Source organism: Taurulus bubalis (assembly GCF_910589615.1).
Source record: "Taurulus bubalis genome assembly, chromosome: 13".
Taxonomy (NCBI): Eukaryota; Metazoa; Chordata; class Actinopteri; order Perciformes; family Cottidae; genus Taurulus; species Taurulus bubalis.
The window spans coordinates 12,122,209-12,194,297 of record NC_136601.1 but is presented as its reverse complement, the minus strand read 5'-3'; the positions used below and the strand labels follow the sequence as shown (position 1 = coordinate 12,194,297).

The following is a 72,089-nucleotide window of genomic DNA, read 5'->3' as shown; positions in this document are numbered from 1 at the left end:
CGCCAAATGAAAACGTCAGAACTTCCCAGACGGTTTTGAAGAATAAATTCCCCTAGAGCCACTGTGACGCAGAGAGTAAATGTGGATTAACATCAGAGGTTTAGTCCAGGGTGAGCTTTGTTGAAGCAGTTTTTACAGCAGTATAATGACACGCAATGAGAAGCAGGCCCCCTTTTGCTGGGCTCATGAACACAGTGTTATTGACTCAGCTATGATTGATTATCTCAAGTCGCGGCATAATTTATTCTCTGGGGATCATAATCAAAAGTAAACGCAACTTGATAATTTTGTCTAATGAACCGTGGTGACACTTTGATCCACTCATATCTGATCCGTGCCCCAAACCGCCATCTCCATGATCCCCTGTATTATCATTAATATCAAGCCGTCTCCTCTCTTGTCTGTCCTCGCTTTTGATAATTATCAAATGGAAGCCTATTAGCTGCAGATGGTTTCAGGTTGACATGTTGACTTAATTGGATACAGCTCATGATATAAATAGCTGACCTTGACCCACATGTGTGCTTTGTCTTCCAGATGTTGACTAATAGAGATATGCTGTGAGGGCAGAGGAATAATGATGAAGCACTACAGCCATACATCCACGGTTTTATCACATGTCATTTGCCTTTGAAATGTTTCTCCTTTTTGCTTGCATCTAGGATCCAGAGTTTTAATCATTTCAGCTATATAAATCACTCTTATAACACATAAGGGAAATACAAATAGTAGTTATTTTTTATGCTGCTCCAATCAATATTTTTTCATTAACAATAGATCAATTGACGGTTATTCCAGGGGTGTTGCTCCTACTGCAGGTGAACCTTCAGAGAGGTACTCACTTTACTTTATTGTTTTCACAGCTTTACTGCTTTGGTCCACTCTCTCTGCTCTCACCAGCTTTGTTTCCAGATGCAGGCAGCTGTTTTCAGGGACAAAGCTCTAATAAAGCTGTTCGCTACCAGTTCAGCACCATACTGCAGACAGACAAAGTCAGCAATAGGAACTTGTTACTGGACATAGTGGAGCATTTAGCAGCTAAAGAGCCAGATATTTCCCTGAGGGGTTATTGACCACAATGCTTAGATTGCTTCGTGTCTCATCGATGTGTGAAGGCAGTGGTTGGCTAACACATTTGTCCTCTCTGAGACTGGAAGTTGTTTTTTTTCGCTGTGTTTTATAGAGGTGATGGAGTTGGGTTTTTGAGATGGTATCGGTCTCTGGGTAGAGGCGGTTACTTCTCAGGATGAACTTGTGCCAAGTGACCCTGGAACTAGATCACTCTTTTAATCATGTGGAGGACAGAGGGAATTCCCCCAGCTGTGCTCTACATGCATGATTTGGGCTGTTTCAGTGGACATTGAGGACTTCTTTAAAGGTCACATTTTTCAATTAGGTTCATATCCCAAGATAACTGCCACTGGTTTATAAGAGGACCCCACACTTCACTTCCAAATTGTATTTAGAGATCTAATAATGCTCTAGTGGGCCCTGTGTGCTTTTTTTATTTAAGGGAATTTATTGGTTATTTTTCTCCAAAATATTGCTCTGTATTTTGGAAAAAATAAATAAAAGGTTGAGATATTTTGCTTCTTAGATACATCCATTCAGGGATTAATAACAGAGGAGTGCGTGCTGCATTTTATTTTCATTTCTCCAATGTGCTGTATATTCATCTTTTTCAATTTTGTGTCAAACATTTTGATTAAGGGATGTGGCTCCAGCATTGGGGCTCACTGACTGTAGTGCTGAGCTCAGTGTATCTCAGAGCCAGCAGCTCTATCTTTTTGGGATTTGACTTTTCAGAGGGTATACACAGTTCTGCTCTGTCTACGTTTCTCTCTCTCTCTCTCTCTCTCTCTCTCTCTCTCTCTCTCTCTCTCTCTCTCTCTCTCTCTCTCTCTCTCTCTCTCTCTCTGTGTGTGTGTGTGTTTTATACATGTACAACAGGATCCCTTGGAGAGGAGATGAAGTTGTTATCCTCAGGCCCCACACAGCTTCTCATACCCCCCAACACCAGAATCTACCTTTGATGTTCTATAAATTGCAAAGCCTCGCATTTTGATCTTAATGAACCTGGTCTTGGAGATTCTTCCAACTGCATTTCTGATTCTATTGAGTCGTAGTTAAATATGACTTCATGGGGATATCTCCATGTGGAGATTTCTCCATGAAGTGTACAGTAACTTGTGGATACTGTCACCTCTCCAGCCTCACAGAAAGTAATGCGATGATGAAATATTATCAGATAATGTACATCGGGTGTGGAGAAAAGACCAGCAGGTGACAGCTTTGAACCAGTTCTAAAACTGCCGTCCGCTCTAGTTGCAAATAAATCCACAGAGTGGAGAACGGGCCTCTTTCATCAGTGAGCTGACATTTCACCACAGCCAGCATGATGACATCATGGATCTAGTATTGCTGTTTGTCTGGGGAAACTGTTTACACGATTCAATCACTACTAGATATTAAATGGACAAAGGTTAGAAGAGGATTCAGGGTGTTTCTTACTAGTGAGGGCTTTGATCAAACCACTGCAATGTGTGAATGAGTATTTTCAGAGTGTGTGAGGGATGATAAGAACTGACTCGGTTAGTGAATATACTATCTAGAATTGTATGTGTATGTGTGTGTGGGTGTGAGTGAGTGTGTGAGTATGTGTGTGTATTCCAGGTGTGGTGCACAACCTTGTCTAAATAGTTTCATCTCGACTACAGGCACTATATGTAAGAGAACTAGTCGTTTCAGGGTGTTACCTCATCCACAGTGAAACCGCTGGTCTCTTGTCTCCGCTCCGTTGAGGTTTCTGTCTGATTCTCTCTTTCTGACTTGTCTCGTGTCGCCTCAAGGTTCAGCAGTTTGTTCTACCAACTCTGGGCCGTTAATCCCGGCTGCCTCCCATCAGTTTGCTTCGCTGCTTGCTTGTCTTGTCAGACCTTCTACCCCTTTGTGCTCAGCACTCTGGAGCTCTGACATTATCTTTTGTTTCAACAAGACTGCAGATGGTTGATTGAAAATGCTGTAGCCGGTTTCGTCTGATTGTCCACAGCAGCTGGCAGAGGAGGTGCTCGACAAAGTATAGCACTGCAGAAAACAATATAGGGGTGCACAGCATGCAGCAAAACAAAAAAACACTTTCTTTTGACACTGGACACATAGATGTACACATATATACACAAAAACAAGTTACATACGAGGACTCATAAACCACAGGGTTATAAAATGATGCCCCATCCTCATGTTACTTACTGTATATGAACAAAGACACATTTTCCTTGGTCAATATAAAATGGTAACATAGGATGACATGTACTGGTAATCCTGTGGGATTATTGTGACCATAGTGTGTATAGTTGTGTATAGGGAGGTACAGAGCAGAGTTTTGCAAAGGTTTATTCTTTTGTTTGGAACAACCAAAGTTCTCTAAAAAGATATTTAGTTGGCAAATTATAAAATAACTATTACGCGTACAAATGCAGGATTGAGATTATTTGTTTGTTTTATTTATGCATGTTTTGTATCAAACTGCCCACGTTGAGATTTAGCCGATACAGATTAGATTTGAGTCCCTTTTTACTTTAGCGCGGTTCATATCGAGATTGTCTAAACTTGTCAGTGCTCATGTTCTGTAGATGCATTCGTGTGTGCACCATTATTAATTTCTCTGCCACTTTCACTTATGCACTCTTGAAGGAAAAGTGAGGGTTACATAATACATATCCACTTTAATGCAGCCTTCAATACCTATTTAAACAATGCATTAAACAAACTGTATATTTTTCCATACAGTTTAGCGAAACACAGCTTGCTGGATGGTGTGTGCATCAATCAATTTCTTCTACATCGATTGATGTAGAAGAAATTGATTGATGCACACATCATTTCGAGAGAGGTCAGGTTAAAGCACATACATGAAAGCTGCATGAAGAGACAGTGCGATATCTACTGATAACTTTGCATGAGAAAATGAAGCTTCCTGTACACGTGGTGGACAAAAGGAATGCAGTCAATAATTACATTGTCATCCTCGGTTTCAGTCAATTTAGCAGCAGACATTTCAGAACATCCACTGAAGACATGTCGAATGTAAATTTCTCAAAAAGAAGAGCGAGAAGTGATGCTAATAGCACAGCATTAACGCTTGAAGCAAATGGAAAACTCTGAGAAATAATTTAAATACGTTGCTTTAAATGAATCCCCTTTGCAGACTTCCTATGGATTTAATAATGTAATTAATTGCTAAGCAGTCGAGGAACATGAACTTAATTATTGCATTCATGAGTTCAACATGTGCTGCAGAGAGAAAACAGCTTCGGGTGAGGTCACTTGTGATGCTCTTCCTCCCAGGGCTATACTAAGATGGGTCAGGTTTGTTCAGTGTTGTTCTTCCTCGTCATGTGTGCATGTTTCTCTTCATATAACAATCTAATGATCTTAACACGATGTAGGCCTATGCAGCAGCCCGAGGAGGATCCCCCCCTCCTTCTGCACACATCAATCATTCAAAATGCAACTGTATACATTCAAGGCTGTAAAATAATTCACAACCCAATGCCTCAGGGCCATAGTTCAGTCTTGCATATGTAGCTTGTTCCCTGTCCTCTGCTGCTACTTTGGGTTCAGTTCCCCGTGGCAACACAATCCAAGACCTTTACTGTGAGGAGTGCTTCTGCATTAAGACAAATATTCATTTCATCTACCTCACTCTCCTCAGTATATCACATATCATGACATTTTCCCACCTCTCAAAAGGCTCCGATTCTTTATATGTATTATAAAGCAGTATAAAACTAATTATTATTATTGTCCAGGAATGTTATATAAGATCACATTCTTAATTGATGCCAAGATCAGTTGACTTTTTCTTTTCTTTTTTTAAAGTATCTTTGAATATTGTGAGACAGATATTTTTTCTTCTGTAGATGTATGTTCTGCATAATTCGTGCTTGATGCTATTTACTGTAATCGGCGATGGTGGGGTAAATGATTTAATATTAATTTCATCAGTCATCATTTAACGAGCTTGAATTGTCTTCATGGATGATGAAGTCGTCTTTAAAGTCGTTTTAATGTATTCATTCACCTATGACCTGTCAGATAAAAGTCAGGTGCCAGCGACTGAAAGGCAGAAGGCAAAGATACTGAGCGAGATGAAAAGGACAGATGCTCTAAAAACAACTGCAACTTCCTAAATGTAATCTGGCTCGCTGATTTGGCCCGTTTGCATTTACAGCTATGTGCTGGGTTGCACATGCCTTCTTTTTTTCTTTAAAATAGTTTAGGCTGATTGTTCTCAAGATACACCCGCGCTTCAAGGAGTCGTAGTGTTTCTGCTGCCAGAGGACACTGTTGAAGGCAGTTTGCAGTAAACAAGCTCTGCAGGAAGAGACATGAAATTCCCTTCCTCACAGTGAGTGGTACAGCTTAATAAACACTGTTATCGGATCGGTACTCTGTATTGCACTATACCCAAAACCCAGAAATCTTATCAGGACTAATAAAAGTCAGATCGGTGCATCACTAACATAAAGTGAAAAGAGAAATGAAGAAAAAAAAATTTAAAAACCCTGCTGCCTAGCGCAAATAAGTTACGGAAAAGTTATTCCTGAAAACTAAAACCCTGCAGATGCAAAAACAAATTAATCTAATTGACCGAAAATAATGATCTGTGTATAATATCAGAACCACTTGCCTGCTTACCTGCCCACCCGTGTACCAAGTATTCACACATCATACATCAAACCATCAAACCTGGTTAAGGAGAGCACCTGGGATGAAACTGCAATTACTTTCATCTACATTCACATGTTATGGATGGTTAGTAACTTCACAAATATGGGAAAAACTCTGTCCCGAAGCTTCATTCTTGACCCACAAGCAGAATACAAAATGATGTGACTGATAAATGAGTCGGGCAAACCCAGATAGCATGCAACATTAGCGCAGAAGTGTTTACTTTGCTCCAAAAGCCTCAAATAATGATTTATTGAAACGCTCTGTAGACGTTTGCAAGAACCTTGATAACACTGATACTTTTGATTCAGAATCAATTACTTTCCTCCATTTTAATGAGGATTCTTTGTCATGCAGTCACGCGGTTATCATGAACATTGTTCTGATTGTTTACCGATGTAATTTGTATAATTTTATGAGAGCATTCCCTCCTTGTAACAGCTTCAGTGTTTATTTGTTTAAATGCGTGCGTGGTGTGTTGTGTGTACATGCCTTTGGTCCAGTTGCTTGACCGTGTAGTTTCACACATGCCAGAAGCCGCCTACGGCATCACCAATGAGCTAAATCTGATGGTTAATGCAGATCGGGACATATTATGGACTATATAATATATAATAATATAATATGGAAAAGTGTGTCACAAACAAGAAGGTGATGGTTTTGGGCAGTTCGGAAGTGAAGGGCAAGGAAAAACTGAGTAAGAGAGGGAGAGATTACATTTTTTTCCAGGATTTAAAGACGGGGAGAGGCAGGCAAATTAGGAAAAAGTGACGCACAAAATCCTTACAACTCAGTCGGCCAATGCAACATTTAAATATATATATATATATATATATATTTATATGGCCCTATGTTGTCATCTCTGCTGTGTCAATATTATTTCAGTATGAAGTGCCTCATAGCATAGATTACAGGATTAAAAAGACCAGACCTGTTTTTTTTTATTGCAGCAGCAAAAGTTATATATATAGGCACAAATCCATTGAGCAGTGTATATAAGTATACTTTCTAAATGGCAGGGTTGGGAAAGGAGGTAGGTATCAAGAAGTGTGGTTTTATGCAAACCTTAACTGAAAGGCACACTGCCGTGTTCTCTAACTGTGAGTGCCACAGGTTCACACATTAAAGAGAAAAGATTGAAAGTGTGCTATATGTTCTTCATTTCTATTTTATGCGATTTGTTCTCGTCGTCATCTGTGGTTGCCTCTAACCACTATCCACATGAAGCTAATTGAGTTTACTCTGTGTGATGGATAGAAACATGCTCAAAGGCATGCTTTAAAGGTCACATTGTTTGCTTCACTTGTCTTTCACATTATATAGCTTTCAGGTTGCTCAAATCTCTCACATCAGAACCATCTGCATAGACAGACAGTCTAAAGATGTAGACATGGCATCCTCAGAGCAGAACAAACTGTTATTTAGTGTTTCTTATGTGTCGTAATATATGTTTGGTGAGTAAAATGTTGCACGTTAAGAAATTTGCATTTGGTTGTTAAACTGTCTGTTTCGTACCAGGATGCACTCGCATGAAGAACGGGTCTTGCTAGTTCTTTCACTTCCTGGCTCATAAAAAAAGAGTCGCTGTATAAAATTAAAAAGTAAGATGCTGTTACATTTGTCCATGGAACATGGAAACTAACCTTGCTCAGTATCAAGCCGAGGTAACGGACATGTTGGTGACGTGCATTGTGCAAGACGAGAGCTGTAGTTCACTGAGAGGTTTCACACAAAACTAAAAGGATGGATCTTTGCCAAACCTACGACATTCTGCAACTTTCTGTATTTGCAAACAATATCAAAAGAAATGGTCTCTCGCTGTTAATTACCGTACATATTATTTCAGACATAAGGTGGGAACACTAGAACATTATCTCAGAGCTGTTACTTGAATCTGACACCTGCATTCTTTGCTATTCATCTTCACTTTGATCAGTAATCACAAGTCTCTAAAATCACAGAAAAAACCTTCTCATGTTTTGTTTATCTATTTTACACTCGTACATTATTGATTGATTCTTGAGATGCCAGGATGGCAGATAAAAGTCATTGCACTGACATCATTGCACAGGTTTAGATTTAGGTTTATAGAATGCATTTAGTGTGTTTTATTTAGATGAGATGAAATGGACTCGCACAGACCTCACAGAAAGGTTCAGCTCGGGCGTTAGATAGTGTGGACACTAAGTTTGTCACATGGAGGCCTGAAAGCAGCTTTAACAAACTCTGAGCCTGAGTTGCCTAACGGTTACCCTTAGATGGGGAAACTCCCAGAACAGCTGTTCAGAGTTTGTTCAATCAACTGACTATGCTCACTCTTGTTAAGCTTGTGTGTGGTGAAGCTTGTGAAACAGCCTCTCTGCAGACAGCAGAATGCCTTCTATCCATCCTATTGCTGGAATGCTGTTGCTTGTAGAGCTGCTGTGCTGAGCCAATGGGAACTTCCTCGACAAACCATACAGACTATATTGCTTTATTTCCCGTTTCTTTGGGTTTGTCAAATGAAAGGAACGGCTTTGAAGGTTGTGTATCCACAGCAGTATACAAACGGTACAGAACACGGTCTTAGGAAACGATGCACACAGGTCCCAACATACTTCACATGCTGTTTACACACAAGAACACTGTGCAGCTGTTCTCCTAAACCTTCAAAGATGCTTTAAGATCACCCAGCTCTCCAGCTCAGATCCTGCTTAAGCCGACTTATTGACCTTCTTGCAGACAGGAGTTTGATCTTTGGGAAGGCTTTTCTGGTTTGTTTGACATCATGTTGTTTCCTTTCCTTTCTCTCTTCCTCATTTACTATCCTTCCTTGCTGTCTGTCTTCTCTCCTACTCTCATACATCCTTTTTTTTCTGATATACAGGAAACAGCTTCCGATGGGATTAGATGCTTAGACTGTCAGGGATAGCAATGTGGTGGAGAGGTGGAGGGTAGGAAACCACCTCCAGGGAACTGATCCCTGAGTCTGCAGGTGTCAGTTTAAGCGTGAGGAAAAGCTCTGCCTCGTGCTGCTAGAGAGGAGAAGCAGGAGAAGCAGCTGCCCTCCAGGCCCTGGAAATCAGCAACAGCTTAAAAATGTCAGATCTCCATGCTCCGGATTTATGTTTTAATCCAAAATGATTCATTAAAAGGTTATGTAGAAATACTAGACTTCAGAACTGCTGAACCACTGTGTTACTTTTCTTTCGAAGCAGAACTGTAAATTCACTTTCATTTTAATAGTAAGATGCACGGCAATTCAGTTTGACCCAGACTGCCTGTTTAGTCCGAGTTTAATGAGTGCAGCGGCTCAGCCATGAACCGGTCTCTGGTTTGTGGTATTTGGATATTTGTGGTTTAGGTTTCAGTCCCAAATTGAATCTTGGGCCAATCGACCCTTTATGCACTCTTATAGGGCAACTGTGGCTCAGTGGTGGAGCAGGGTCGTCCTTCAGTAAGAGGATTAGCGGTTCGATCCCCTGGCTCCGCTAGTTCACTTAACCCCAAATTGCTCCTGTAGTGGCGCTGTATGAATTGGTTGAATATTAGTCCTGATGGGCAGTTGGCACCTTGCATGGTAGCCTCTGCCATCAGTGTATGAATGCATGTGAATGATGACATGTATAGTGCTTTTCTCGTCTTCCGACCACTCAAACACGGCAAGTACAGTCCATTTACCATTTACAATATAAGTACCTACCACACTGCTGTCTATTGCCATTTGAATTATGGTAGCAGCTATAATATGGTGTAAGTGTGTCAGGGAGCAAAAGAAAGAGTGAGCGTTTGATTTTTTCAATCCACTATTTGCTGTATAATGATATAAAAGTTCAGGATCAATGAGAAGTCAACACCACCAAGTCTGCAACAATGCTGGAACAAATGTTTCTCAGAGGCAATATATTGTCATAAAACACAAAAATGCATGAGTCTGATGGGAGAAAATGTGATTAAAAAAATTGCAGTCCTGCAAAATACATTTTCCCATAAAAGAACAGATTGCTTGTGGTCCAGCGCTGGTCCAAAGGTGGAAATCAATCAAAACCGTCATCGCTACACTTTTGAGTACTGCAACTTTTTAAACTTTATTACATTTATGTACCGTAGTGCTTTTACATTTGTACCTTTCTTCTTTTGAACCGAGTAAGGCTGTGTCTGATAGTCATATTGTTATAAATAACGACATTAAAGCAGACCTGGTCATTTGTATCATCTTTATGCAGACAGTTTCATCTTCATGTGAATCATTATTTTTTTACAAATTAGTCCCATTATTAATTAATACAAATGGCAGATTTCTATGCAATAGTGTTTATATAATAAACTATAATGTATATGGTAAATTCTCTGACCGGGGAAACCAACGAAGTGACGGAAGTATTGGAATAATGCAATGATGCTTTCTTGTTCCATAAATTCTTGCAGCTGTTCAAAATGCATGCATGAACCAGTTTCTCAGAATTTGTTTGCAATATGAATCGTTTTGCTTTCAATTATTTCTCAGGTGGTAGAATGATGATCTTTGGATGTTTGAAATGTGATTTTCAAAGATAGGGTCAGCATCCAGAATGACTCCCAGGTTTATGACCTGCTCGCTGTTTTCTAGGTTGCGTGATGAAAGGTGTGAAGTTATTTCTGAGCGCAATTTCAGTTGTATTATTTGCCATCTAATATTAGCTCTATATCGCTTTCTTCCAAATGAACTTAGCCCAATTGAAAACCTGATGAATTGCGCCACAGACATGTGTGTGTTGTCTGCTTATGAATGCTACAATATATAATGATTATTTGTATTACATAGTGGGATCATATAGATTACAAATTAGTGTATAATAATATAATGATACAGATTTAAAACTACTTAAGTCTAGATTTTATATCAATACAAATTAAAATGTCTAATAATTTGAACTGTTGCATGTTCTTATGCAAATAACCACTATAGATGACCATAACAAAGGAAATGTGAGATGGTCAGAACCAGGAGCCTTGTAAACTGTGCACTACTATTGGGTTGTATACGCTGGAAGCTACACATTACATGTTTGTTTAAAAGGTGGAAATAGTATAGATAAAATTTTGCAAGAAATTAAAATACTCTTTTTGAATCTGAGAGACCTTTTCCTGAAAAAAAAACACTAATTTAATTTGTTTGAGAAAATTCTGAGGGAAGTGATCTTGTGGGACAATCCAGGATTGGGAAGTGTAAGACTGTCTGTAACATTTTATTTCATTGTTATAAGAGTAGATTGCATTTTTATTTTTCATTAGTTTCATGCCACCTGTGCTTCGGCAAATTCTCTTGTGATTCCTCACATTCCTCCAGGGCGACTCATGGGGTCTGCAACCAGTTTTCACTGGTGCAACCTGGTCCAATATTTGAAATACAGCAGCAGAAAAAGCAATTACCATGTTATCACAGGAAGGCAAAAGTAAAGAACACTGCTTCTCCTGGAAAAACATGTTGGCAGTGTTTTCATCAATGTGACGCTCCTGAACCAATTTGATAATTGACTCGTTTGCAGTTACAGCATCGGTTAAACAACGATACGATGTTGACCAGAGATCTCAACAACAAGCCCAGCTGTAATGGTGACAAAATATTATGGATAGCACTCAAATCTAATGGAGGATCTAATTTGTGAGTAGTGCAGGAGACCTGTTGTGTAAAATAAAAACAATCAACTCTGAAAACTGTTTACTTATGTAGGGTGATGCTATTATCAATATGAAAGTTAAAGTCACCTGTGATAAATATGCTGTCATCGTCAATTATGATTTTTTTTTATAGAAGCTCCCTTAGTTCTTCTAGAAAAAGCCATGTTTCTGTTCGTAGGACAACCAGACCGCAGCTACACATCAACCCGCTGACTCCCTCTCAACTAATCACGTACGGCCAATCGGTCAGTGGCCACTTGGCGTCAAACTATGACGCTGCAGGTAGCCCTCTAGCATCAGATGTGTGTGTGACTCCAGAGTGCCATTTGGCTTCATGCGCTGAGCAACTTTCACAGGGATGAATGGAGCCCATCCTCCAACGCTGTATCCAGTTCTCTTTATACATTCATAGTCTATAGAGTGAAACCACAACTCAATGTAGACTTATTTTGGCGAAATGTACTTAACTCGTTTACTTGACTTAAGTTACATTAAAAACGTCTTATTTTAAACCAAACTATCTTTCCCTAAACCAAGTAGTTGTGTTGCCTCAACCTAACTAAGTAGTACCGTAACACACTTCTATAAAAATGACTTTAAAGGGAACCCAGTGTGTTACAAAGTGACCCTAAGGGCTCTCTGACACGGTGTCCGCATATGACGAGTTGGGAGTGAGAAAGTGTTGCCCACATTAGCTTTCCTGCTAAAGTCTTCTTCAACATGAAAACACATTTTGTCTGGCACCTGAGTTTGTTTAACAAGATGGGCAGAATTGAGGCAATAACATTTTTTTTTAGCATTGACAATAAGTTTAAGTTCAGGCATTGGTATTATTTTTGACTGCAAAAAGGGATGACTGAATATTAAGTACAACTGAAATCACATCCATTCATTATTATAACGAGTAGTAGTAGTAATAGTAGTAGTAGTAGTAGTAGTAGTAGTAGCAGTAGTAATAGTAGTAGTAGTAGTAGTAGTAATAGTAGTAGTAGTAATAGTAGTAGTAGTAGTAGTAGTAGTAGTAGTAGTAATAGTAGTAGTAGTAGTAGTAGTAGTAGTAGTAGTAGTAGTAGTAGTAGTAGTAAGAGTAGTATTAGTAGTAGTTTAGTACTTCCTATATGTAGAGACTTCTTCAGTCCATAAGAAAAGCTTGAGTAAAATGTCACACCTCATCCTCTGCACCATCATTCTCTTCCATAAAAGACTGTTGTTGACTCTGATTGTTTGCAAGGGCATTTGAAATCGATAAGTTAGAACAGCATCTCTTATTACTTATTACACCTTGACAGCAGCGTGCCAGACCTGATGATGAGCGAAAACACACACACACACACACACATACACACACACACACACACACACACACACACACACACACACACACACACACACACACACACACACAGACACACAGACAGCCGCACAAATAAGCACCTCAAGGTCTCCTTCATGTTTGAGCGACCACAGAAATAATGTGCTGATGACACCCAAACAGATTGTGTAATTACTTTTGCCCTGGTGGCCCTGGCCTGCAACAGAAATCTCCAAGTCCTGAAGCAGGTTATTACCAATCCCAAATTGTAGTGTTTGGATGCACCTGGCAATTATCATGTAGTGCAAAGAAGCAAGTTCAAGTTGAGCTTCCAGGACAACAAAAGACTGGAGGAAAGGGGACGCCTAACGGGGTTAAAGATTGTAGGCGACATGGGAGCTGGGAGTGCATCCGGTGTTCACATTGTGATCCTTCTGTGCTCATTTATTCTGCTGAAAGCCGGCAGGCAAAGGTCATCTTGTTTTTTCTGGGGACTTCATGTTAATCATCTGCTAGAGATTATATATAAACTGCGGACCACTGACAGGTGGTAAATGTGGTTTATAAGCAGACCATCAGGCAGGTGGTGTTGGGCTAGTGGTCTAAATTAATCTCGACATATAAACTCTCTACTAGTTTGCTCATTTATTGTTATTTCAGGCGCAGGCTGCCTTCAGGCTTCTTGGGACAAAATAGTATTTTCTTTTCTGCTCACCTGCTCAATAGAAGTAGGGGGAAAGTAAAGAAATGGGTCGTGATCTTTTTGTATTTAACTGTGAGGGAATGATGGTCAGGATCTTTTTAATTAGTGTTCAACTGTACTTACAGAGCAGATTAATGTTGACTCCTCTGACTCGGCTCACCTGAAGTTATAGTCCAGTCAGTAGCAGTGACATGATTAACTGCCAGAGTAGTTACACCACTAGAGGTGTCCTCGTATTTAATGTTTCATCATTCCTCAGTCTATATTTTATATATTCTATATTTATAGTGATGACAATGACAAACCTGTAATGCATTTGGTTCCTAGTCAATAATCTGAAGTTTCCAAAAACAAAAAATTTATTTCAGTGTGAAACTCCCCAGTGGAAGCCAATGAATCTTGCCTCAGAGGCGTAAATAAAGAATCAGGGCTGTGCTCTCCTTTTGAGAAAGCCGGTTGTATTGGTGACAAATCACACTTGTGGAGAGAAATGACAAGAGACGGTTATTACCAAACAGGGCAGATGGTTGCAAATTGAATAAGAAAAAGCAGTTACCTTCCACTGCACACCGTTTGCTCATAGTTGCAACGTCAAGGCGCATACTGCCACCTACTGGACATGACTGTATGATGTTAAACTTTGAAGTATTCAATCATATTCAATACCACACAGAATAATTAAATAAATCTTGCTTTCAAATTTAAAAAGTACTAAAAGTACAGCAGTATTACTGTTATTGAAATTGTGCTGGTAAACCACACTAATGCGATAAAAACATATTTAATGAGCGTAGATGTTTGATATGTAAAATAATAATCACAAAATGGAAGTACATCAAATTTATGTAAACATTTTACTGAAACAATTTGGTTTGTTTTTTTGGTAAAGTTGGTAAAAAAAACTGTGGGAAACAAACTTAAAAAGGTATGATCGCAAACCAAAACTAACATCTGCATTTTGGAAAACTGAATAATTTCACCAAATACATCACATTGTATATTGTTGACATAATATCCCTACAGGAATGTTCCTACTCAAACTGTGTTCTACAGTTAGTGAGAACAGAGACAATATGTCAGGAAAATTATATATTTTATATTTTAATAATTAGTCATATATATTTTCTCTGTGTGCATCGGGAAGGAAAAAGCGGTGGTTAAGGAAGAAAGTTTCTAAAGATGTCAACGTACAAGTAGGATTCTGTGGCACGACAAATAGTTTGAAAGCCAACAATGGTCCAGTATTCAGCAAACTTTTGAAACAAACAGTATTTGCGCATTCTATAAAAACATTTCTGAAAGGGATCTTTACCTTTTGAACAATTGTTTTACAGGGAGCATCCAGGTTCATCCTAAATATCAAATTCACTGAGAAACTCAAGTGAAACTTTTTTTTGTGGTAAACTTTCTTTTCTTTTTCTTTCGAGGGGACCTTGACAGTTGTTGTCATTGAGGGATGAATAAGCATTACCTACTCGCTGTTCCCCTCCACTGTTCCTCATCATTTTCCCAACAATGTCCCAGTCACAGCCCGACTCTGTCTCTGTCCCTCAGCGGAGGATTAGTCAGATGAGGAGCCTCAACAGGTAGATTTTTTCCATGCATCAAACCATGTTCACAAAGCATGCCGACCTTCTGAGGGATGCCACACAGTCCTGCCAGTTTCTTTTTCAGCTAGGAAATGCACGCTTCCTGTCCCTGTAGTTGCTTCAAGAAATCTCACTGATGAGACCTCTCTGGTGCTTGCACAAAATTCATATTTGATTTCACCAGCACGAACACTCAGACAGAAATGGCAAGGAAACATTTACTGTACAGCTAGGTTAATGTTTAAGTCTGTTTACATTATAATAGTTATGGGTTATTCATACTAGAGGTGAAGTGATACCATCCAGGCATCACTCTGATAGGCTTTGTTCTCCACAAAAGGGCATTCTCAAGTTTAGTCGACTTTAATACAAGACCTCCACAGTTGGAGCCAAATAAGTGAGAATCTTCCAAAGTTACAGTTAATTTTACAAATTTCTCTTTAAATTTAGCAAGACAGGTTTTCTTCGCTCAGCTGTGGAGGAATATTGATAAACCCAGAAAATATAGATACATATTTCCAATAGTATTTCCGCCTTGTAAAAATATGATGCATGTACTTTTCATATTTGTAAATGCATTATTCTTCCTTACACTTGGAAGAGCTGAGGACAATATTTGTACAATTATACAAGCTCATCAACCTTGATTTTTTTTGTGGACGCTGGAAGGTGCAGCTGCTGGCGCTTTTGGGTTTGTGAGCTTTTCCCAGGTTACATTTACAGTACAGGTGCTGTTGAGGTTCTGAGACACTGAAATGTCATAAATAAAGTGAGTACAAGTGATTGACGGTGTGCGTCACAGTTCCTTTTACTTTTAACTGGACAATATCTCCAAGTGAACTGCATGGGCTTTTATGATCCAGCATTGCTTTCTACTGGGACGGCTTTCTCTTGGAAGCAAAGAGGATATTGACCACGTCTCTGTGTCTCCATCTGTCCTGGACAGACGAGAGAAGGAGGGGGGCGGTGTAAAGAAAGATGGAGAGCCTGAGCTTCCCCACAGAGACCAGCACAGCTCACAGAAAACACAGTAAAATGTTTTTTTCCCAACAGCATTGTTGTGTCTTTGGCATTCTATAATTCACAAATGCACCCCCAGTCGTGAAATCAATAAATAAATACATTTTACATACATCATGGTTGCTCTCAACGTGGATGTTTTTTTCCACCTTTCACCCTCTCTCATGGGAGTGAGAGAACCTGCATGGAATAACTGAAATTTCCAATGAATCTTTCATCTGCCAAGATGGGTTTTTGTTTTTTTTGCCCCTCCAGTGTCGGCTCATCTGCACTCCAGTTCCAGTGAAGTGCAATTACTATATTTTATCCCTGGGACCAAACACATATAATACATATGTTTATTTCCCCCATATCATATTGACACTAACCATTTTTTCTTCTCTTTTTCTCCACCTACAGCAACAGCACTTAAGCAGTAAAACATTCTCCCCGTCTTTCTCTGTTGGGAGAACCTGCTTGTAAAATGGGCAAAGACCTGTCCAAGGGGAAGTTGATGAGGCCGCATGAATATTTATGAGTGATGATCAGTGGGCTATTATTATCAGTATACCTATATGTTCATGCAAGAAATGTAACGCTTGCACACATGCAGAGCTCCAAATTAAAGTTGTCTTAAATCTCATCCTCGATGTGTCATTTCTTTATTTCGTTATTTTTTGCCCTGAAAGCAGAGAGTGTTATGTGATGTGAGCCACAAAACATTTCAATCTGTGAAACAGAAGAATCATCCGGGGGGGAAAAGTGTATCTCCATTATTCCCAATACTACATTTTGACCTAAAGTGAACACCAAGTTGATAATATAGAAACTGTTTCTTGGGTGTTTTATAAGATACGATGAAGCTTTTGAACATTATGACGTAATCAGTGTCCTACTTTGCTGCTTGCCAAACTTTAAAATGCGTCTTGGCTGTCTGTTTCTCTCTTTTTGTTTGTCTCACTAAAAGAAAGCAGGAAAAGATAATAGCTGTGTCCAAACTTGCTTCATTCCCTCATTCGATTCACTGCTAGAGCTCATCAGCACATTAACTTCTCTTTTCCCCTCAAGCCACAACCACTGTCTGGTTGGAATATATGTATTGTGGGCCTTTCCTGACATCTAGTGGACAAAAGGGAACATGGTCTTTACTTTGATATTCTAGTCTAGTGGAGAGTTTCTACTCAGTTTTGTGTTCCGATAAAAAGGCTTTGCTGCTGAAAGTACTGTTGCCTCAGAGGGATACTTTGAGTATCAAAAAGATACCATCAAATTTTTTCTCCTCAACGAGCAGCAGAAGTATTAATGTGCAAGTGTCTTAAACTACTCCTGCATTATAATCAAATGTCCTGATACCCATATGTATGCAACAGTGCAGTATGTTCCAAACATATTTTGCATATTTTGCTCAAATATGCCTGCTTTAGTGTCTCCAGTCCAAACTAACATGGTGACATAATGGCAGAGATGCTTTCTGTTTATTATGAATCAGCATTCATGAGGGTTCATGTTGCCTTGATCAAAGTCCTTGTTCCTATGTTGTGGAATAGGGGTTCATCATACACCAGTGGGATTTTGACTGACTTTCACAAGCCACTCCTCCTGCACACCTAAACCAATAGTTTGAGATCTGGTTTTACTGGAAGTGTGACTACTGGCACGGGCCAAGGCCATAAAACCAACAGTGAAAAACAGACATCAAACAGTCTCTCTGAATGTAAGACATGACTTGGACATAGTTTATGAAAGTCTTTCACAACAACCATGTCAATATTGTCACTGTAAATAATCATTTACAGGCACTTCACTGCAGTGGGAGATTCTGACTTAAACTTCCAAATGGTTTCCTCCTCCAACATGTTCAAACAAAACATCGTCTTTGAGAGCTTCTTGAGTTGCATCATCCTTCTCAGGTGACTCTCAGGCCAAGGTTGTTAGAGTTTTTACTTTTAAAATGAATTGGAGTTTTTTAGTTAGTTTTCAGTGTGTTTGCTATAGTTTTAATTTTCAGTTTTTCAGAAAGTTTTATTACATATTCATACAAAATACATGGTTGGAGAACTGTGTAGAAACGCCGATAAGGTTTATTCTTCACGCTAACACCTCATGAAATATCAAGTTAGATTTTTGTGAACTTCCTCAATGTCATGACGTAAATTCATGTCTCCTTTTTTTCATGGATTTTTTTTTAACCAGGCAATATTGTTTTTATTTTAGTTTACTATAATAACTCAAAACTTGAAATATTTCAGATCTTACAACTTGTCTTATTGAATAAAGTGTATTTAATTAATTTAAAATGTGTTATTATTTTATGTATATTGTTTTTCTCCATTCTCCTCTGGGTGTTTTTGATTTGTTGCAATTTACAAATTGGCTCCTGTGTAAGCATTAGGTTTGAGATAATTGCACCAAAAGGTTGAGTTAGCAACTGCTCTGGAGCTTCCTTAGCAGATAGAGTTGCTCGGTTGTCGTGGAGCTGTTGCAACGTTCAAATGTTCTTTGAACTTCTCTTCTGTGATTGATTAAAGGCTTCAAAACAGCTGCTGAATGGACGAATGGAGTGATATCGTCTTGTTGTTTCCAAGGTCACGGCTTAACTCCATCAATATATCATACTGTATATTCATTGTTGTTTTTTGACTGCCTAAATCACAAAATGGGTTATGATTCAGTTCCATACAGGGATAACACAAAGTTGAGAAAAAAGCCACCACAAACAAAGTCAAATGGACCGTGAGTATAAATGCACATCCTCACTAAACTTACTGAAATTGATGTACTACTGAAAATGATACAGCACGCCTTGGTGACACTTGCCTTTGGTCAGATATGTGTAGCTGTGTTCACATTGAACACATACTATTGATTGATGTTGATTATTATAAGCGTGTATTGGTAGTTTCTGAGCCACTGTCTACTCCTAACAGGCTCAGAAAACCTCATCACCTGCTGACCTCATCCAGTGCAGTCTGGTTATTGTGAACTTTGGATGTGGTTACGTTGGAACTGTGCAGATAGTCAAACACTACAATAAATCACACATTTGCACTTCAGCACAAAATGACACATGGGTTACATATTGCCTTTGTACCAGAAGTTCTTTCTTTTTTTTCTTCTTTTTTTTCCTCTTGAAAAAAGAACACATCTGTTTTTTATTGATTTAATAAATACAGTTATTTCTCAATCTTTTTAGTCCAATTATTTGTTTATAGAGTTTGACCAATGTGTTGTTTCCTATTTGGACTAAATTACATTGATGGTAGATTGCAACACGTAATAATCCATCAACCAATAGATCACAACAACTTGATCCAGGGAGTTTAGGTCATCTGACTTGGAGCACTCATGAGCAAACCTCAAAGAAGAAAATCCATGTTTAATTTCATGTGATTTTAGGTTAGATCAGCTGCTCAAATTACATTAATAGTCATAATTTCCTCATATTTGAACTGCATGATGCAAAGTCATGTCGTTTTTGTTGACGTTGTGGATCAAAATGTTCCCATTGTTTATGAGAAGAAGAAAAATGGGTGGGGATGAACACTTTAAACACTTTAAATGCATCAACATACATACATGTAATATTTTGGAAGTAGAATTATGCTTAATTAAAATACAACAAGTGTATACTTATCACCTTGTGTTCAGGCTTTTTATTGCATAATGCACCATAATTATTACAGAATGTGTTCTGGCTTTTTATAACATCATGCACCATAATTATTACAGAATGCGTTCTGGCTTTTTATCACGTAATGCACCATAATTATCACATAATGCACCATAATGATCCCATAATGCGTTACAGGTTTTTAGCCTTTTTTTAGGTTTTTAACTTTGACATGGACATATGAACAAGAATACAGTGAAAGTTTAAGATAAAAGAAACTTTCAGCTGTATTAATAATTTCCTCACATTTTAACTATAATTGAAACAACCCCATAGGACCCTACACTCACCTAAAGGATTATTAGGAACACCATACTAATACTCTGTTTGACCCCCTTTCGCCTTCAGAACTGCCTTAATTCTACATGGCTTTGATTCAACAAGGTGCTGAAAGCATTCTTTAGAAATGTTGGCCCATATTGATAGGATAGCATCTTGCAGTTGATGGAGATTTGTGGGATGCACATCCAGGGCACGAAGCTCCCGTTCCACCACATCCCAAAGATGCTCTATTGGGTTGAGATCTGGTGACTGTGGGGGCCATTTTAGTACAGTGAACTCATTGTCATGTTCAAGAAACCAATTAGAAATGATTCAAGCTTTGTGACATGGTGCATTATCCTGCTGGAAGTAGCCATCAGAGGATGGGTACATGGTGGCCATAAAGGGATGGACATGGTCAGAAACAATGCTCAGGTAGGCCGTGGCATTTAAACGATGCCCAATTGGCACTAAGGGGCCTAAAGTGTGCCAAGAAAACATCCCCCACACCATTACACCACCACCACCAGCCTGCACAGTGGTAACAAGGCATGATGGATCCATGTTCTCATTCTGTTTAGGCCAAATTCTGACTCTACCATCTGAATGTCTCAACAGAAATCGAGACTCATCAGACCAGGCAACATTTTTCCAGTCTTCAAGTGTCCAATTTTGGTGAGCTCTTGCAAATTGTAGCCTCTTTTTCCTATTTGTAGTGGAGATGAGTGGTACCCGGTGGGGTCTTCTGCTGTTGTAGCCCATCCGCCTCAAGGCTGTGCGTGTTGTGGCTTCACAAATGCTTTGCTGCATACCTCGTTTGTAACGAGTGGTTATTTCAGTCAAAGTTGCTCTTCTATCAGCTTGAATCAGTCGGCCCATTCTCCTCTGACCTCTAGCATCAACAAGGCATTTTCGCCCACAGGACTGCCGCATACTGGATGTTTTTCCCTTTTCACACCATTCTTTGTAAACCCTAGAAATGGTTGTGCGTGAAAATCCCAGTAACTGAGCAGATTGTGAAATACTCAGACCGGCCCGTCTGGCACCAACAACCATGCCACGCTCAAAATTGCTTAAATCACCTTTCTTTCCCATTCTGACATTCAGTGTGGAGTTCAGGAGATTGTCTTGACCAGGACCACACCCCTAAATGCATTGAAGCAACTGCCATGTGATTGGTTGATTAGATAATTGCATGAATGAGAAATTGAACAGGTATTCCTAATAATCCTTTAGGTGAGTGTATATGTCCATCTCAAATTTCATGTGAGTTTATTTATGTATTTGTTTTTTACTGTACAGTTTCTGAGATTATTAAAGTCAGTTAAAATTATATTCATAAAAAAAACTAATGTTCTCAAACTGTACAGTAAAAAGAATGGAATTAGACATTGGAAATAGTTGGGGTCATCCTGAATCTAAATATATAAAGGAAATGTTTTTATTTTGATGATTTTTGAACTTTCGAGTCCACTTTTCTAATTGAGTACAGTAGATTTATATCATATTTCAATTTCATATGATGTGCAACATAATGTTGTGTTTCACTTGTTATATCTAATTAGACAATGTATTGTTTAACTCTAAATTAAATTAATTAAATCTTCGTGCTTGTTGGGCTATCCAAGCACCGTAACACCACGAATACACCTCCACCTTTCAAGTGGCGGCTGCGTTGACTGAAGCAGATGACTGCTCACTTGACCGCAGCCGGTCACCGAGCAGGACAACAAACACAAACCCTCGCTCTGCTATTCACAGGTCATGAGACCTTCACTGACCGCCTGAACTCAGTAAAATACCAATACTTATCTGGAACAACTTCTTCCACAATAACACTTATAACGGGTAAACTCACTTAGTCCGATTAAATGTTTTAAAATAAAATAAGAAAGACATTGTCTTGCGCGGGTGACCTAATAATTGAACTGAACACGTATTATCAGGGTCACGGCTGCGGCTCGGCGCTTTACACCTGAACGCGGATGTTTTCAGCGGCACGATGACGCAATGTTGCGCAATCGGCGCTGCATGCCACGGGACATTTGCTGCTTGTGTCAGCGCAACTGAGGCGCGGGGAGCCGGGAACCGGTGAGGGGAGACCGCCGCAGACACACACACACACACACACACACACACACACACACACACACACACACACACACACACCGCCCTTCACAATTCAACATAAACCAACCATCGTGAGTTTGTCATCACTGACCACAGGTCTTTTTATGGGGCTTTTAAACCAATGTGTGCAAGCTGTCGCAGGATTCACGTCCATACACGTGGCTGTGATAGTCCATATACCCTTGTCCTCATATGATTATTCATAGATTCATAGACGCCCCCCCGTGTCCTCGTGTTGGGCGCATCCTAATGGGACAATCTCCTCCACGCGCCCTGTTATTTAAAGAGCACCCACTCTGTCTGAAACCTGCACTCTGTCAGAGAGTTAGTAACCCCTGGTTTATAATTAACCCGTTAATTTGCCAGACTACAGTGGAAGTGTAGAATACATTTACAATAAGTAAAACAAATAATTGTAAGACCATCATGGAAAAAGGTACAGTATGAGCAGAGTGGATATGGATTATTCTAGTGATGTGAAGACCTGATTGAAACGTGTCATTAGGTCTGATGCAACTTGACTGTTGGAGCTGCCACATGTTGTTTTGTGCTAATTTGTTCGTTCGGCTGGTGGAAGTAATCCTGTTGGAATGTGTCAGTGGTTTGAGCGTTTTTTCTCCCCTGTAGCTTTGGTCTGCTTGAACGTTACCCTGCAGTTATCCTAGTACTTAGTGAGTAAGCAGGTAGTGGATTGTGAAGACATTTCATTTACCTGTGTTAGCATCTTTGCACTGGATGATTGGAGGTTAGTGTCACCACGCTGGGCTGCTGGCAGCTTAGCAAAGCAGGAGTTATGGGGTGTCTGTGGATGTAAAAGCAACGTTATTTCAATATGTCCTGAAGCATTGCATTATCTGCTGAAGTGGTGGCTTTTTTTGTTTTGTAACCAGACTGTGGTTAATCTGTGTTTTGAATAACTTTATCTCATAAATCATGTATTTACATACATTTCTGTGAAATGTCACTTTCAAATAAAATGACTGGCATAGTAGTTTCTTCTTAAAACTTGTTTGGTTGCACATTTTATGTCGGGATATAATTGATAAGATAAACATATTGGGTACTTTGTATTCTGAACTACCTGATAGATGATTCACAGGTTCTTGAACTTTGCCACATATTCTAGAGGCAGTAGTAGATGTTTTGCTATGTTTTTCTTTGAAACTTTTGTTTTTGTTTTAAATTCATTTTTTTTAACAATAATTATTGTTTTATTTGTTTCCAAATCCCTTTTTGATAATCTAATCTGGACACGTTTGTGCTTCACAGCTCGTAGCAACATGACAGAGTTTTGGAAGGAGAACTCCAAGACTGCCACGGTGGAGGAGATGATGCTGGACACTCGTGCCAAGGAGCTGACTCAGCAGGAGCTGCCCGAGATCCTGTCCATGCTGCCCTGCCTGGCTGGATTCAGAGTGCTGGAGCTGGGAGCCGGCATTGGGTGAGCGCACAGCTGCTTTAGACTAGTCTGTAGGACTCGATGTGTGTGAGCAGGGTTTTCAGGGTCTCTATAGCAGAAGACTATGTCAAGTTGTGGTGATACGATTACGTCTTTTAATGTTATGATGTCTAAAAAAGCAAATGTGGTTCTGCACTTAATGAAGATGGTGAGGTAGATTTATACTGGCCTGTCTCTCCAGTCGTTACACCAGCCACCTGCTGACCAAGGCATCCCATGTGACGGCTGTGGACTTCATGGAGAGCTTTGTGGAGAGGAACAGGCAGGACAATGGTCACCATGGCAACGCTGACTTCATCCAAGCTGACGTCACAAAGCTGGATATACCCCAAAACAGGTGTGTGTGTGTGTGTGTGTCTGTGTCTGTGTGTCTTTTGTGTGTGTATGTGTGTCTATGTTAACGCCTTACATTGTTATCCATGCAGCGCTGTCGGGACGGCAGGACAGATATGACACTCACAACTATTAGATGGATTGCAAGGTGGTTCAGACACATTTATTGTCCGCAGACGATGAAGCCGACTGTCTGACCCCTGACTTTTCCTGCTGTTGGATCAATGAGACATTCATGCCCACCATGAGGAAGAATTGTAATCATTTTGTTAATCCCCAGTTTCCATTTAGCGCCATCATCCGGTCCAAACCTTCATTTGTCTGCTGATATCAGCATTTAGCAAAGGACAGCCTCTCAGTGCATTCTGCTGGAGGACGAATGACGGACAGTAATGAACTAGTGCTGCTTACAGCCATTAAATACGCTAGCCATTAGATCATACATTGGACATTTCCAAGCTTTCGACTGAAACCAGAATACTGGCTTTATTTAGATAAACGAAAGCAATTTTAGCGTTTTGTTTTATTTTGATTTATCCATTTATTGTGCCCCTCAGCATTGACTTCATCTTCTCTAACTGGCTGCTGATGTACCTGAGCGACGAGGAACTCAAGTCCTTCATGGCGAAGATGTTGGGCTGGCTGCGGCCCGGTGGCTTTCTTTTCTTCAGAGAGTCCTGCAACCACCGCTCAGGTACTGAGCTCACGATAAAACATCCACATCTTTCGCTCATCAATAATAATGAATTAAACATGAAAACAACTGAATCTGACCCAAGAAAATGTATTTTTCAGTTGACTGTGAATGTTCAGCAACAGCAACGTCTTTTTTTTTTTAAACAATAAGGAGAAGAAAGGATTTGTTTTAACTTTTATATTTGAACCAAGGTGACGCCAAGAGGGACTTCAACCCCACCTGCTACCGCACTGAGGCACAATACAGCCACATTGTCTCATCACTTCCCGTGGAGGAGCATGAGGGGGGCCAAATGTTTGGTTTTGACATTGTATTGAAAAAGAAAGTTCAGACCTATGTCGAGGTAGGCGTTAAAGTATTGTAGTGAAACCAAAGCTGTGTGAGGATGTGTTGTTAACCCATTCTGACCCCTGTCCATCCCTCATGTTCTCGTGCTTCTCCTTTTCCAGATGAAAAACAATCCGAATCAGATCTGTTGGCTTGTGGAGAAGGTTCCCCGCTCCTCGAGCACCGACAGCGGATTCAGCACCTTCCAGCAGTTCCTGGACAACCAGCAGTACACTAAACGCGGCATCTTGCGCTACGAGAAGATGTTCGGGGCCGGTTATGTCAGCACAGGCGGGCCCAGCACCACCAAGGTAGGAATAATGTCTGGAAACCACCAGAGCTGTTGGCTTAAATGCAATAGGTGCTTTTCGGTTGGTGATAATGTTCGCTAGAGCATGAAATAAATGTACTACTCAGGTCCACTACTTTGATCCAGATTGAAATATCTCAGAATTAGTTGCCATGATATTTGCTACACACATTCAAACCAGCCTCGGGATGAATTTTAATTAAGCAATAAGGTACGAGAGGCAGCACTCTCAACCAATCAGAATGCTTGATTTCATCTACCCGTATTATAATAACCGTTAATCTTGCATAGAGCAATTCATTTGTCTACTACTTCGGTTTATGATCAATTACCAGCTAAACTAATGACACGCCCATTAGCCTCAGCTGTGCTTTGTGTTTAGTGCCTTATTTTGTCTTATTTTATTTATTTAAAAGCTTTTAATGCCAACATGCTAAACTACTTTGGATAAACTAAAGAATGAAGCCTTTTTCTTTGCTGACAGGAGTTTGTGGATCGGCTGAACCTGAAGCCCGGACAGAAGGTTCTGGATGTTGGCTGTGGCATCGGTGGAGGAGACTTTTACATGGCAAAGGTGAGAGCCTCGGCATCTGGGATTGGTAGACTGACTGTTGTGATGATGGGGACATTTTATAATGATTAAAGGCACTGCAGCGATAGCAATGGTTTTATTACTTTTCAGACGTTTGGAGTGGCGGTGCTTGGGCTGGACCTGTCGGACAACATGGTGGACATCGCCATGGAGAGGGCAATCACTGAGAAGTTGCCATCAGTACGTCTTATCTTACTGGTTTAAATACCTCAGATAATGGTTTGATTAATAGATATATAATGTATTTATTTATTGTTATCAGTGATGGCATGCACTCTACTTCAGGTCCAGTTTGAGGTGGCCGATGCCACTAAGAGGTCATTCCCTGAAGGTTCCTTTGATGTGGTTTACAGCAGAGACACAATCCTGCACATAGAAGACAAACCCGCCCTCTTCAAACGCTTCCATGTGAGCATCTACTCTCATACTTTAAACGGTAGCATTAAGTTGTTTCATTGACTTTCTAACCCTCTTTCATGTTGTAGCTTGTAAGATGTCTGGCAAATCTAACAAAATGCATGCACAAGCTACGTCAAACACTTTTATGTGACTTAATACGGTCTAACTAAACCGCCATTTTTTTCATTCACCTCGTTCTTTGTATCCAGTCATGGTTAAAGCCAGGCGGCAAGTTGCTTATCAGTGATTACTGCGGCGGGGAGAAGCCGTGGACACCGGCGTTCGAGGTCTACGTCAAACAGAGAGGCTATGTCCTCTACACACCATCAACGTATGGCAAGGTAAATATACAGTAGAGCCTGATTGTGCAACAGTTTGTGGAAGGACCACACTGCCCTATGGGTGTTTCAACCTTTGGGTCCTCTTTACTATTATATAACTAGATTGGGACACAAATTATCGGAACTATGTTGCAATGTCTGTTCACACACTTAACTATTCAATATATAAACAAAGTGATATCTCCGTGAATTTACCATTTATGTCTTGGCATATATGTTGAGTCGAGAAATGCCAAAGATATTTTTATGCAGAATATAGAAACAGTGTCACCATTACATAGTTTGTCCACCAGATAAGATAAGATAAGATAAAATAAGATAATCCTTTATTAGTGGGGAAATTGCAGGATTACAGTAGTATTGCACACAAGAGACACATAGTAAATAATAATCAAGTAATATAAATAAACAGTAATAAAAACAGTAAAGAAGAATATAGTAGCAATATTAAATTAAATATACAGACGGAATAGAAAAGTATATAAAAGTCCTTAGATGTATTTATATTGCGAGCACTGACAATTACGTTTTGAAACTGTACAGTGTCGTGCTCCTCTTCCCTCACTGTGCAGTGAAAAGAGAAATGTATATATAACATATTAATTAATTAATATATGATATATATATATATTAATATTAATCGTTTTAATGGTTTCCTGTCTGTGCACTGGTGGCTATCTAACAATTGCACAAACTTCCCTAAAAGACAAAAAACCCAAGTCGTAGTAAATGAGCTATAAAACATAACAAGGATGGTCCTTAGAACTGTTAGTGAAGCTAAGATCTCATGTTCAGTTAAGATCTTAAACTATTAAAGACTGTATACTTATGAATGAATCCTTTGTCTGCTTGCCAAGTCCCCAGGCACATTGTGTAACTGAGTCTGCCCTGTAGATGAATTACTATTGTCCACCAGCTGGCGGCGCTGATTGCCTGACTACTTCACCCCTTCCGTCTCTTCTCCTGTAGTTCCTTCAGGAAGCTGGTTTCTGTAACATTCAGTCAGAAGACCGGACCGCCCAGTTCATCCAGGTCATAAAGACAGAGCTGCAAAGAGCAGAGCTCATCAAGGAAGAATTTATTCAGGTTAGTCGGCAAAACCTGTCAACTTACTAAAACAAACTACACCTTAATGTTTCCCAAAATTCTTTGAACGACTGCTCACCATGCCTGCTCCTGTCCAATGCAGGAATTCTCTGAAGAGGACTATTTGGCAATAGTAAACGGATGGAGGGAAAAACTAAAACGTTCCAACAGTGGAGACCAGCGATGGGGACTCTTTTATGCAACAAGAGATTGAGTTCTTGCACTAAGATTTGAGAAGATAATAAAAGAAAGAAGGGAATGCTTCTTTATTATCTATGTTTTGTTAGCAATGTTAACAATTTGAGAAGAAAACATGCAGTGTTTGTTAAGTGAGAAGCTGTCCAATGTGATGAGGTTAATAAATATAAAAAGTTTGTGTGTACACCTGTGTATATATATTCCGTTACAGAAAAAAAAAAAGCCAACAATATGTAATCAGATTACTGATATATTTAGTTAAAATGAGAATTTTAGCAGGATTCCATTTTCACAACAATTACATTTACAATGGACAATTACACTATTACATGAGACATGCACTTTGAGTTGCAAGTTGCTTCATCTTCAACCTCATTGGCAAAACCAGTTGTTTGACTTCACTGTTAAAGTGACACTGACTTTGAAAACATATATAACCTGTTCTGAAAGCAATAAAATGCACCCATACTTACATACATAAATTACTTTTTCACCTACATGGAGCTACATCCAGGTCATGTTTTGTTCATTTGAAAAAAAGATTTGAACCTGAAAAATCAAGTTTTGTTGTTGAACTTTGAAAAATAATATATTTTTTCAGCTTTCAGTAACAAATTTTATATTTTCAACTTTCACTCTTTTTTGTTGTTGTGTTTAGAGGTTGTACATCGGGATTATATATTATTGTAGCCCTGATTTTTATGTTTAATTTGATATTTGACATGTTTGTTTTTTTGGGGGGGAGGGATTTCAAACCATGATTTTTTCTTGATTTTCCTAGGGCTCAACAGGTTAACAATGAAGGCTGAGAACATGCCTCAACCACGTTGCCTTCAGAGAATTATGACTCACTATTAGGGCTGCAACTAACGATTATTTTAATACTGTAACGGAACATAACGGAACTTTAACGACAATACACAACCCAAACACGTTAGCTAACGTGATAGCAAGCTGACTAGCTTCCATTAAAAACAAGTTTGAGGAACATGAAGACGCTGAATGGCCAAGACTCCACTTGTCAAAGATCTTCTATTTTTGAGAACATCACAATCTCAGCTTGTTAATGCGTGCTAATTATTGGATGCCTGGTGTAACCTCCAGAAGAACTCAGTTCAACAACTTCTCTCGTTCTCTATATTTATTTACTAAATGATCACAAGCAAAGTACTCAGCGCTGCAATTGCAAAAGCAGTGAGTGGTACAGCCAACACGCAGGTTGGGTCCAGAACCACTGCCCACCAACGGAAGTGGGGCCTTTCATACACAGGTTATCGTCACAGGTTCGTCTCGCCTCGTCCTAACATCTGATTGGCTCTATCCTGTCAAGAGGAGGAGAATCCCGTGTTCTCATCTTTTCTCACAAGACTGGACCGTGCAACGACCCGTCTGCTTCACTAATGTCAACATACTGATAAACAGTTGTGAGTGTTGAAGTGCGCAGGCGTGTGACTGACTTCCCTTGAGAACTGGACCTTTCATAGACACAACCAACTCCAGCTGCATAGCTGTGTTATACTGACCTCGCTGACCTGAGCTTTAATAGGCATGAAGAGTAATGGAGAATATCTGCAGAATATAAGGATTTATATTATCAATCCCCCTTTTTACATAATTTATTATGTAAACTAAACAATAATATAAAGCTCCAACCATGGACTATATCAGTTCATAACTATGTGTGTTAATTATTTAACAGACTGGAAATCTCTAACAGACATGGGTTACATCATTTGTGTGTTACTTAACAAGCTTTTCTCGTGTCTCACTCCAATCTCAGAAACGCTGGCCGGCCAGTTGCTCTGCTCCGCTCTTTTTTTTCTTCTCCGCGACTTATTGCCCGGCGTAATAATCGCGCGACACAACGAATCGATAATGAAATTCGTTGCCAACACTTTTGATAATCGATTTTTATCGATTTTATCGATTCGTTGTTGCAGCCCTACTCACTATACCTTCATACAGCATATTCACGGGATTGGCAGTAAACTAAATTGACGCTAGTGACACAGTTATGTTTAGCAAGCTGTTTTAGGCCATACTTGGCATGAATGACAGTATAAGAGCAACAAACTATGCCAGGTTGTGCCGTTCAAAAACTACACTGTATCTGACGTTTTGCACCACTGTGAACACAGCGTGTCCCTGCGATGCCGTCCGGTGTGTGAGATGAACTTGTTTTGAATGAACTGGTTTATTATTTTTGCGTGAGGCAGATGTTCTGCTGAGACTATAAACAAATCAGTTTGCTGTAAACTTCACTACCATTCGTGAGGCTGTCCTTGAGACGCCGAGGACACGTAGTGAGGACAAGCGTGAAAGTGAAAGTTGGTGCCTATTCAAAACACTCATGTCAATAAATCCTTAACAAAACGCTGTTGTCCGTCATACAATACACTACAATACAAGGACACAGGTATAATCATTAGTTAAAAAGTCACTTGTGGTTAAAAACATACTTACACTTGTTCCAATGCTTCCAGAGACAAGAAAAATGCCTTGTATCACTCTGTGTTGGCTTGGTCAAATCTTTTATAATTACATTTTCGGATTCATCCAGTCGACATTTAAATTTGTACATGAAATTCCTCAAAACAGCATAAAGAGTGGGAACATTATGAGTCACAAACATGTGACTTGCACTTGCCGTTTTGTTATGTAGCACACTCTATACTCATATAACTAATAATAAGATGACATGACACGGTGGTTTCAAATAACGTGCATTTCTTTACTGTATCGTTCACAGGACAAAATACCCAGCATTCTACACGGGTTAACAGTGGGGCACTACGAATGCCCCCGAGGGAACAAACACAATTGAATAACAATACACAACAGGTCAAGGCTTTTATAATTACATTTTCGGATTCATCCAGTCGACATTTAAATTTGTACATGAAATTCCTCAAAACAGCATGAAGAGTGGGAACATTATGAGTCACAAACATGTGACTTGCACCTGCCCATCTGGGAAGTTTTAGCAAGATTCTAAAAGCATCATTATATGCCACCTGAATCTTTTTAATTTTTGCTCTGCTGTACCTGCACCACAGGTGTGCTGTATAGAGGGGAGTACAGTAGGCTCTAAAGAGAGCAGTTTTAACATCTTCTGTGCACATAAAAAATGTACGTGCCAGCATATTGGCTTGTGCATAAAGTTTGCAACACTGCCGCTGCACATCGTCATCATCAATTAAGTCATCCCTAATAATGTGACCCAAATATGTGACTTTGTGCAGCACATTCAGCTGCTGGTCTCCCATAAAAAATGAGGGAAACTGTAGCTTCTGATCTTCTTTTGTTTTAGCAATCATGACAACACTCTTTTTAGAGTTGAATGTGATGTCATAGTGCAGCCCATAACTTGAGCAGACTCTGAGCAGTTGCTGTAACCCAGCGCTATAAGGAGACAGGACCACTAAGTCATCAGCGTACATCAGATGGTTAATAAGAGTTTCCCCCACCATACCCTGTCTTACACCCTTTTAACTTTTTGGAAAGGTCATCCATGTACAGATTAAAAAGAGCAGGTGACAGTATTCCACCTTGTCGAACGCCATTGGTCACTAGGAAGGGTGCAGATACAATCTTACCCCATCTAGCTCGCATGGTTTGACGTGAATACCAAAAGTGCAAAATCCAGATCAAGTATGGAGGGACCCCTCGCTCTTGCAGTTTGACAAATAGTTTAAAATGATTAATTCTATCAAAAGCTTTAGATGCATCTAGGAAACACATACATATTGTGGTGTTAAGTCTCCTGTACTTACTAACAACTTCCTTCAGTGCATATATACATAAATCTGTGCTATGTTTACTCTTAAAACCAAATTGATTGTCAGTGGTTATCATGTACTCTTGAAGCCTATCTAAGAGAATCCGTTCTAGTACTTTAGAAAGTACGCTGGTCAGAGCAATTGGTCAGTAATTTTCAATGCTGGATATTTTACCGGTTTTGTTTTTAATTACTGGCACCAACAAAACAGTCAGCATAGAGTCAGGAAGTACGCCGTGCAGTAACAGTCCAGAAAAACACATCCCAAGTAACACTGAAGCTCTGTTGCTAGCATGCCTCAGATGTTCTGCTGCTATTCGGTCAAGGCCACATGCTTTGTTCAACGGCAGTTTTTCAATGGCATACAACACTTCGTCAGGTCTAATACAAACACCAGCATCATTAGGAACGTCACTAATATTAAATGCGTCACTCTTAACACTGTTAAACATATCCCTATAATGTTTACTCCACAGATCTGCAATACCGTCTGATCCAATAGCCCCATCAATATTGGATGGCAGGGGCATCTTACTGTTATTGGCAACCTTAACTTCTTTCCAGAAATCTTAGGCATTATTCTGTTGAAACCTTTTGGCCATGGAGTTTGCCCTCATGGCTTGTTCATTTCTTTTAATAAAGCGCACAACATATTTAAATCTAGCATTTGCCTGTTTCTTGTGTTCACACTCTGGACCATGTCTTGCTTTTCCTGATAAAACCCAGTTTTTAAAAGCTTCTCTTGCCTCTATATGGAGTTCAGACACATATTCATTCCATCCTGGCCTAAGATTATGTTGTTTAGCCCTTTTTTTGCAAAATAATTTCCTTACATTATTGAGACAGTTCACAATGTTATCATACATTACACACAGATCACTATTATGATTTTGATTTTTACAGTTAATGTTGCCACACATAATTGCATCAAGTGGTATATCAATATTTCCGAGGCTCTTATCAGTTTGTGACTTTTAAAGCAATAAATCATCTTCTGTGATCTTTGCCCAATCTACTTTAAAATGTTGTTCATAATTATCATTATCATTGCTGGTCAACTCAGGTAGGTTCTCAATATTTGGTATCATAGAGACAGGTATGTGGTCTGTTGTAACCAGATCATACAAGATTGCAAAATCCTCGAGACAGTCATGAACATCAGCTCTACAAATACAGTGATCCAGCCAATATGTTGTATGCCACGCTTCACTGGTATATGTGTAGCTATTTACTGGCAACAGCACTTTGCTGGAATGAACCAACTTGGTATCTTGACAGAATTGCATTAGGTGTTGACCAAACAGGGAGTTATTATCTGAAATATTAGCATTCATATCCCCCACAACAAATATATTTGTATATGCACTTTCTTTGATAAAATAACTTATTAAAGCGTATTTGTCCTCGTTTTGGTTACTTTCATAAGGAGTGTAAACATTTAAAATGACAAAAACCTTATTATTATGTACAACTTGAATTGCTATGCACCAGTCCACCTCTAGTCTAATCACACTGATCAGTGGGTCATATTTTTTGTGCCACATAATGGCTATCCCACCAGGTATTCTGCCACGCACTATTCCCTTGCTTAGGTCTGTTGTGGATTCCCCTGCCCCATGAAAATCACTATTTACCGAATTAAGTTGATCCAGATCTTGTTTGGCTAAAAAAGTCTCTTGTACACACAATATATCAGCACTCTCCATTAAAGTGTCAATAACAATGCGTCGCGCTTTGTCCCTGGCAGACTGTCCAAGGCGCAAGCCACGCGAATTATAGGACACAACTCTAATACTCATGTTTTAATAATTTTGCATGGCAGCAGATGCCCCAGCTTTAGACATGTCCCTTGCAACAGCAGGTGTTTGTACATCCAGTGGACCCACAGCCGCGGCCTTGCGGGCTTCATAGAAACGCCGTACAAATGTCCCTTCTGGCCAAAGCTGTGGCTCATACGTTTCACCTACGTCATTGCACTCGGCGGTAATTTTGAAGGAGCTAAACCGACTTGACGCAGTGTCTATCTTTTGACAGGTCACATCGTGGCAGAGCTTTTCTTTTAGATAACTTGCCAGTGCCTCGGAGTCCAAATCGGGCGAGAATTTTGTAGCGAATACACTCACCAGTTGTGTCTTTATAGCTTGTATGTTTCCCCCAGCACTCCTTCCAACAATACCGTCTTCTTCTTTCTGGGAGGATCTTGACGTGGACCTCCAGTCCGCGATTCGGACTGAGCAGCAGTGTTCTCTGGAACAGGCGCTAGTCGTCGACCCTTTCTCACAACATTACTCCACTTTGGGGAGCTTGACAAAGATGTTGACCCCCCCGGGACTTTTCACCGTCACAGCCCTCTTCGCTTCCACAGCGCAGGGCCCCGCCACAGGCCCCGCCACAGGCCCCTCTCTGGAGCCCAAGCCCAGTCCGGTAAAGTTGGAAAGAGATTCACAGATTCGGACTTCCAGGATCAATAACTCTTTCGCGAAACGGTGTTACAACACAAACGATACCTCTCTGTAATCGTAGTGATGCAGACAACAAGCTACAACCTTCATTTTACAAAATCGGGTCGTTCTCCGAGCTGCACGGATAACATTGGTCTCTATGTGCAACCGGCTGTGAGACGAGTGCGCACAGGGGCGCAGGGACCGTCTGCAAAGTGCAATGCAGAAAATACATACTACAAAAATAATCAATGACTTCACTATTATGAATTGTAGCATTGCCAAAATAATGTTGGGCTCAATGGGCTCCCCCTTGGTGTATTACAGTTGTTATTTTGAATAAATATGATTTCTATGAATTTCTATTCATATTTAATTAATATGAATATGCTATAACGTCACAGTAATACAGTTTAAAAAGACAAAAACCATGTCATAGATCATTGAGCTCCCCCTGGTTGTACTAGAGTTGTCCCTTTGAATACATATGATTTCTTTGATTTTTTATGAATTCTTTTTAATATTTAATTAATATGCTATAGCGACACAGTAATACAGTTTAAAAAGACGAAAAGCATGTCATAGATCATTTGGCTCCCCCTTGTTGTACTACAGTTGTCCTTTTGAAAAAATATGATTTCTTTGTTTTTTATGATTTTTTATGAATATTTAATTCATATTAATATGCTATAGTGTCACAGTAATACAGTTTAAAAAGACAAAAATCATGTAGTACATCATTGGGTTCCCCCATGTTGTACTACAGTTGTCCTTTTGAAGAAATGTGATTGCTATGATATTCTATGAATTTCTTTAAATATTTAATTCATATTATTATGCTATAGTGTCACAGTAATACAGTTTAAAAATACAAAAATCATGTCCTACATCATTGGGCTCCCCCTTATTGTACTACAGTTGTCTTCTTGAAGAAATATGATTTATATGAATTTTTATTAATATTTAATTGCAATTAATATTCAATAGAACCGAAGCTGTGTTTCAACCTGCGGCACAGTGAATTCCAAAGTTTGAGGCCAGATGAACTCATCACAGGCGAGGCAATGTTATTATTCAAATTGTTGTTGTAACAGATCATTTATCTCCAATGAACCCATCTGTTGATGCATCAAACCTGAAAACATATGCTAAAATATCACGATTTGGATTGCTAAATGGATATTCAAGTCAGACAGAGCAGATGGTCTGGAGTGTAATGTCAGATAAACCCATCAAAGTGTTGCATGAAGTAAACATGACTTAACTTGAACCTTAATTTAACTTGCCTTCTATTTTTGGATATACATTTTCCTGACAATTTTTCCGAGAGGTAATTGAATGTTCGATTAGAGCCATCCTCAATTCTATGGATACTGCTGGCCGACTATACCTCATGAATCACTATACCATGGGTATAATTGTGTACGGCACGAGAGAGCAAAGGGCCAGGCAAGGGTTAACAAAAGTGAGTATATAGTTATTATACTTTTATCATTTCAATATTGTAGTTTGTAGAGGTGTCAGCAGGCTTCAGATTCTTCCTTCCAGTCATTAATTCTAATGTTATTATAATATTTAACATCATGTTTAACATCAAATGCACATCATCAATTTAGCTGTTGTAGGAAAACAAGGTATGAGCCCATTGATGTTGCAAATGTTTTTTGTCATTTTAGACTTTATTACTGTGATGCTATTGGATATTGTTTGCAAAAAAATATGAATAATAATTTATACAAATTCATAGAAATTATATTACTTCAAAGTAACAGCTGTAGTACACCATTGGGGAGCCCACTGATCTAGGACATGATGTTTGTCTTTTTAAACTTTATTAATGTGACCCTATTGAATATTAACTGCAATTAAATATTAATAAATATTAGTATAAATTCATAGAAATCATATTTATTCAAAAGGACAACTGTAGTACAACAAGGGGGAGCCCAATGATCTAGGACATGATTTTAGTCTTTTTAAACTGTATTAATGTGACCTTATTGAACATGAATTGCAATTAAATATTATTAAATATTAATAGAAAATCATACAAAACATATTTCTTCACAAAGACAACTGTAGTACACCAAGGGGGAGCCCACTGATGTAGGAAATGATTTTTGTATTTTTAAACTGTATTACTGTGACGTTATAGCATATTAATATTAATTAAATATTCAAAAAAATTCATAGAAATTATATTTTTTCAAAAGGACGACTGTAGTACAACAAGGGGAAGCCCATTGCTGTATGACATTATTTTGGCAATGCTACAATTCATAATAGTGAAGTCATTGAATATTTTTGTAGTATGCATTTTCTGCATTGCACTTTGCAGACGGTCCCTGCGCCCCTGCGCGCACTCGTCTCACAGCCGGCTGCACATAGAGACCAATGTTATCCGTACAGCTCGGAGAACGACCTGTTTTTATAAAATGAAGGTTGTATCTTGTTGTCTGCATCACTACGATTACAGAGAGGTATCGTTTGTGTTGTAACACCGTTTAGCGAAAGAGTTATTGATCCTGGAAGTCCGAATCTGTGAATCTCTTTCCAACTTTACCGGACTTCAGTGAGAGAGTTCTGTCACCTCTTTACTCTTTCTCAGTGACTTCCTTCTGACAGCCCAGCACGCTACGCCTCCTGCCTGTGACTGCTACGCGTCTGCGCGCAGAAAGCGGACCGTGAGAGGCGAAACACAGTCGCAGCAATGGCGAGGCTAAGCGAGCATGGGATTCGCCTGAGTTCCGTACGTATTTCACCTCTTTTTCCCCCACATCATGGAACAATGTGTATTTATTTGCTAAATGAAGGTGCAGAACAATCGAAAATGAAACACACTGAAACTTTTTTTTTGGTTTGTTTTCAAGATGAGTCCTTCCTTCCTGAATAGCAACTCCACAAGTCACACCTGGCCCTTCAGCGCAGTGGCAGAGTTAATAGGTAGGTGTCATAACGAAGGACCACGATGAAGCTACTATCGGCCCCTCCGGTGCGCGCTGTTGCCGGTTGCAGTTGCAGTTGCAACTTCCCATGGCTTCATGTCACGCGCTCCTCCGCTGTAACTCGAACGTGCACCGTGTGTTTGAACAATTTGTTTCTCAAATGGACCGAATGGACTTCCTCTTTCACACCCTCAACTGCGTTTGTTGCGCGCCTGTCTGTTGAAAGGGGAGCGGAAAGTTATGGTGATATAATGTGTTATTCATAAGTAGGCTCACAACAAGTGAGCTTATTATAATTAATTATTGCGTTGCAATGGCCAATATTCCTAAAATGCTACTAATTTGTAAACTGTGGTCACGTTTTACAGGACAGTAATTGTACATATATTCACTGTCACGTTTTGTTAAGATATTTGGGGTAAATGGGACAAAAAGGTTGCACTATTTTCACAATACAGCATGTAAATAAGCAGGTGATTTGTCCTCCCACGTGATACCAAGCGTCCGTTTCTGGGCTGTCAACTTTGCCGTTCCTCCCCTCTGCGCTCTGCTGCTGGTTCAGACGTGCTGACCGTCTGTTGGCTGCTGAGCGTTGACAGGAGGAGATGTGGGAGTGCACTGGTGTGTGTGTGTGTGTGTGTGTGTGTGTGTGTGTGTGTGTGTGTGTGTGTGTGCGTGTGTGTGTGTGTGTGTGTTTGTGTGTGTGTGTGTGTGTGATGATCCTATGCGATCACTGCTGTCTCTGCTCACAGACATTACAGTTTGAGTTTAGATGTTGGCATTAAAACCTTTTTACAAACATGTGTGTGAGGGGAATAATGCCATGCATTCTCACACTAGTGACTCAAGGCCTCATGAAAAGCAGGATGATCTGCAGCCAAATCTATCTGAGAATATTATATTCAATGTGAGTTGAGATGTGAGATATACCATAAAGGTAAACGTGCGAACAAGAAGAAAAGCGAAGGGTCACATGCAGCAAAGTAAAAACAGATGCATGGTATAGATTAGAGAGGTAAACTGAAACTCTATGATAATATGCATGTATTAGCATCTACACATATGTGGTGTGTGGAAACGGGCATTTCTAATATTTACACTCTGTATACAGCTTGGGGCAGAATAATAGGAACACATCCATCCATCCATTTTCAACCGCTTATCCGGGGTCGGGTCGCGGTGGCAGCAGGTTCAGCAGGCCGACCCAGACTTCCCTCTCACCCGCAACATTTTCCAGCTCATTCTGGGGGACCCCGAGGCGTTCCAAGGCCAGCCGGGAGATATAATCCCTCCAGCGTGTCCTCGGTCTTCCCCGGGGTCTCCTACTAGTTGGACGTGCCTGGAAAACCTCTAATGGGAGGCGTCCAGGAGGCATCCTGACTAGATGCCTCCTGGACGCCTCCCATTAGAAGTTTAGAGGCTAATAGGAACACACCCTGTGTTTATTACCTATCTTGTGATGTCTGTTGTAACTTGTTATTATGTGTTTTTAACACTTAGTGGTAGGGATGAATGTTTTTTAAGAACATCTAATATTGCATGTTTGACAGATATTGCGATATAATTTGCGATTTTAGAGAGTGTTTTTCTTTACATAATATTTCTCATTTTCACTGAAAAACATTAACATGATGTTGGTGTGACTTTTGTTAGGATTTGTAGCAAACAGGTGTTTCTTAAGTCTGTGTAGAGTCGGCCAGGACATCTATGCAGCACCACAATATTGGATTTAAAATGGTATTCTGACACATTTGGACTGAAACAAATATTGCGCCTTCTGCGATTTGAAAATTGCAGTAGGACCATACTGCGATTTGGATACAATTCTGATTAATTGTGCAGCCCTACTCAGTAATGATTTTAACAGTCCCCTTAATGTACTTCAATGTGCATGTCTTCATTTCTTAGACTATTCCTGCAGAAATTAGCATCATATATTGTCAAAGACAATTAAACACTAAGTCAGTCAAAGACAGCGTTTTTAAGCAACATAAAGATAATAATAATAAGTATTAATGAATTATTAATTAGTAAGCGTAATACGCTTAAAGTATATCAGTGTATGTAGTGTGTAGTGTATTGTCAATGTTTTTTTGTTTCGTTATTTCCTATATACATGGATGTATTCTTTTGGAGTTTAAACCATAGATGTAAAGATGAAAGATGTTTTAAATAAATAAGTAATTCAATCTTGTGTCCTAGACAATGCAACAGATCCTGGTGTATCCGCTAAACAGATCTGGATAGATGTAGTTGATGAGGCCGGTCACCTGTGTCTAACCTTCACTGATAATGGCAGCGGCATGACTCCCAACAAATTGCACAAGATGCTCAGGTAAGACGCACACAGAAGTTGACATGTTAATGAAAAACACATTAAAAAAAAGTTATGAACCACGTTGCTTCAGAAACATTTAATTGCATGAAGTCGAACACACTGATATGTTCCTCTCTTCTGTATTGAAACCACAGAGTGACTCACCAGCGCTTTTACACCGCAAATTGAAACTGATGCACACATTCTCTGAAAAAGTCCACACCAGTGGGAGTGTCCATACAATTCAAAGAATGTAACTACACACATATACATAGATCTGAAGAGATAAGTTGATTCATTGCTAAATCCATAAATCCTTGAAGTGTATAAATAAACTAAATGCTCAACAGCATGCAGCGTAGGAGCCACGGGGCCCCTTTGGTAGAGTAGCCTGTACTTATTGAACTGGGGTTACATTATTGTTACCTTCCTCCTTACTTATTCAGGCTAGATTTCCCCCCTTGTATCCATGAATATAATAGGGAATATTTACCCATAGAGTCCAGTAGAGATATCTGTGTGAGTTAGAACAAGCAATATGAAGACATATTTACCCGATGTACAAATGGCATCAATCACATCTATTGACTTCTATTTATTAATAATGACCGTTTATTCTACAATGAAAATAATCAAACATACATCCTTATTTTGCCACTCTCCCCTTCTCTCCAGCTTTGGTTTTACAGAAAAGGGTTCAGGTAAGGCCAGTCAGCAGGCCATCGGTGTGTACGGGAACGGTTTCAAGTCTGGCTCAATGCGTCTGGGCCGCGACGCGCTCATCTTCACCAAGAATGGCGGCTGCCGGACTGTGGGAATGCTATCTCAGACCTACCTGAAAAACATCAAGGCCCAGGCCGTCATTGTCCCCATCGTCCCATTCAACCAACTAACCAATATCCTTCATGAAAAAAATAGGGCATGGGAAGTAAAACAAATAAGATGTGTTTTTTCTTAACACTGATTAGTAGAGAATATGTTTGTCACCTTGCAAGCTGGGTTATGTTCTGACCTTGACTCAGTGAAACAGTCTCTGGTGGTGACCGAGGACTCGGAGGCCAGCCTGGCCGCCATCCTCCAGCACTCCATCATCACCTGCCAGGAGCAGATACATGTACACTTTGACTCCATTCTCTCCAAAAAAGGCACCAAGATATTAATCTGGAACCTCCGCAGGTCAGAATCATACATTTGCTCGAAAGTAAACAGTATGAGGTTTTATTTTTCATCTGCATGTTGGGAATTTACAATTAACTTAAGAATTGTTTGACATTTTGTAATTTACTCTTTTTAGCTTTCTTATAGAGTTAGATGATAAGACTAATTATTTTATCTGTCCATTAAAGTGAAAATTAACTATTTTTTTTGTTTTAACTTGTATTATTGTATTATTATTATTATTATTATTAACTTTATTATTCATTATGAAGTAAATGTTGATCGCAAAATCCAATGGCATAAAATAATGACACCATAGATGTTCGATTGGTTCCCTATAAATTTGACTTTAGGTCATTTACGCTAAGAGTGAATATTTCTCGAAATGTTTAAACTGTTTCTTAAGTTTGTGTTTACACCACAATTCTCGGTTTGAGATAGTCGCTGGTTCTGTTGGGGGTATGCTGTAATATGATGAGATTGATGACTATGCAAAAACAGACTCAAACTGAAACAGGCAAATACGCATGAGCACACGCATATGACATTTGTTTCTGACTGCTTTCAGACAAATGTATGCAAAACACAATCCGAAACAAAGCCTCATATTGTTGTCGCATGAAGAGCAGGTGAAATTTGACCTTCAAAATTGAAGTCCCTGTTCCTCGTTGCTTTCTAAAGCAAAGTTCTCTCAAATAAATCAGTTCATATGGATGAAATTGTGCTAATGTATCTGTACTGCAAAGGCGGTGGATGCACTTAAAGTCCCTGTTTGTGTTTTCTTCTGATGTTATCCTGAAGGGCAAAAGACGGCAAGCCAGAGATAGACTTTGACACCGATGTGAGTGACTTCCGTTTGCCTGAGATTTATAACGACGAGTTGAAGAAATGTCTGGGGACCGGTGGATCCCTGAGAGCCAGACATGGCATCCCTGACATACACTTCAGTCTCAGCGTGAGTGGATCCTCTGTGTGATCACTTCAAACACAGTTAGTTATATCTGTCCAATATGTATCTATCCAATGTAAAGGATGATGATTATGTTGGTCTTGTGTGTTTGTGGTAATTATAGTATAACATAGCAGTGCTAGCAATTACATAGTGTATAGTTTTGGTAAATAATTATACTGCTATTTCAGTATGAACGTGGTACTGATTTGTTGATGAGCAATTGTTAAGTGAACCATACATCCGGGGCCATAGTGTTTTTGCCAAATCCCACCAACAGTGTATGAATTGACTGAACAATGTCAACACAAGGTCCATTCAGTAGCTGCTCTGGAGCTTTCGATCATGCTACAGGATCTTCATTAGGAGATGGAGTTTGCTCAGTTGTCATGGAATTGTAGATTTCAATATTTCAGTTTTTCTGAGAATATTGGTTTAAAATTAGGATTGAAAGTTAATTCATGAGAGATTTTTCTAGACTCATAAAAGAACACTTTATCATTCAATTTAACTGAAAAATTCATATTTACCAAATTTGGAAAAGATTATTTTAATTGGATACGTTGATATTTCGGCTTGTTCGGATACTTACTCTTCTAGATTACTTTAGGGTTAGTGAGAGATGTTGTGGTAAAGTTTGGGTAATTCCCTACAGAAATAGAAAATATGAATCCTATGCAAACGTGTGTTTGTGTGGCTGGGTGAAGTGTTTGAGTCAGATTCAAGCAGAGACGTACCTTTGGTTTTGTGGTAACACTGCCCCAGATTAATTTTGAATTTATGTTCAAATTGTCGTTGCCATATCCCATAATGACAATCTTAGAGTCATTATAAGATTCATAATTACTATAGATGTAGTTTTTCAAGAGACTCTTTAGTTTTAAGAGTTTGAATAATATATTATCAGGCTAAACATCAACATTTTAAAGAGTTTGTACAGATGGTCTCAGACTTTAAAATAATTTAAGAGTGTGTTTTAAATTGAAAATATCGTACTTTTTACGCTCTCTGTCTGTTTCTGTGTTTGTCTCAGGACTACCTCGGTATCTTGTATCTGAAGCCGAGGACACAAATTATACTGAGAGGGAAGAAGATTCTGGTTAAGCTGGTGTCGAAGAGGCTGAAACACATTGAGCATGACGTGTACAAACCCCAGTTCAGTGTATCCTTAAAATATCTGTGTGGTTGCTCCAATGTGTGCATGTTGGTATAAAGCCAAGTCAGTATGCGCAAACAAGAAGTGGGAAGGTAGTGGCTTTTGGAGATAAATCAGGCAGTAATACTTTTGCTCAGATCTGGCAAGGCAACAAGAATTGACAGAAACTGTGCTTTGGAATGGCCAAACATGTTTGATTGAAAGTTCTTGATGTAAGTTCTACAAGCATAATAACCTTTCCAAACAATTCAAATGCACTACTCTCTTGGCTGTCTGGGATTTTTGTTATAATTTGTTTAAATGGAAAGGCGCATTGGCTCTAAAAACAGTATCCATCAAAACTTTTAATACGGACTAAATCCACCGAAATAAACCCTAGGCAAGATAATAGCAAATGCAGAACCATGTTGTTTTTATATCCACACTGGTGACACTGGTACCAAAACTCAGGTATGGTATCGGTACTCGTGTCCAATCAGTTTATAGTTTTCTGTGCTGATTCAATCGTCAAGTTGTTGTTTATCCAGATGTAAATCAGTCAGGCTGAAGCTAATTATTTTAAAGAGATACAGTTTACGTGTTCCTTGATACACTGGGATTTTATGCAGTTTTCCTTATTTTTTCATTGACGTTTAAATCATTGCAGAAAATAAAAAATGTCTTTTGCTGCCATTCACCTCTGATAACTTGAGTTTGCTAAATGTTTGTTGATCCTCTTCTGAAACCTGCCAATGCCCAGTGCTGTTACCTTGACTGGTGTCCGTCAGAAAGAAAAGGTGAAGGTGACCTTTGGGCTGAACCCGAAAAACAAAGACCACTATGGCATCATGATGTACCACAGGAACCGACTCATCAAAGCCTACGAGAAAGTGGGCTGCCAGCTGAAGGTAGGGGAAAAGGATGTCACTGTATGTCTTTATATACGGCGGACGAGGTGATTTTAATCACACTTCCCAATTCCCTCCAGGCTTCAGGTCAAAGGGCAGGTGTTGGGGTCGTCGGTGTCATCGAGTGTAACTTTCTCAAGCCTGCCCACAACAAGCAAGACTTTGAATACACAAAAGAATACAGGTAACACACACATACAAAACAAACAAAACCAAGACACAGAGAAGAAGTTCTGTGCTAATTCACTAATCTGCTTTGATTGATTATTGCCATACAGCAGAGAAGGGCAGGAGATAACTGCTACATACTGTATTTACAAAGATATTATTAAACTCATGCTCATGCAGCTCTTCCTGGAAATGCTCTCATTTCTGCAAACTTGACACTAGAGGAAGCTGATGATGATCACAGAATCCTTCAAATAATGTATTATTATTTTCCCTTTCGAGAAACAGACCTGTGGAGAAACATTTGCCTCATACACTGTTGTGTTTATGGTACAAGTTAAAACAGGTAAAGAAATTCACTGTGTTCTACGTTTTCTTCTCCCAAGACTCACCCTCGGAGCTTTGGGCTTAAAGCTGAACGACTACTGGAAAGAGGTGATAGAGAAGAAGGCCAGAGAGCGTGAGTTTCAGGCTGTGGAAAGAGATGAAAATGTAGACCATCAGGACGCTGACGAGTAAGTGTTGACTGTTTTTTTATATAATCGTGACAGTTATAGTGCAACATTTTTATTTATTTAAGTGAGTTTGATTTGTGTATTGCACTACTGAAAGGGGTTTTGGTCCATCTGTCTCAAAATCTGTACGCAAAATTGTTCAAGCCACTGGAAGAGTAAAATAGCTGGTCCACGTTCAACGAGCCTTTAATGGATAATGACGGTAACATTACGGGGATGCCAGTCAATTGATAACCCTCTCATGCCGGAACTTGTCAATTCAACTGAAAGTGTAAAATAGGTCATTTTTTCCCAAAGCTTGAAATTAGAGACTTGAGACACTTGAGTAACATAAACATGCTGAGGCACGGCACTTTATCTATTTGGCACACAGAAACCATAAAATAAAGGTCTTTAACAGAAAATATGTTGTGTATAGCCTTTGAAAAGACACATTTATGTACACAATGCTGTCATAATTATGCTGTCACAATTATTCTAATAATTATTCTTGGTGAAAGAACTTCCCCTCTAATGCCAGCTTCTGTTTACTGATACTTTTCATACATGAATCGTATGTACAGGGGTCCCATGTGGTTACAGTGTGAAGACTGCCTGAAATGGCGAAATGTCCCTGCAAGTCATTACAATGTGGCTCCTGAAAGCTGGACCTGCAGCCAGAACCCCAATCTAAATTACAGGTGTGTATTTCTTGCTATTGATTTCCTTGAATTCGACTTAAGACATCAAATGTTGCTTTTTGAACTGAAAGCATGGAGTGGGGACATTTATCAGACAGGAATGGTCTAATGAAGGACACTATCCTTCATTTTAGACCATTTATTGTATCTATTAAGTCTCCCAACTTTATGAAAGTACAGTATGATTTACTGAAGGGAATCTTTCAGGCTCTTTCTTTTTAATAACTAATAATTTTTTCTTGGTTTTTGCCTCTCGTACACACGTAAACAGAGTTGCTGGACACTAAAACAGACATTTTTTAAAAACACCTAAAGTGGGAATTTCTCAAAACTCAAGTTACTATGTGGATCTAAAACGCAGTGTTTGGGAAACGATGACGTCATCTCAATTTGCTCATGCCCATTGTTGTTTTGTGTAATGACCATGCGCCAGAAACGACGACAACAACAATGGGGTTGGACGAACTATCGATATTGTATCGTGGAGCAAAGCAGCAACTCATCATTCGTCCACAGACGAGTCACATTTCGGTTTTGCCACAGTACCTTGGTCCGTGTACCACAAAGATGTGTCTCTCCCGCCCTCGTTTATTGTCATCTCTCTATTGTCTATTATAAAGGCTTAAAATGCTGCAAAATAAATAAGATAATTAAGATCACATGCCTCTCTCTGATTCATTTGTAAGATGCTAAATTCAACTGCCACGTAGGACTTGTGACATCTACTTGTGTCTTAGCATGGAGGTCAGTGTGTGTCTGTTTTGGCTCTCACAGGAAGGCCCTGAGCTGAACTTTAGCAGTACTTGAGTTGCCTCTTTGTCTTTCAGAAGCTGCTCATCACCAGAGGAAGCAGAAGACAGCGAGGAGCTGTTAACACCCAGCTACCAGAAAAACCACAAGAAACAGTAAGCTCCCATTTCATTTCTCTAGACCTCTCAAACTTGTTCTGTGTGAGTATTTGGACACGGTAAGACGTTTCGCTCTGCTACTCTCACTTATTGCCTGTGGGTATGTGGGTTCACGTGCCATTGTGTGGTTCCCATCTGTCAGTTTCACACTCTTATTTCCTGTTCATGTGACTGCGGGTGTCTAGTTTTGTTATACTCTGCCCAACCGTGATCAAGATAGAAAGGCTGAATTGAAGAGTCAGTACTTGTGGTAACGTGGTGACTCGTTACTCATAAATGCAAAGTGATTCAAATTAGGGCTGTGTGGTATGGGCAAAAATTCATATCACGGTATTTTGTAAGATTCTGGCGGTTTCACTGTATATATTTTTTTAAACAAGTAAACACATTGATTCCATTAACAGCATCAGTCAACTAGACAGCAGTACTGTCAGCGAGCCGTCCATAGCTGCAACAACAGCAGGCAGCAACATTGACTTTGTACAGTTCAATACTGGGAGCGCAGTGAGTCAGAATAGAGTTTGCGCACAAAAAAAACAGGAAGAGACAGACCGGAAGACACGCCACACAAACAGCTGTTCGCCGCCCAACTTCCCAGCATTCAATTTGGCCGTGTCATTTTGAACCATGAGTGAACCAAGTTACACTGACAGCTAAGTAGCTCCACTGCGCTCCAGGTATTAAACTGTAAAAAATAGATGTTGCCGCCTGCTGTTCTTGTGGATATGCATAGCTTGTTGCCGGCGCTGGTCGGTATGACGGTATATGAAAAATTCATACCGTATGGCAATCTGAAACCGGTATACCGAAACCCCAAACTGTTTAACATGTAATGTAAAAATGTCTTTGTGCGTTGTTGGAAGAAGTTATTGTCTTATAGGAGTAAAGATCATCAAATTAGTTCACTCGCTGAGAAAACTACTGTTTATCTTGCAGACGTTAGCTCGAAACCTAACGTTGCGAGATAATAAAGTATGGACTAGCTAACAAGTGGCATTTCAGGTTCATAAAATATTATACAAAAATATTATATAAAGGTTCATGTAACCGGAACTGTAAAAACTATATGTATGGCTGCAAAGTTCCTACTTACTATTTTTCCAGGGCTTCCTTTCTTCCAAAGTAGCAGATCATCTTACCAGCAGTCGGATTGGAAACAAAATAGCAACCTATTCTAATTTAACTAACTATCTGATCGTTTTTCTATAACTATACTTAATACCCTCAGATCTTTAGGGTGTGGGAGCATTAAGGATTTGTTATTGGAGAGAGAGTTATTGGAGTTATACAAATATATACATTACAGTTAAACCGCACCATATTGGTTAAGTATCACATTAAGTATCTTCCCCTCTCACCTCATTAATCTCTGTTTGCTTTTCCTGCAGAGAGCAACCCAAAAGCAGAAAACGAGAAAAATCCTTGGAGGTTTGTGAACAGTTAGAAACTTAGGAAACTTTGCCATTGATAAAGAGCCCAATGTGCTGATTGGCTAAATGGCGTGTGGCTACGTTGTGTATAAGTGTGCTTGGTTGTTTGTGCTGCAGGTGTGTGAGTTCCAGGACCAACTGGCGAAACATCAGATCCTCTCACGCAGTTCATCGGAGCCAAGTTGGCCCACCTTCCGGAAAGATCGATGCCACACAGAGGAAGACACGCTCGAGCCAGACCCGATGAGCACAGATCACCTGACAGACACACACGTTCAAGATGAAGCGCAGACACATAGTACAGTCACAGCTGAAGTCACACACACAAAACAGAATACCGCTGGAAGACGCACAGTCATTGAAGGCAAGAGACAAGTCACCCATGTGGAAAATGAGACCATTGATAACAAGGGAGAAGCTAAAGAGAGAGAACATAACACAAACATGGCGCCAGTGGAAAGAGAAGAGGAGAACACGGACACATTAAGGTGCGTTTTGTTGCATATGTATTGTGTGCAGTTCAGAATCGTGAATAATCCTCTTTTAAATAAGATTCATCCGTGTATTTTACTGTTGTGCCATCATAAGCATGTTTTAAGTTTTACAATGTTTTTTCAGTTGTCACTAATTTCAGTTTTCAATGAAAACTCAATTACAAAGTTGTGTTGACAATGAATGGGGAGCTGGACGTGTAGCAGATAAAGAACACGGCAACCTTTGAGATTCAAGTGATTGCTGCTGTCTGTTTACTACCACATATTTTAACTATGTCAATATTGAGTTATTATTGGTCTTCTGAGTGTGTTTTATGACTGACTCTCAAATCTCTGATGTTGTAGTGTCCTTGTAAACAACCAGAGTTCTGCTTTTACGAGCTAACCCTGACGCTAACATGTAGTGTAGTGTAGTGAATATTACCAGAGTTGTTTATGTTTTCCGCTGCATTAAGATAAAGCTCATGAAATATAGATTTCCTATCTTAAGAATGTTTGAAGTGTCTGTAAGTTCATTTTCACTGACTAGCTTTTGTCCTCTGTAGCCACAAGAGGAAATCAGGATCGTTAATTCACCCTGTGAAAAAGAAGCCGTCTCTTCAGGAGGAGCAGCCTGACTCCGAAAATACGGCCAAAGAGAGGAATCCTGAGAAACAAACGGATATACCAGAGACGGTGTCCTCGGAGAAGTCCAGGCTTGACAGTAGCAGCCGAGTGGAGAAACCAGAGGATGCAGCACAGCGAACGCCCACCAATCTCACCTGGACCCACTCACTGCCCTCCACCCAGACTGTGATGGTATCCCCTCTGAGTCGAACAGAGGGGCCTTGGAGCCGACCACTGCCCTCAGAGGGAAGTGGGCGGGAAGCTAACGTACAGAAGCTGGCTGGGTTGGAGAAAGAGGCCCAGAGGCTACGGAGGCTTCTAACTCTGGAAGTCACAAAGACAACTCAAGGCACGATGACAACGGCTGATAGCAGCGCTGAAAATCCCACAGGAAGGCCGGAGACGCACCCAGCGTCCAGAGCAGGCAGAGAGGTCGGCTGCCAGACCGACTTGTCTGAGGTCAGCAGAGTTTATACACAATATTTTAGGTCCATTATGATGACAGGTAACAAAAAAACTCACATACGAGTGCAGTGCTTGAGAAATACATTTATTTTATTGAAGGCCATCTGCTCAGACTAATCTTAAATGAAGATCTAACGGCAAACTCATGAGTAATCCTCTGTTCTCCTTCCTCTGCATCAGAGCTCTAGTTCATCCAGCAGCCTGGCCCCGGATCCAGGACATCTGGGGATGGTGGTCCTGGGTCAGAGAGCTTTGTCAATAGGGCATCCTGAGCAGAACGTGTCCAAGAAGGATAAGACAATCGGGGACAACGAGGCCTGTGAAAGCAACAGGTGTGTATTCTAGAGAGACATGCGCCGGAACCACTAGATGTATATAGTAGGTTTGTTTACAGGCCAGACATGTTTTACTCAATCATAGCTTTTCTGAATTTTTCGTGAATGTTTCTATTTTAAAAGGTAAAGCAATCCAAATGACTATAGTACAAATATCTGCTCCTATCTTTACCAACACTTTACTGTTAGGTCTTTCAGAATTATTTACACATCCATTTTTGCTGTTTCGTAAATAAAATGTGAATTGCCCTCGACAGTTTGAACAACTGAAATGTTTAATAGCTTTAATGATTAAGCTGTTTTCCAATCAGATCTTCACAAGGAGATCTGCGCAGCATCCGTAACAACGTGGTGGTGCTTCTCACGGCCCTCTTGCCTCAACTGGACCTGGCTGGCATCAGCATGGAGACCCCCGATGTGGACAACATCCTGCAGCAGATCATAGAGGTCAACTCACTGAAGCTATGATCAGGACCGTTATGAAATCAAGATTGATGTGTTTTTCTATTGAAAGTTCGGATTGTAATTTGTAGTATTTGTTGTCAGACAAACACTGTCTATCAAGCTTTTTTTGCCTGCACACATATTGTCAGTTAGTGACTGTGTCATTTTGCATCACTTTTCTGTGCTCGTATATTTCAAGAAGCATTGTTGTGAGCATCCCAGTCCAAATGACGTACATGTAGCTTTTCATTTTATATTTTCCGTTTCTAGAAAGTGTGACGCATTGTTATTTTCTGGTTTTGCTTATGTTTTTACTGACTATTTAAATGAGTTGCATGCGCATGTGGTCAACTTGGAGGCATACTTGTTTCTAGATTTGTTCACACACCCATACATGAGATTTTTCACATTTGCATTAAAATGCTGAAACCATTTATTGTACACTGCCTCTTTATTTTCAGGGTTAATTATTAACAATGTGCTGTTCAGTCCAGTGCAAAATGCAGAAGTTCTGCAGTACCTCTTACTTGCCAAAAGATGGCATTGGAGCCTAGTTATGAAAATATGGCTTTCAAATCCATATTCTTGGAGTGTTTAGGTTATGATCATCTCAATAATCCTTCAATCATTTGATTTGACGGCAATATATATTTTTAAAAAAAGGAACTACAAGCTCTGATGGTTGTATCTTAAATTTAGTAAAGGGCACAAAATGCTGTCATTTGTTCAATGTGATGCGTTGTTTATCTTGAATTACAACACCATCAGCTAAAAACTCTCGCCATGTTCATTAAATCATGGTCACAGTTTGGACCAAATCTTACTTATTTTTTCACAAAGTATTTTAAGTAAGTAAGCTTTACAATCTTAGCACACGACATGCTCTGTCCTTGGACCCTCGCATTGGAAAAGTAAAAAAGTCCCCCCAAAAAATACACTTTAACAGGGTAGGGCCGTACGTAATTGCTCCCCGTTACTGTGTCTGCGGTGTATAGAGCAAACATGTAAGTCGCTTTGGACAATAAGCGTCAGCTAAATGAAATGTTATGTAATGCAATGTACAGTTATATATGTCTGCAATTAATCAGTAATCCTAAACATTGTTTCTCACTTTACAATAAACGATGCGGCTAATATATGTCAATAAGTGACAAACTGTTCAATGGATTGTGATCCAGTCAGAGTCATGCTGGAGCAGCAGTCACATTCACTTTTCTCTTGGCAAGCCAATATGTGTTATTAATATGTATTTTTTGGCTACTTGATATGGCATCATTGTAGGTATTTGTGCTTTTCTTTCATGAGTTTACTGTATTTAATTAGTCAACTTCTCAGCAGCACGATGTGTCCAAGACAAATTCCTCCCACTGGACAATGAAAGTCCACCTAATCGTGTCATAGCAGGGCGCGCGCATTTCACCCCCCGCACGCCCCCGCGTGCAAGTTGAGCTGCCCCGTTACTCCTCTCCCCCAGCCCCCCTTCCCTTTAAAGGTCTCAGCCCACACGAGAAGCTGCAGAGCCCGTGCGCTGTCTGACCCTGCACACGCTGGAGATGACCGCGATGAGAGCCGCAACTCTTCTGCTGCTGCTGCAGCTCTGCTGCTCCGCCAAAGACACGCAGGAGCCCGCTCCCGCTCCGGAACAAGCCTATTACATAGCAGCTGTAGAGATCGGGTGGGACTACGTCTACCTGGACGGTGTTGACTCTGCGGCCGACCAAAGGTGAACATTTCCAGTTCTTTGTTTGATTCAAACCACCCACTCTGATATGGCATTTAGACCTCGGGCAGTTTCCAAACATTGGTTTAGTAGAATGGAAAATTATGTTTCGTACAATTAGGCGTAAGCTTCCAATACAAACTCATGTTTTTAGAAACTAACACATTTATAAGTAATTGATTAATTGATTTTGAGCGCTGTTTATAAGTGGTACTTGTCTTACAATTTGATGTATTTGCTTCCATTGTTTTCATTCTTTTGTTTCTAAAAGGACACGCAGAGATGTTTCTCAAAAATACATCAAGGCAGTCTACAGGGAGTATACAGATGCTACATACACTGTCCCCAAACCAAAGCCAGCATGGACAGGTAGGGCTCTTTTGATGTTCTTAATTTTCTCAAGCAATCAATATGGCATATGTTTGTGTTATTTATTCATAATTGTGTATTAATTTAATAAATAAAACAGACAAGAACCTGAAATGGAAAGTATTCCAGTTTTCCAGTCAAGAACATGATTGTAATACTGATGTTGTGGATAAATATAGCGTTTGCCTGACTTTTCAACATAAAGAACAACATGTAACAGTTGACCGTTCTGTTTCGGAGCATGTACCCTTTGTCTTAAAGTATGCCGTCAAATGTATGACTTCTATAAGAACATGGTGTCCTCTGGTTGCAGGTATTCAAGGCCCAGTGATTGTTACCCATATTGGTCACAGGGTGGTGATCCACTTCAAAAACCTGGCCTCCCAGTCCTACAGTATCAGCCCTGTGGGGATCACTTACGGGAAACAGTCTGAAGGTAGAAAACTGAATGGACGGATCTGCGGTCATCCTGTGATCTGTTTTATTTTCTCTCATGCACAAGCTCAACATTAGTCAGCAGCATACTTCATTTTTTGACTCATAATCGCTTTTTAATGTGAAGTCCATGTTACAGCTTAAATGAGTCAATGGCAACGCTCACTGGTCCAATCCGACTTTTACGGCCTTCAGGAAGAATCCAAATCGGATATTCTTACTCACAGTCTGAAATTATTTTTGGGCCAAGAATGAGAACAATCCACAGAAAAAGCAATGGTGTAAGTGTAAAATTGCTACTAACCAGAATAATATCAGAGGCAAACAGACTGGCAAACAGTGTGGCTTCATTAAGAGATTAAATACAAAGTTGACTCCTCATTTTTATGAAATTACAGCGTGCAACGGTTATCATTATCTTGTGTGTGCAGACATTTTGCAGCATGTTCGAGCCAAATGGTCAGTTTTACAGCATAATGACTCATTTTAGGTGCCTTTGGATTACAATACCCAACTGCAAAGGAAATAATTCATAATCCCTGATCAGAGAAGCTTTTGAAAGTTAATACCCTTCACAGAAGCCATTGGCATATGTCCTAATGCTGCTGTAGATCCAAAGCAGCCAATTCTTGTTAGCAGCTCATGTCTTCCTGCCGCAGGGTAGATTCCTATAATGCAGTTCATCATAATCTGAAAGGCTGCACCTGCCGCACCCAGGAATGAGATGTCAGATCTAACCGCACCAGCGTGTGATATTAAGAGTGAAGAAAAAGGTTGCTGCCTGTGGGTGTGTGTGTATACTCATGTTGGATAGTCTTTACTGCAAATTATCTTGAGTCAGTGAATTATTTGGCAATGTTTTTACAGCAGTGTTACTTTCACTATATAGTATAAAGATGAGACCAGATTACTTGCATTCGTGTGACACACATTTTCCTGCTTTGACTCTCTTCTATTGCTGAATAAATACAGAGGAGTCATGCTGCGTCTTTTCTTTCCAGGAGCCGGCTATGATGACTCCACAGCAGGCCAGGAGAAGGAGGATGACGCTGTCTCTCCTGGAGGCTATTTTAAGTATGTGTGGGACATCAGCCATAAAGACGGTCCTACTACCAGTGACCCAGAGTGCCTCACCTACTCCTACTCATCCCAGGTGGACACAGTCCGAGATGTAAACTCAGGACTCATCGGTGCCTTGCTCATCTGCAAAACAAGTTAGTAGTTGCTGAGACATTTCACTCAAAACTACAAATGTGAGCCTTGTGTTGGTGCTAAAGAAAAGTGAGGGAACCAGTTAATTCAGTGGGCACTTTGAATATCTGTACAAAATTGTTCGACAATCCCTCCAATCCTGTTGGGATGTATCAGTCTGCAATAAAGTGGTGCACCAATCACCCAACAGATCAACTTTGTCATTCCTGCAATGGATAGAGATGCTCGCGATGAGCAGGGGTTTATCTGACTGTATAGAACAGTAAGAAAGTATAGGAAAAAATATTATAGATAATGAGATAAGCTCCATGCATAATATCACATATAATATTGTGTGTGTGTGTGTGTGTGTGTGTGTGTGTGTGTGTGTGTGTGTGTGTGTGTGTGTGTGTGTGTGTTTTCCAGGTGCCCTCACAGATGAGGGCCAGAGGAGAAACGCAGCGTTTGTCCTGCTGTTTGCAGTGTTTGATGAGACCAAGAGCTGGTATGGAGCAGTAGGAGAGAGGATGAGTAGAGAGAAGTTCAAGAAAAGCATCGGCCGAAAGGAATACCACACCGTCAATGGATATGTCAACTCTACGTTACCCGGTAATGAACCAGACCGGCTGTAGACGGGGAGTCTTTTCCATGAAATTGTGTTGTAATAATGTTGCTAACTCTGTGCTCAGTGTATCAGTGGCTCTGCTGTATGTGGTAAACACAGGACTGTGTCCTCATTCTCTCTCTCTCTCTCTCTCTCTCTCTCTCTCTCTCTCTCTCTCTCTCTCTCTCTCTCTCTCTCTCTCTCTCTCTCTCTCTCTCTCTCTCTCTCTCTCTGTCTCTCTCTCTCTGTAGGTTTGACAATGTGTCAAGGCCGTAAACGTATGATTTGGCATCTAATTGGGATCGGCACAGCTCCAGAAATCCACTCCATTCAGTTTCAGGACCACACTCTACGGGTAACTTAAGTCTTCACATAAAATAGTCACACGTTTTAAAAGGTAAAGGAGATTTATGAAACCAGCAAAAGTATGCTGGAGTTTGAAAGTATCAGTGTTGCCAACTCTTTTCCAGTGAAAGTAGCTATAGCAGCTCCAAAAGTCTCTAAATCTAGCTTGAAAGTCGCCACGTCGGCAACTTAACAGTCAGGCCTCCCTCCAAATTTGACACTTGTATTGTTATTGTTTAGGTGTTGAACCATCGTAAAGTCACCATTGAGGTGACCCCTATGACATTCATCACTGCAGAAATGAGACCTGCTACGTTAGGCCGCTTCCTTATGAGCTGTCAGATACAAGCTCACAGCCACGGTAAGAAAGACCAGATAAGTCTCCTGGACAATCTGCCACTCTAATTAAATGTACTTCACCCATTTCAATGACAACTCTTGTTGTTATTGTGTACTACTGCTCAGATGGCATGAATGCCTTTTTCACGGTGGAGAAATGCCCTGACCCTGTGACCCTGCCGAGACCCGACCAGCGTAACGCCAAACACGAGAATAACGTGGCCAGCAGTGAGCACGACATCACTGAGTACGACGACGGTTACGACGACGAGTATTTCAACACCATAAGCTTTAATCCTGCGAAAACACAAGTTCAAGTAAGAGCCAGCGGAGGACAGCCACCTAGAACCTGGAAGCATTACATCGCCATTGAAGAGGTCACCTGGGACTACACTCTTCATCTCAAACCCACAGATAGGTAGGAAAGATGGAGGAGGAGAAGGAAGAAGAATAACAGAGAGTGAAAGTTGATTGTCTTTTCTCTTTTGTCTTTGACACATCAGTGAGTTGCGGTCAAGATATTTGGTTGCACCTCCCCATCACCTGGGCTACCAGTATAAAAAGGCGGTGTATGTAGAATACACAGATGGATCTTTCTCTCAGAGAAAGAACCCGAACGGGACACTCATGGGTCCACTTCTGAAAGGAAAAGTCAACGATCAAATCCATGTGAGTGAGGACAGAACATATTACATTTGTTCTTTTGTGCAAGATCAAATATGAGCTACAAAAAAAAACACATCAGTTATCAATCATAGAAAAAACTAAACAAACTTATGACTCACTTTTTGTTTGGCTTTCTACTGATCTCCCATTGGTTTGAACTGTGTCTCCAGATTACTCTCAGAAACCTGGCTAGTCGCCCTTTCAACATCTACCCCAAGGGCCTGACCAAGATCTTTCCACTGCAGAGATCCGAAAATGGTAAGCTTAAGCAAGGACATAAACCAACAGACTAAACTATTCAATAGTTTATCTCACAATCAGCAATGCAAGCTTGCAAATATACTCAAAATCTGTATTGATTTGAATGAATTTTTAATGAAGTTTTGCAACACAAATTGAATGTATAAACTTGATAGTGCATTATGTTTTCCTACTTGCCTTTCGTGGTCTTATTCTCGTTTTATTTTCTGTATTATCTATCTCATCTCATTAAAACAGCTGCAAAGAAGGACTTGCGCTCCATGGAAGTGCCACCCAACGGGACGTTTAGCTATGTGTGGAGCCTAACAGAAAACGATGGACCCTTGGAGGAAGACCCTCAGTGTCTGACCCAGCTGTATCAAAGCACCGTCAACCGAGAGAAGGACTTGGCCTCCGGGCTGGTGGGCACCCTGCTCATCTGTAAATACCACACCATGGACACCAGAGGACGTCTGGTGAGAAGAACATCTATAATAACAATGAATGTGCTTGACATAGCACATTGTTGAATTGATTATTTGCAAAGATCCTGTTGCGTTCTCTCTCACCTGCTCTAATGTAATATAACACCCTGTGTCTCTTTCACTCAATCTACTGCTGCATGCAGTTGAGCCCAGATAAAGAGTGGAGCCTGATATTTGCTGTGTTTGATGAGAACAAAAGTTGGTACTTCAACGAAAACATGCAGAAGTCCAACCAAAACTTCCCGAACATCACAGACCCTGAATTCTACAACTCTAATGTCATTTACAGTAAGATAATTATCTGTAGCTTCATCAATACGAGCGAACTCTTTCACCTTGTTTTCACAGTGTCATTTTATATATTATTATTTAAAAAAATATTGATTATAACTGCTTTAAAGTGATTATCTCTATTAATGAAATCAATGTGTTATCTCCACACAAACAGACATGGCTGTTTTTTGTTTTGTTCTTATTTGTATGATTGTTGTTATTCGTGTGATCTGCCCATTATACTTTGAGCCATCACTTCGTCAATTTAATAACTCTGAATATCCTTTTAACTCCAGGTATAAACGGCAAGATGTTCGCCGGGCGACAGTTTGTGGCGTCTCAATCTGACGTTGCCTTCTGGCATGTGGCTAATGTGGGCAGCCAGAGTAACTTCCTCTCTGTTTACTTCACGGGAAACCTCTTTCAGTACCAAGGCCTTTACCAGTCCGTCCTCACCCTCTTCCCCATGACTGGAATAAGGGTTCCCATGGAAACCGAGCAATTGGGTGAGACTTATTTGTTAGATAATGTTGGCGGATGTCACCAAATTTTAACTAACTCACTCATTTAATACTTTAAATGTATCATGCTGAATGTCACAGTAACCTAAGTAAATGTTTAGCTGGATGTTTTGGCTTGCTGTGCCTTGCAAGGTAAGCTGGGCTGACTGTACTGTAGGTGCAGATCTGTTCCTATGGCTTGACTGCAGTTGCTAACATGTGTCAGCTTCAAATTTTAAAGTACTCCCAAATCAAGTAGGAATACCCAAACAGATTTTGTACTTCAAAGAATGTGTCTGTGTCATGGAAAATGCAGTTCAGATGTAGTGACCACCATATGAGCGCACAGCAGAGCTTCGGTCAGAGGGCTTTGGCATCCTCGGTAGCTTTCAATTTTCCATTGGTCTTATTCTTCTGCAACAAACTTACAAAAACCAAGAGCATAATAATAAGAATTTCTCAGACACTATAACCAAATACAAAATGTACACAGCTACCCTGTTACTTCTCTGATGAAGTAGCCAGGGTTCAGTAGCTGAGACATAAACATGCTGATTTCCTGAAGCACTGACATGCCTCGATGCTGAGAAATAATACTTATTTATGCACATTAATGCATCAGGCTACAGCTTGTATGTGGGCTTATATAGAAAAAAAGTGGTTGCAGATTTTGATGCTTCATGTTTCACGGATTATGTTTCGCTCTTGAGTCATAAATTGTCTTCCCCCAGGTGAGTGGGAGATCAGTGCATACGATGGTAGCCTCAAGAGCAAGGGGATGAGCATCCGCTACAGCGTACGTCAAGGCGACGATGGATACCGAGTTGATCCGGAAGACATACCAGACGACTACTCTGAATACCTCGATCGACTGCCGAGGGGCAGGAGACCAAAAGAGTTCAAAGTGTTGGTTCCAGTGTGTAAGAAACCCCTCGCTAATAACAATACTCAATCAGGAAACACTCCCAGTCAAAATGTCACATGTGTTAAAACTCAGCTGAAGGACGTGACAGCAACATCATCGGAAGGAGAAGGAGAAATCCCACAGGATATCTTGGAGGAAATAAAGAGAGATGGGGAGCTGACAGTTTCTCAGAATGGGACTGAACCCGGCGGAGAGGGAGGTGTCCGGCACAAGAGACAAGCAGACGACAACTGGACAGATGTAGATATTGGTTCTGGAGCCTTTGGAGATGGAGGACCTGGGATAGAGATGGGAGAAGAAGCTGTGGAAAATAGCACTGAGGTTGGTGCCCAGGTAAAAGCTGAGGAAAGGAATGAAGTGTCAAGTGTGAATAATGGGACGAATGAAGAGCTTGAAGGGAGCAACGAGATCTTACTTGATAGGAATCAACAGCTGAACAAGAAGGAATCAACTGTAGGGCTAAGCAATTCAGAAGAGATGGATCAAAACTTAGTACCACAAAACCACATCCGGTCTGAACCTGAAAAACATACAGCAGATCTGCAGGATCTGACATACAACTACACTGTTGATAACAACAAAACAGGAGGGATTGAGCTGTCCCTCGAGTATGATGACTACGAAGAAGAGGTACCATTCTCTATGTGTATATGTCTTGTGTCCATTCATTACGTATATATATATATATACACACACAGTATATTCATATGCTGGCTGTTGTCACAAATAGGTGAACAGTACATCCAATGTACTTGGTACGGATTACATTGACCCGCGCTCCGGAGACTCCACAAATCGCCACTACTACTACATTGCTGCTGAGGAGATCAGCTGGGACTACGGCATCAGAAAATCACACCAGTTCATCAAACCCAGGTAGGATTAATATTTCACCCAGGATTGTTTTGTATACAATCAAATAAAACGTGCCTACCTGCACCTCTAAAGCTCGCTAACATGCTTTAACATGTGGTTTTATGTTTGTGTAATCTGTACATAAACAGAAATGTAAAATAGCACAGGCCCAGGCTCCACCACCCCTAATGAGTCATGAGTTTTATGAATCTTTTTATCTGTTTGTTTTTTCCCTCTTTCTTTTCTTGATAAACTAAAATGCTAATTGTTAGGATGTCTCTTTTTTAACTTTGAGCATCTTAATATACTAATGTTGGCATGTTAGCATGGTAACAAGCTAAACATCTATTCTACATGATCACATGCAATAGCTTTTATTAGGCATGTTACCATGCTAATGTTGGTTCGTTAGCATGCTAATAGCCTTTTGATTTAGGAAACAACATTGCATTTCCTTTGGCACCAACTTCGAGCCAAACTCTTACATTGTGCGCTAGTGATTGAAATAGTAATTTATCTATATTTATTTATCCAACATGTTTCTTTTGTGGTGTTCGAAGACTTACTTCATTGAATTTGTGTTTGTTGGAACAAGGTGATGTTTTGGATGATTTGTTTCTTTGGTAACAAGGTCAAAATTCTAGTAGTTTTGAGCAATGTCAACATTTTAACATGGAACAAATAAAAAGAAAACTGCAACAGAAAAAAAAGCATTTTTAAATCCATTCTAATACCAATGTGTCAAGCAGCAGCATTGATTCAACTCCTCTTTTTAGAGAGATGCGACGAGGGATGAGGAAGTTTCTGCCAGAGTATAAGAAGGTGGTGTTTCGAGCCTACAAAGATGAACACTTCCTATGTCCTAAAGGCAGAGGAGAGCAAGAGCAACACCTGGGAATTATGGGACCTTTAATCAGAGCTGAGATTAATAATGTCCTCACTGTGAGTGATATTGTCACTGAGCAAATAAAAAGTGAATAATCCTCACTTTATTGTTGCTTGGTGACGTATCTTTGTCCTTTCTGTCTTATTCAAGGTGGTCTTCAAGAACAAGGCATCCAGGCCTTACTCCTTTCACCTTCAGGGGATCTATGACCTCCGTCAGAGTGCCGGCATCGGCAAAACCCATTCCTCATCTGCTCCATCCGGGGTCCCAGGAGAGCCTGTGGCCCCTGGGGAGGCACGGACATATACCTGGAGCGTAACCAGGAAACAAGGACCAACCCAGACTGAATTTGCCTGCAAGACTGGATCTTACTACTCCACTGTGGATAAGGTCTGGATAGGACTTAAGCCTGTTCCTTTCATGGATATATAGCATGTATTCATTTGTATACATTCTTATTCAAAATGTATAATCTTGCACGGAAATCAAATGTCACAAAAAAAATCCCTATATCAATTACATTTTCCTCTTTTGTAATTATTAATGCTAATAGAGCTGTAGTTACATGACAATAATAAAATAAGTATTTTTGTTCTATGTTCCAGGAGAAGGACCTTCATTCAGGGCTGATTGGTCCACTGGTGATCTGTAACTCTGGTCGTCTCCAGACTGATGAGAACCCACAGCCATACGTCCAGGACTTCGCCCTCCTCTTCCACACCTTTGATGAAACTAAAAGCTGGTACCTGGAGGAGAGCCTGCGGCGGCACTGTGCTCCGCCCTGTCAGGCCAACACTGAGGACCCCTGGTATCACATCAGCAATACGTTTGCAGGTGGAGAAAAATGGTTGATTGTTGGTGTCATGTTGTAATAAGCGTACTCTAATCTCAAACTCCAAAATTAAATCTCAGAAATAATGCCTGCGTTTTTCCGTAGCAATAAATGGTTATGTGGCCGAGACACTTCCTGGTCTGTTGGTCGCCCAGCACCAGCAGATCAGGTGGCACCTGCTGAATGTTGGAGGTGATGGAGAGTACCACGCTGTGCACTTCCATGGTTTACCTTTCACTGCTCACAATGAAAAGGAACACCGAATGGGGGTCTACAACCTCTTCCCTGGTAAACACACACACGTAAAGACACATATAACACCAAAGATCATGCAAACTCTCTGTTTATGTGTTGCATAAAAACATACAAGCACATGAACAGATGTTTTCCCCTACATTTGTAGATTTGAGTTTCACTTCTAGAGAGGCAACATTTTCCAATGCCCTGTACAGTAAATACAACTGCAATCCATACAGTTCCTATACTGTAAAACATGTTTTGGGCCAAACTTTGGTCATCAGATTGATTTTACTCCACAGACATTCCAGTACATTTAAACTAATTTATATAAACCACATCCTTATTATGCGTTTCATACCAAAAAGTTGTTCTGTCTAAATTACGTTAAATACGACATTCAAAAATACCAACTGTATAACCAGTGTTTTGACAGACTAAAATTTATTAAATCATAGAAAATAATCTAGCTTTCATCTGTCTATTCTCTCAACTCTAAAAGCCTTATTATTGACTATTATTGCATGTGTTGCATTGCTCTATGTCCCTCAGGAGTGTTTGGCACGGTGGAGATGAGACCCCCCACAATCGGCACGTGGCTGGTGGAGTGCACTGTAGGAGACTACCAGCTAGCCGGCATGAGGGCTAAACTACTGGTCTATAATCCAGGTACACACAGTGGCACATATCTGACACATATCTATATAGTATTAATATTTAGAATAATTTTGTAATTTTATAGAGCAATAATGGATTCCCTGTATGTTGTTTTTTTAGCCATCAATGTCAGGATGAATGCATGAACTTGTATAAGAAACACAAGAAACTTGTGTATTTGAAGCCAACAATCTTGTCAGTGCACTTTTCATCCCATTGTAAGAATAATGTCAGTGGCATTCCCCACATTTTCAACACTGTAAAGTATTTTGTGCAATTTATGGGGCTTCTTTTTTAATGGACTTCCCATATTGCAAAATGTAATATCTGAGTTAAACCTGTAGAGTCCCACTTTTCATAATTTTCAGAAAATGTCAAAACAGATACATAGTTCTGTACTGTCCAGATGTGTCAAGTGCACAGAAAAGCATTTGAGGAATGCAATATTGAGCAGGAATTTTCCCCATGCAGAATGTGTCGTTCCTCTGGGGATGAAATCAGGAAGGATTGAGGATTCCCAGATCACAGCATCAGATTACATGGGTAAAACAGCATTTTTCATTTCAGTGGGTAAACATACCAAGAAGACCATCAATATTTGTCAATGCTTGTAGAGAGAGGAAGCGCTTACCACATATACCCAGTGTGCTGAAAATGAAAATACCCCATTCTTGTGGCCACCAAGCAGCTTCAATACATTTGAAGAACAGGAAATTACCCACACTGAGTGGGATTATAACCGTGTTTACACATGCATGTTCAGATAACTGGGAGCCGAGGCTGGCGAGACTGGATCAGTCTGGTTATATCAATGCCTGGATGGGCAGAAACGAAATGTCATGGATACAAGTAAGATATACAGCCTTTCTCCTGTTAACCATTGCACAGCAATGCTATATTATGTAGCGTCCAATGTGCTAACGCAAGATCTGAATTGAGTATTATTTTTATAATATCCACATGTAAAACAGAAACACAGTGAAATGTGCTGGAATGTGTGTGTTACTAGGTTGACCTTCAGAGGCCCACCCTGTTGCACGGTGTGCAGACGCAGGGAGTCAGGTCGAGGCTGAGGGACAAATACGTCACAATCTTCCACATCTCCTACAGCCTGGACAAGGAGACTTGGATCACTTACAGGGGAAACGGAACAGAGCAGAAAAAAGTTTGTCCTCTACTGTTACTAAATGTACCAAGAGGCCCTAGTGGTCTCTAATCTGCATAACCATGACATCATGCTGTTTCATTGTCAAATGAATACAGTGAAGGCAACACATTGTTCACTGTAATGGGTTGCCTATCTCAACCAAGTTTCAATGATACTTGAAGTTTGAGCTGAATTGTTTGTGTGGCTCTGGTTTAGTCATTTTTTGGCAACATGGACAGCTCCAAGGTGAAAAACAACCCCATCGATCCACCATTTGTGGCTCGCTACATCAGGATTGAGCCCAAAAGCTTTGTGCTAAAGCCTGCTCTCCGTCTGGAGCTGCTGGGTTGCGATCTCAACAGTGAGTTACACCAACAGTAGCAGAATTTATTGCAGAAGGTTCATTTTATTCTGTATCAAAGTGCAGAGACTGACTCTTATGTGTGTGTTTGTGCATGTGACCAGGTTGCTCTCTCCCTCTCGGACTCCAGAACGGGCCGATTCCTGACGCTAGCTTTACTGCTTCCTCATTTTATTCATCTCTGCTGCGTAGCTGGAGCCCCGAGCTCGCTCGCCTCCACAAGGAAGGCAGTGTCAACGCCTGGAGGCCAAAGGTGAACACAAATCCACAAATACTGTGGGCGCTATTACATTTATACCACTTCCAAGAGTTGGATGAAAGTATTGACACCCCTCTATATATATATATATATATATATATATATATATCTTTCTGCTGAATATGACGCTAAGCAGAGGAGACACTTTGCTTAGCTTAGCATGAAGACTGACAGCCGGGGGAAACAGCTAGCCTAGCTCACATGAAAGTGCAACCACACTTAGCAATAATGTCAGTAATATTAGTCGTTCTTTTACATTGTGATAGGAACCAGAGACTAGAAGACTTACCATCCTTTCAATCTCCTCTGTATTTCTTATTATTATTATGTCACGCCAATCAGTGGCACTTGTGATCCATGGACGGAGGTCAACCACTGCCAACTATTATCTGGAAAAGCAACCTGAAAGGGCTTTAATGGCCTAAACAAATGCCAACAGTAGCTTCTTTTTTGATTATTCTTAACATCAGTCTCAACAAGAAAACATCTTGCAAATGTGTTTCAGGAAAGAGAATGAAATGGGATGAGCTGGATTTACTTTTCCTTGTATAAAAATGTGAGAGCTGTGATTTGAGATAGGGTTTAAGTTTAGGCTTAAACGTTGTGTCATTGTTGTTTATTGGGGCTTTTCTTGTTGCATCAGTTGAAGCCAGAAGTGATCCTAAATGTTGGTTAAATGAATTCAAATGGAGAAAATTCCAGTGGAAAAATATGCACTGCCAGAAGCACTTTCCTCGTTTATAACTTTCCTAATCGTATTGTGGGAGAGGAAGTGGTGTGGTGTTCCCTTTCGCGATCCCTACATCTGTTTTTTGTTTTCATTTGCTCGGCCTACTTCTACCTTGTTCAGAAGCTGGTATCTATTTATTTTTGTTTCATAAGATGTCCTATTTTTGTCTTCTTCTTTTTGATGCATTATCCTTCTGGCTTTGGTATTTCTGCTCATGTTATTTCATAATCGCATGATCTTCTTGTAGTTCTCATTCGGAGACAGTGATTATACTTTGGAGAATCAAATCAATGAACAGAAGAAAAACAAATGAATACAGACCCCAGTATACCTGTTTGCGGGTCTGTTTTTTGCCTTTGTTCTTTGATATTAAATGTATATATTCCTTCGTGAGATTTAAATATGTTTCTTCGGTTCTTTTCTCCCCAGAACAACAACCCTCACGAGTGGCTGCAGGTTGACTTGGAGAAAGTAAGCCGCATCACAGGGGTCATAACCCAAGGAGCACGATCACTGTTGACCCAAATGATGGTGACCGAGTTCTCAGTCACCGTCAGTCTTGATGGTCAGTCCTGGAGCAGTGTGTTGGAGGAAAGCTCCCAAAGAGAAAAGGTACACATCCCTGTTCACCCATAAAAGAAGGCCAGTCTCAGTGATGCTGCTAAAATTATCCGGATCCCTGTTACTCATTTCACATTTTCCTTCACTTAACCATTGATTCAGAAGGCCTCATTTAAGCACAGTTTCCTGACTGTCACACAGGTGGATGAGTCACTCTGTGTTATGGAGCTGACAACCCACCAAAGGAAACCTATTAAAGTGTGTTAGTGACACACAGTCTTCTGTGTGAGTTCAGTTCATCAATTCACTTCCTGTTTCCTTTCCTCAGATCTTCACAGGAAACAGCGATTTAGACGATGAAGCTCTCAGCGTTTTCGATCCTCCTCTGTTCGGCCGCTACCTCCGCATCCACCCGCGGGGTTGGTTCAATGACATCGCCCTGCGTCTAGAGGTCCTGGGCTGTCGCACACAGTAGGGGCCCTGACACTGCCAGGACAACTCACCAACGCCACGCAGCATCATTGTATTAGCAGAATGGTTTGAACTGGGGTTTTTAAGAGCACTTACGTTATATATGACATGAAGCTGTTTGTATAAGAGAAGCTATTTGTTGATGAAGAATCTTGTTTGATGTCATTTTAAAAAGGATATCTAATGTTGGTGGAAATCTATTTTAAGATGTGAGTTTAAACAGAGCCACAGTTTTAAAAACGCAGCTGAGCACCACAGTATTTGCTTTGCTTTAACTTCAGAGCACACCTTTTGAATGTAAGCGTGTGTATATATTTCAGATGGATGTATAAAGTTTGAATAGATGATGTATATTGTTGGAAAAGTTAGTATTAATGTATTTTTCGGCATTACAAGAGTTTATATAAACAATGAATCTCAAGATGTTTCACTGGCATTTATTTTTCGCCTCGTTGTGACGTTGTCTTGTGCTCACAAACACAGAAAAGGACGGACACACACACACACAAACCGCACACACGCACGAACACAAAAGTGTTTGCTTCCAAAACGCTTAACCAAGTTTGTGATTGAACATTTGACCGGCTTCAACAAGGTCCCTTCCAAGCAATGAGAAGCACCTCCTGATACACAGCTTCCTGTCCTGTTCTTCATGTTCATGTCAGGAGAGGATGTAGCCCTTTCTCTCTGTGCTTTTGTTTTCTTCCCTCTTTCCAGCACATTATCTCTGTTCTTTCTTTGTCCCGTCCATCTCTAACTTGTCCAAAATGTTCCTGAACTGTTATTTCGGCTTATCCATCTCCACCAGGACCTCCCTGCAGAAACAATGACCAGTTGTGCTCAATATTGGTCCGTCATTAGTTGAAATTCACAGCCGCGTTAAGCAGAGGCAAAAGTGGAAAAGTACGTTCACAGCCGAGGATGAAATGATGAGATGGCTGGAGAGGAAACGGCCAGAGCAACGAGGTGTGTGTACGCTTGTGTCTTAAGTTGTGCATTTTGGCCAGACTGTGTGAATTAAAACAACATGAGCAGCCATTATCACCTCATTATCAGCGCAGGAAGTTTTGCAGGGTTAGTTTTGTTTGGAGGACAGGACATATGTTGGCAGAGACGTGGCAGCAACACATTCATGCCCCGACATTCACTTTATCTCTCTGAAAGCAATAACACACCGGCTGTAACCTCAGCAACAGACTGAGCACCAGTGTACAGATCCAACTGAATAATGGTTCAAACACATGGATCTGAACCAAAGAGGCCATGGTCTGGTGCCCAGGTGTGATTACTCATCAGCTGCAAGGATTCCAAACTGCTTGTTTTGTCCAACCAACAGTCCAAAACCCCAAAGTGCTCCACTAACAATGAAATAAAAACAAAAGAAAAGTGACACACTTGAGAAGCATGAACCAGCGAGATAATACAAGCTGTTGGTGATTCGCTTTTTGTCAATCACCAAAATCGAACAAATCATTTCAGCAGTGACTGATGCAGGTGTGACAACTTCATGCGTTTGAAGGTAACAACATCTAAGACTTGAGAGTTGGCTGTCGAACAGCAACTTTTGTAATACCAAATTCAGCTACTTTTCTGTAAACCTCAGATCTGTATGATTATTTTCAGACTGTACTGAAAGTGTGTCAAAACAGGAAGGATGAGTAGAAGAAGGAGTGTAGAAGGAAGGGAACTAAGCTTTTTCAGTGGTAAATGGGGGGCAGTAATGTGTGCTGTAGGTTTTGTGGTTAATAGGCTGAAACTCTCAATCGACCACAAAGGTCCTGTAACAAATGGTAACCCTGAAATTCATCTTTTTTCTTTTTTTAGTTTGCAACAGACCAGAAGCCCAAGCTCACCTCTATCAATGAAGACAAAGTTGAGAAACAGTTTCAACACATTTTCCTTTGTCACAACCTACTAATATGTAACAGTGTAAAGGAATATGTTGACCAATCAAACAGTGAGGAAGTGCCATGAGGGGCAGGAAAGAAAACAGTGTTACACTACAGGAAAAAATCCCACAGTGTTATCACTCTCACTTACATCACTTCCTGCTTTGTTCTTCGGAACCAGTTCTCATATGACTTTTGTGCTACTTTTCCCACAAGTGACTACATAAATAATTAACATGAAAAACTCCTCAAAGTTTTACAATCATAGAAAACATTCATGCTTGTCATATGCTTACAAGGGGAATATAATAGTTATTAAGGATCCCCATGAAATACTAAAACCACATAAATGTACATTTAGATTTTGTTAATATGGATGACATATAGATCAGCTAGTTAATTAAAGCCTGGGAGATGAGAAAAAAGCTCTTTATATTAGGATACACTGTAGATGTGTCGCGGTTAATCCAGTGAACACCAAATTTGAAATTAGTAGTTTATAATGTGGTATTTTTTGTAATTTGTTCTGTATAACCAGAATATATATGTAGGACAGGGCAGGTGTTTGGAACACAGGAATACACATTTTTACTATTTTGCTTATTTTTATGTAATGATATAAAATTAACAGTTTACGACTATTTATTAAATCATGTGTAATGCCATTGAATGTATTTCCAGATCCTTTACAGAAAGGAAAGCGAGTGAGGACCCCTACTGGACAATCTACAGTGTTACATTAGTTATTGCATTGAAACAGTTGGTTTCTGCACAATTTGGGGACCTACTTCTGAGTTTGTAGAAATACAAATATCCAGTCTACATTTATGCAATGTGTAGCCATCCAACTAATTTATTTTATCCCCAAAATAAGGAATAAACAGTAAGACAGGCCTTATCTTGGACAGCTCTGCAGCATCAGTCATCTTTATGTGTCGGCCTTGTGCTCCCTTTAGCTCCTGGTGTAGCAGTCGCTCATTATTTGGTACTTGCTGTTGTTTTCCTTTTCCCAATTCATTAGAGACTGAGTTAATTGGAGGGTTATTCGGATAATCTGTTTAGCATGGTGTTGGGGACTGACTCCTAATTAATAATTGAGAGCAGCTTGGTGCATTTCCACTCTCGGCCAATCAGCGTGTGACAACGCCCCTTCTTTGTGGCTTCAGAGAGGTGGGGACGCACCTCCAGGGTGTTCCCATCCCTCTTGACCTAATGCAGACCTCATTTCAGCCAATTCAGCCAGAAACTCTGGTCTTCAGGCCCTTTCGACACTTCTTTCCAGTCTTTCGTTTTTCTGGTTGAGGGTGATTTTAAGCATTTTGAAACCTAAATATTAATAAACACCTTTCCAGTAGGTCACCTGCATCAGGGCAGACTGTAGTTACTTTGTGTGAAGGTACTGAGATTAGTTTCTTCAAGTAAATATTTCTGTATTGTGCGGTTGGGAACTGGTTTCAAGGTTTCTTCCTGATGAGTTGAAATTGGTGGAGTCAGTATTGCCACACTCGTAGGTTAAGTGTGTATGATCTGGTCGGTCATTTCTCTCATTCCTTGCTGGCTTTAATAAAATCCTTTAGATTTCATTTGATTCAATGATAGGATTCTGCTTTTCTATCTGTGCCCCAGTTCAAGATTCCTCTCCACTGTATTAATGCTTATTTATAAAAAAAGAAGAAAACGATCGCCTCAGGCTCAACATGTGACATATTTCCTGCCTTGTGACATCATCTAAAACAACAGATCCCTGTATATACAGTACATTCAGAGCTCTGCTGCTTGAAAAGGATTCAGCAAAGTGTGATCCTCAGGACTCGTCATGATCGGCTGCGAGATGCTGAGGTTAAATAAGGGAACGATGAGTCAAAGGAGAACCGACTGCCTCAATGAACCCAGCCACGTTGCCGTGGTGATAAGGAGGAGCGTGTCCCTGAACAGCGTGTGCGTCTTCATGCATTCAGAGGGTTTGGGGTTAATCTCCGGCATAAATTGCCTGCAGCGTGAAAGTGGAACAGTTGAGGACTCATAGCACACCGTCAACAAAAGAGTGACTGGCAATGACAGCATGAGTTGTTTTCATATTACATCTTTATTGTTGGTTTAATAGAAAAATGTGCCTCCTTTGATACTGATTCAAAATTACTTTTAAAAAAACTCACACAAATTACCTTAATGTTTCTAGCAGCATGATTTAATGTTGAATCTTGTGGCCTCACTGGCCATTGTTAAAATTTAGTAAAATGACTAAACCAGAAATATGTATTAATATAAAAAGGTAGCGCCTGTGACAGGGAACAGCTTTAAGATGTGAAGAAAGGCCATCAAGGTTTAACTGCATCAACCTTACAGGTTTAGAGAAGGAAAAAGTTGAGCCCGGCACAGAAATATTACTAATATTTTTTCATGTAAGGCCTGAGCCAAGTGCTGCCATGGCACCATACAGAAATATACATCACCAGAAATAGTTGAGAGTATTTATAGCTGTAAAAACATGATGCCTAGCGTCAAGACAATTACACTTATGCACACAGAACAGGGTTTCTAGAACAATATGGAGCATGTAAAGACATTATTCAGATGTGGTCAAGAGCAATAAAAGCTTTCATTCACAAGGAATAAAAAGGATGACTGGAAGTTGTCCATGGCATGACTCATAGACCTCCAGCAATCCTGTCCCACATGTTGTTTGTACACTTTCAGGCTGAGCGCAAAGTACAGCAGTTCAACAGAAAGCAAGAGATTGAGGTTCGAGGACCGTAGACATGGCACAAGTCTCAATATTGCAGTCGTGTTTTAGTTTTTTCTGCCAGAGAAAAGTCGACTGAGAGGCCTGCTTCTGTTTTCTGGCAATTGACTGATAGATAGCAGCAGTAAACTCAAGCAAATGCTAAATGAAATAAAGCCATGGCAGAATAACGTTACAAACGGACCGTGTAAGTAAATATGACACATTTTGATTCTTGTTAATTTGACCTGTTTTGCACCGATCTTTGAAGAATGTAACAACCAAGAGACTAAAGAGAGACCAACGTGCATCTCTGGAGCTCCGGCCTGCATACATACCACAGGCGAGCACCAGAAGAAAACCAAAGGCAAACACAGAAGACAAAAGTCAAGTTTTGACTGTCGGGAAAACAGCTGCAAGTCCAACAAAAATGTTCTAATTATAAAAAAGTCTTAAAAGCATTATGTAGTAGTGTTAGTAGTTCATGTAAGGGGCTCTACTGTAGGTTGAGTTGGTCCTGAAGCTTCTGCAGATCAAATGTATCATTTAGAGTTTGACGTGACGACAGAAAGTGAAGCGGTCACAGGAGGTCGACTCGGCTGCAGAGACAAAAACACTTTCCGAAGCTAAACACTGGTTCCACAGACACGTCCAGATGTACTGCATCATTCTTCAGTCATTAAGCTCCTTCACTTTGTTACATCATTTCAAACCTACGGTTTCCAGTAGTCACTGAAGTGTATCACTAAAAAGCCCAACAGATAAAAATATGTTATTAAAAACAATAAAACAGTTTATGGTTAATTAAAAACCATGACAAAGTGTACAGTATAAAGTACATATGTTGGTACATACATGTCAGTTTTATCTACCAATCTACTAATACAAAGGAGCACACTGGCGGTTAGAAACTGGGTGACTGACTGAAGTGACTTGTGACTTGATTCGGGTGAAATCAAGTAAGGAGGTCATGAAGAAAGGACAAATAATTAACAATGACTTTATGAAAAGAAAAATAATGAGTCAAAAGTCACCTTAAGATCTGGAAAATTAACTTTATAATCTCAAATCTAGCAACTCTGATCAAAAGTCTTGCTTCTAGTCCTCGTCTCGTTTAAAAAAAAACATGGATGTTAAGCTGCTAGCTAACAAGGTGACAACATATAGGTGAAAAAAAACATGAATTCACAGTCAAAAACACAAGAAAAACTAACATTTTATTCAATGTTGTTGAGACGGATATATTTTGTAAATGAAAAACACAATTAGCCTTTTGCAGGTCGTTAACCAAAAGGCTGAGGTCCTGAAATATGGCCACATGAGGGGAAGTCCTCTGTTGTAGTTTCAATGCCTCCATTCATTTGCCAGATGTGCCTTTCGTGAAACAGGCCTCTAGTTTAAAGGCAGTAAATTAGTGCAACTTCTCAGTAAGTGTTTTTTTCAGTGGAGAAGTAACAGAATTTCCAGTTAAAATATAAAGTGATTCATTAAACGCTGTCTCTATTCTAATTGTGGGTGAATGCTGTCCGAATAGAGCTAATTGGGTTTTGAGTACAAAGAGAATCTCTTGCAACCTTCATAACACAAAACTCGAAGGTTTCCTTATTTGTAAGATTAAATTAAGCACAGTGTTCAGGAGCTTTATGTTCACGTTAATGTGATTTGATTTACCAGGAAGCTGATGAACCCAAAAGATCTATGACGCTAGTTAGCTTACATCTCTGGTACGAAGACATTTCAGGCAGCGTTACTTTTTAAAAGTACCTCTCCCTTTTGTTTTCGTCTGCTAGCGTCAGCTGCAATTGCCGTCAACAACTTGCACTGCCAATCAAATGTAACACTACCTCAGTCAAACTAGAGGCCTTTTGCTTTCAAACATGCTTGGACCATCATATGGTTCTCCACTGCTGACGGTTGGTTTAGTGTCTCTTTAACTTAAGTTAAGGATATTAGACATTGATATAACTGCATTTCTTCAAACACAAACAGAGAAATGAGGCTGTGATGAAGACAAGCTAATGCTGTGGAGGTAGAGGTGAGAGAGAGCCGGAATGGTGAGGATCAAGAACAAAGGGGCAAGTGGATATGAAGGCAAAATAAAATGGAAGGATGAGTCTCTAAATGGGTTACGCACCAACTGTTAGATTATAGGAAATGGAAGTTTGACATTTCCAAAGTTTTGTGGTTCCTAAAGAGACACTAATGAGGTTTCGGAGGAAGCCGTGGTGATTGAAAACAGGCGTTGGGCAGCTTTGTGGCTCTGAGACCTGATTTAAATTATAGATAGAAATAACAAAGTAATGAAGAAGTTGTTCATCTGGATTGCTGAGGATTGTTTGATTACTGAGGTATAGATGTATGTTTTCTATTCAGAACTGTTTGTCCAATAGCATTACCCCCCAAAAACTACACTCAGCAATGAGGTTTGTGTAGCTTTTAGGCTCTAAAGTGTTGTAACACTGAAGCTGACTAAGTACTGGCAGTGACAGCAAAGATGGGAATTGACAGAAAGGAATAGGCTACCACCTGAACACCAGACATTTCCTTCCTTACTCTGTACTAATTCCCCTCTCTGCTACTCAGTTATGCATAAAACCACATTGTAACTCAAACAGCACCTATACTTCACATCTGTTCATAAAAATTCATGGTTCAAGAGAACTTGTAATCTAAGAGTGCAGAGGTAAGTGGTCCAAACGGTTAAGAAACATAATAACTGCAAACTGTCCTCTTGAGGGAATATCTCAAAGAGGCTGTGACCTTTTGTTTCATTACTGCCAACACAGTGCGTGACGCCCTCATGACACAACGCTAAACTCAAGCAGCAAATTGATTGGCTTATCTGTGAGACGGCCTGATGAGGGCTCAGGCCGTTTGGCAGCTTTAATCTCAGTAGCCCGCTCTTATTAACAGATTGTAACGTAGTAACCGCCTC

General features: G+C 40.1%; 3 protein-coding genes across 3 annotated transcripts; all 3 read left to right on the top strand.

Moving 5' to 3' along the window:
• The first annotated feature begins 21,986 nt into the window (after positions 1 to 21,986).
• On the top strand, positions 21,987 to 27,930 carry pmt (phosphoethanolamine methyltransferase). Its single transcript, XM_079228313.1, has 12 exons — positions 21,987 to 21,998; positions 23,307 to 23,478; positions 23,678 to 23,833; positions 24,387 to 24,523; positions 24,718 to 24,869; positions 24,976 to 25,164; positions 25,648 to 25,737; positions 25,846 to 25,935; positions 26,041 to 26,163; positions 26,364 to 26,495; positions 27,465 to 27,581; positions 27,685 to 27,930. Exons 2-12 carry the CDS (start codon positions 23,318 to 23,320, stop codon positions 27,793 to 27,795), a joined length of 1,458 nt encoding a protein of 485 aa, XP_079084439.1. The 5' UTR covers positions 21,987 to 21,998; positions 23,307 to 23,317; the 3' UTR covers positions 27,796 to 27,930.
• Positions 27,931 to 36,689: 8,759 nt separating this feature from the next.
• LOC306746326 (MORC family CW-type zinc finger protein 3) lies at positions 36,690 to 49,881 on the top strand. Its single transcript, XM_079229225.1, has 17 exons — positions 36,690 to 36,747; positions 36,869 to 36,941; positions 39,146 to 39,278; positions 39,936 to 40,188; positions 40,291 to 40,436; positions 41,220 to 41,373; positions 42,401 to 42,529; positions 43,291 to 43,410; positions 43,491 to 43,594; positions 43,965 to 44,093; positions 44,657 to 44,773; positions 45,601 to 45,678; positions 47,070 to 47,109; positions 47,229 to 47,599; positions 48,151 to 48,670; positions 48,857 to 49,008; positions 49,323 to 49,881. Exons 1-17 carry the CDS (start codon positions 36,709 to 36,711, stop codon positions 49,477 to 49,479), a joined length of 2,715 nt encoding a protein of 904 aa, XP_079085351.1. The 5' UTR covers positions 36,690 to 36,708; the 3' UTR covers positions 49,480 to 49,881.
• A 1,136-nt stretch (positions 49,882 to 51,017) lies between these two features.
• On the top strand, positions 51,018 to 64,901 carry f8 (coagulation factor VIII, procoagulant component; the record flags this gene model as incomplete). The annotated part of the gene is made up of 27 exons (XM_079228781.1): positions 51,018 to 51,178; positions 51,447 to 51,544; positions 51,858 to 51,980; positions 52,981 to 53,193; positions 53,597 to 53,779; positions 54,026 to 54,129; positions 54,360 to 54,480; positions 54,585 to 54,876; positions 54,962 to 55,127; positions 55,295 to 55,382; positions 55,623 to 55,840; positions 55,993 to 56,137; positions 56,419 to 56,628; positions 57,354 to 58,177; positions 58,278 to 58,423; positions 59,179 to 59,344; positions 59,439 to 59,678; positions 59,894 to 60,122; positions 60,226 to 60,408; positions 60,910 to 61,026; positions 61,486 to 61,557; positions 61,778 to 61,863; positions 62,024 to 62,179; positions 62,378 to 62,522; positions 62,627 to 62,775; positions 63,941 to 64,123; positions 64,401 to 64,901. 27 exons carry the CDS (start codon positions 51,018 to 51,020, stop codon positions 64,545 to 64,547), a joined length of 4,965 nt encoding a protein of 1,654 aa, XP_079084907.1. The 3' UTR covers positions 64,548 to 64,901.
• Between the last annotated feature and the right edge of the window lie 7,188 nt (positions 64,902 to 72,089).

Excerpts from the sequence above, each read along its gene's own strand:
- pmt (XM_079228313.1), top strand. The coding sequence starts at position 23,318 with ATGACAGAGTTTTGGAAGGAGAACTCCAAGACTGCCACGGTGGAGGAG. Across the intron at positions 23,834-24,386 it reads CTGGATATACCCCAAAACAG|CATTGACTTCATCTTCTCTA; the intron begins GTGTGTGTGTGT and ends TGTGCCCCTCAG. Across the intron at positions 27,582-27,684 it reads TCAAGGAAGAATTTATTCAG|GAATTCTCTGAAGAGGACTA; the intron begins GTTAGTCGGCAA and ends TGTCCAATGCAG.
- LOC306746326 (XM_079229225.1), top strand. The coding sequence starts at position 36,709 with ATGGCGAGGCTAAGCGAGCATGGGATTCGCCTGAGTTCC. Across the intron at positions 39,279-39,935 it reads AAATTGCACAAGATGCTCAG|CTTTGGTTTTACAGAAAAGG; the intron begins GTAAGACGCACA and ends CCTTCTCTCCAG. Across the intron at positions 43,411-43,490 it reads AAGTGGGCTGCCAGCTGAAG|GCTTCAGGTCAAAGGGCAGG; the intron begins GTAGGGGAAAAG and ends AATTCCCTCCAG.